The sequence below is a fragment of the Hypanus sabinus genome, unplaced genomic scaffold (genome assembly GCF_030144855.1).
Source record: "Hypanus sabinus isolate sHypSab1 unplaced genomic scaffold, sHypSab1.hap1 scaffold_553, whole genome shotgun sequence".
Taxonomy (NCBI): domain Eukaryota; kingdom Metazoa; phylum Chordata; class Chondrichthyes; order Myliobatiformes; family Dasyatidae; genus Hypanus; species Hypanus sabinus.
Genome location: NW_026781414.1, coordinates 240,340 through 312,428, shown reverse-complemented (window position 1 = coordinate 312,428; position 72,089 = coordinate 240,340). Strand labels below are relative to the sequence as shown.

Here is a 72,089-nt window from a genome sequence, read left to right as displayed (position 1 = left end):
CTCACAGGGGGTAGCGGGACGGGGAGGGGAGATCCCACAGGGGGAAGGGGGACGGGGAGCTGAGATCCCACAGGAGGTAGGGGGACGGGGCCGAGAGACCGCACAGGAGGAAGGGGGACGTGGAGGAGAGACCCCACAGGAGGAAGGGGGACGGGTAGGAGAGATCCCACAGGAGGAAGGAGGAAGGGTACGAGATCCCACAGGAGGGAGGGGGACGGGGCCGAGAGACCGCACAGGAGGAAGGGGGACGTGGAGGAGAGACCCCACAGGAGGAAGGGGGACGGGTAGGAGAGATCCCACAGGAGGAAGGAGGAAGGGTACGAGATCCCACAGGAGGAAGGGGGACGGGGGGGAGGGATCCCACAGGGGGAAGCGAGACGGGGGGAGAAACCCCACAGGGGGAAGGGGGACGGGGAGGAGATACCACACAGCGGAAAGGGGACGGGGAGGAGAGACCCCAAAGGGGGAAGGGGGACGGGGAGGAGAGACCCCACAGGGGGTAGGGGGACGGGGAGGGGAGATCCCACAGGGGGAAGGGGGACAGGGAGGGGAGATCCCACAGGGGGAAGGGGGACAGAGAGGGGAGATCCCACAGGGGGTAGGGGCACGGGGAGCCCACAGGGGGAAGGGGGACGTGGAGGAGAGAGCCCACAGGAGGAAGGGGGACAGGGAGGAGAGACCCCACAGGAGGAAGTGGGACGGGGAGGAGAGACCCCACAGGAGGAAGGGGGACGGGGCCGAGAGACCCCACAGGAGGAAGAGGGACGGGGAGGAGATATCCCACAGGAGGAAGGGGGACGGGGAGGTGATATCCCACTGGAGGAAGGGGGAAGGGGACGAGATCCCACAGGAGGAAGGGGGAAGGGGACGAGATCCCACAGGAGGAAGGGGGACGGGGCCGAGAGACCCCTCAGACGGAAGGGGGTCGGGGAGGAGAGACCCCACAGGAGGAATGGGGATGGGGAGGAGAGACCACACAGGAGGAAGGGGGACGGGGAGGAGAGACCCCTCAGGAGGAAGGGTGACGGGGAGGAGAGACCCCACAGGAGGAAGGGGGACGGGGAGGAGAGTCCCCACAGGTGGAAGGGGGACGGGGAGGAGAGACCCCACAGGAGGAAGGGGGACGGGGAGGAGAGATCCCACAGGAGGAAGGAGGAAGGGGACGAGATCCCACAGGAGGAAGGGGGAAAGGGCCGAGAGACCCCACAGGAGGAAGGGGGATGGTGAGGAGAGATCCCACAGGAGTAAGGGGGACGGGGAGGGGAGATCCCACAGGAGGAAGGGGACGGGGAGGAGATATCCCACAGGAGGAAGGGTGACGGGAAGGAGGGACCCCACAGGAGGAAGGGGAACGGGCAGGAGAGACCCCACAGGAGGAATGGTGACGGGGAGGAGAGACCCCACAGGAGGAAGGGGGACGGGGAGGAGAGACCCCACAGGCGGAAGGGGGACTGGGACGAGATTCCACAGGCGGAAGGGGGACGGGGTGGATAGATCCCACAGGAGGAAGGGGACGGGGAGCTGATATCCCACAGGAGGAAGGGGGACGTGGAGGGGAGATCCCAGAGGAGGAAGGGGGACGGGGCCGAGAGACCCCACTGGAGGAAGGGGGACGGGGAGGAGAGACCCCACAGGAGGAAGGGGGATGGGGAGGAGAGACCCCACAGGAGGAAGGGGGACGGGGAAGGGAGATCCCAGAGGAGGAAGGGGGACGGGGAGGAGAGACCCCACAGGAGGAAGGGGGACGGGGAGGAGAGACCCCACAGGAGGAAAGGGGACGGGTAGGAGAGATCCCACAGGAGGAAGGGGCCGAGACCCCACAGGAGGAAGGGGGAAGGGGCCGAGAGACCCCACAGGCGGAAGGGGGTCGGGGAGGAGAGACCCCACAGGAGGAAGGGGGACGGGGAGGAGAGACCCCAAAGGAGGAAGGGGGACATGGAGGAGAGACCCCCCCAGGAGGAAGGGGTATTGGCAAGAGAGACCCCACAGGAAGAAGGGGGACGGGCAGGAGGGACCCCACAGGAGGAAGGGGGAGGGGGAGGAGATCGCACAGGAGGAAGGGGGACGGGGAGGGGAGATCCCACAGGTGGATGGTGGATGGGGAGGAGAGATCCCACAGGAGGAAGGGGGACGGGCAAGAGAGACCCCACAGGAAGAAGGGGGACGGGCAGGAGGGACCGCACAGGAGGAAGGGGGACTGGGAGGAGAGACCCCACAGGAGGAGGGGGGACGGGGAAGAAAGATCCCACAGGAGGAAGGGGGATGTGGATGAAAGATCCCACAGGTAGAAGAGGAATGGGTAGCAATCTCCGAGGAGGAGGATGTGAAATGTGGAAACCATAGACAGGGTGCAGAGGAGATTTACAAGGATGTTGCCTGGATTGGGGAGCATGCCTTATGAGAACAGGTTGAGTGAACTCAGCCTTTTCTCTTGGAGTGACGGGTTATGAGAGGTGATTTGATAGAGGTGTACAAGATAATGAGAGGCATTGATCATGTAGATAGTCAGAGTCTTCTCCCCAGGGTTGAAATGGCTAGCACGAGAGGGCATAGTTTTAACAATGGGCTGCTGGAGGCGAAAACTTTAAACTCCAGGATGGCTACATGGAGCTTAGAAATATAGAGCACTATGGGTAAAACCGAGATAATTCTAAGGTAGAAAAATGTTCAGCACGGCTTTGTGGGCCGAAGGGCCTGCATTGTCCTGTATGTTTTCTGTGTGTCTACTGATCACATTCATTCTCAGTGTCAGACACCCAGTGACTGTAAACACAATCTCCCACAGTCTGGTACTTACCACAGTGTCTGTATTTTACACTCCGGGTTCCTCAGAGCCGCAGACACCAGTTTCACTCCTGAATCTCCCAGGTCATTATGCCCAAGTCTAAACACAAACAGACAGATTGATAAACAAACTGATTCAAACCGTGGGTCTGGGAGAATTTGTCACTCGGATATTTCAGGAAACATTAAACTGTCCAGTGAATCACTGATCGGAGTTCCCATCACTGTCAATGTCCCTCACTGCCCAGCTCCAGTGTATTTACCGAATGTCGGTAATTTCGTCTGTCGGTGTGACCCTCTAAACCCCACATATACTGTCCCATTCCCCAATGGAGAGAAAAGTGTTTCTGACCGAAAAGCAGAAATGTCAAATGGGACACAGCGAAATAGACCCACCCAAGCTAAAGGAATGGGGAAGAGAGATCCCACAGGAGGAAGGGGGATTGGGAAGAGAGATCCCACAGGAGGTAGGGGGTTGGGGAAGAGATCCCAGAGGAGGAAGGGGGATGGGGAAGAGAGATCCCACAGGAGGAAGGGGGACGGGGGGGGAAGAGATCCCAAAGGAGGAAGGGGGATGGGGAAGCGAGATCCCACAGGAGGAAGGGGGTTGGGGAAGAGATCCCACAGGAGGAAGGGGGATGGGGAAGAGAGATCCCACAGGAGGAAGGGGGTTGGGGAAGACAGACCCCACAGGAGGAAGGGGGATGGGGAAGAGAGATCCCACAGGAGGAAGGGGGATTGGGAAGAGAGATCCTACAGGAGGAAGGGGGATAGGGAAGAGAGATCCCAAAGGAAGAAGCGGGATGGGAGAGAGAGATCCCACAGGAGGAAGGGTAATGGGGAAGAGATCCCACAGGAGGAAGGGGGATTGGGAAGAGAGATCCCACAGGAGGAAGTGGGATAGGGAAGAGAGATCCTACAGGGGGAAGTGAGATGGGGAAGAGAGATCCCACAGGAGGAAGGGAGATGGGGAAGAGAGATCCCACAGGAGGAAGGGGGATAGGGAAGAGAGATCCCAAAGGAAGAAGCGGGATGGGAGAGAGAGATCCCACAGGAGGAAGGGTAATGGGGAAGAGATCCCACAGGAGGAAGGGGGATTGGGAAGAGAGATCCCACAGGAGGAAGTGGGATAGGGAAGAGAGATCCTACAGGGGGAAGTGAGATGGGGAAGAGAGATCCCACAGGAGGAAGGGGGATAGGGAAGAGAGATCCCAAAGGAAGAAGCGGGATGGGAGAGAGAGATCCCACAGGAGGAAGGGTAATGGGGAAGAGATCCCACAGGAGGAAGGGGGATGGGGAAGAGAGATCCCACAGGAGGAAGGGGGATGGGAGAGAGAGATACCACCAGAGGAAGGGGGATGGGGATGAGAGATCCCACAGGGTGAAAGTGGATGGGGGAGAGAAATCCCACAGAAGGAAGGGGAATGGGGAAGAGAGATCACATAGGATGATGGGGCATGGGGAAGAGAGATGAGACAGGAGGAAGTGGGTGGGGAAGTGAGATCAAACAGGAGGTTGGGGGATGAGTAGGGGAGATCCCATAGGAGGAAAGGGGATGCTGAGGAGAGATCCAACAGTTGGAAGGATGGGGGAGTGGGAACAGAGAGCCCAGAGGATGAAAGGGGGATGGGAAAGCGAGATCTCACAGGAGGATTGCTACCTGTGCCACGTGCTAGTGAGGCTAGAAATAGGAAGATAATGCAGCTAAATACATGGCTGAGGGGATGATGCATGAGGGAGGGGTTCACGTTTCTGGACAATTGGGCTTTCTTCCAGGGGATGTGGGACCAGTTCGAATTGGACAGTTTGCACCTGAACTGGAGGGGACTAACATCCTTGTCGGTAGGTTAGCAAGTTCTGCTCCGGGGGTTTTAAACAAGGTTGCAGGGGGAGGGGAACCAGAGTGTTAGAGCAGATAGTGAGGTGGTGGAGGATAAGGGTCATGTGAGGACTGCTTCTATAGACAGATATCAATGGTTTGTATGTGATAGAAATGTTCTCAGGTGCATCTATTTCAATGCAAGGAGTATTGCAGGTAAGGCAGATGAGTTTAGATCGTGGATTGGCACGATGATATCGACATTATTGCTATTAGTAAGACTTGGTTTGCAGGAGGGTCAGGACTGGCAGCTTCATGTTCCGGGTTTCCATTGTTTCAGATGTGATAGAGGGGAGGGATGAAAGGGGGCGGAGTGGCATTACCAGTCAGGGGAATATCACAGCTGTGCGTAGACGGGACAGCCCGGAGGGTTCATCTACAGAGGCCATATGGGTGGAGCTGAGGAACGGGGAAGATGTGACCACACTAATAGGGTTGTATTATAGACCGCCCAGTAGTCAGAGAGAATTCGAGGAGCAAATCTGTAGAGAGGTAGCACACCAATGTAAGAAACAGAAAGTCATAATCGTAGGGGATTTTAACTTCCCACATATTGACGGGGACTCCCATTCTGAGAAAGGGTTAGATGGCGTGGAGTTTGTCAAATGTGTCAGGAAAGTTTTCTAAATCAATACATTGAGGTATCAACGAGAGAGGGTGCAGTACCTGATCTCCTATTAAGTAACCAGACAGGTCAGGTGACAGAAGTATGTGTCGGTGAACATTTTGGGTCCAGTGACCATAATGTCATTAGTTTCAAGATAATGATGGATGAGGATAGGACTGGTCCGCCAGTTAAGGTTCTGAATTGGAGAAGGGCCAATTTTGTGGAAATGAGAGAAGATCCGGGAAGAGTGGATTGGGATAAGTTGTTTTCTGGCAAGGATGTGTTCAGTAAGTGGAACGCCTTCAAGGGTGAAATTTTGAGAGTGCAGAGTTTGCATGTTCCTGCCAGGATTAAAGGCAAAGTTAACAGGCAGAGGGAACCTTGGTTTTCAAGGGATATTGGCGATCTGCTTAAGTAGGTGTTTAGCAGCTATAGGAAACAAGGAACAAATGAGGTACTTGAAGAGTATAGAAAATGTAAGCAAATACTAAAGAAGGAAATCAGGAAGGCAAAAAGAAGACATGAGGTTGCTTTGGCAGATAATGTGAAGGTAAACCCGAAGGGTTTCTACAAGTATATTAAGAGTAAAAGGATAGTAAAGGACAAAATTGGTCCCCTAGAAGATCAGAGTGGTCGTCTCTGTGTGGAGCCTCACGAGATGGGGGAGATCTTAAACAGTTTTTTTGCGTCAGTGTTTACTCAGGAAACTGGCATAGCGGATATGGAATTAAGGGAAACAACCAGTGGTGTCATGGAACATATAGAGATTAAAGAGGAGAAGCTGCTTGCTGCCTTACAGAGAATAAAGGTAGATTAATCCCCCGGAACTGCCATGATATTCCCTCGGACCTTGAGAGAGACTGGTGTAGAAATTGCAGGGGCCCTGGCAGAAATATTTAAAATGTCCTCAGACAGGGGTGTGGTGCCGGAGGACTGGAGGGTAGCTCATGTTGTTCCGTTGTTTGAAAAAGGCTCCAAAAGTACACCAGGTCATTACAGGCCAGTGAACCTGACATCCATAACAGGTAATTTATCAGAAGGTGTTCTGAGAGTTCAGATATGCAAGGATTTGGACAGCCAAGGGCTGATAAAAGATAGTCAACATGGCTTTCATGTTAGATCATGTTTAATGAATCTTGTAGTGTTTGTCGAGGTTGTTACCAAGAATACATATGAAGGAAAGGCTCTGGATGTTGTCTACATGGACTTTAGTAAGGCCTTTGACAAGGTCCCACATAAAAGGTTAGTTCAGAAGGTTCAGACACGAGGTATCCATGGAGAGATTGTAAACTGGATTCAAATTGGCTGTGTGGGGGAAGACAGAGAGTGGTATTGGATGATTGCTTCTCAGACTGGAGGCCTGTGACTAGTGGTGTGTCTCAGGGATCTGTGCTGGGACCATTGTTGTTTGTTGTCGAAATCAATGATCTGGATGATAATGTGATAAATTGGATCAGCAGGTTTGCTGATGACACTAAGATAGAGGTGTTGTGGACAGCGAGGAAGGCTTTCAAAGCTTGCAGAGGAATCTGGACCAACTGGAAAAATGGGCCAGAAAATGGCAGATGGAATTTATAACATATGACATATAACCAGATAACGATTACAGCAGGGAAGCAGGCCATCTCGGCCTTTCTGGTCTGTGCCGAATGCTTATTCTCACCTAGTCCCACCTACCTGCACTCAGCCCATAACCCCCCCATTTCATTCCTTTCCTGTCCATATACCTATCCAATTTTTTTTAAATGACAAAATCAAACCCGCCTTTACCACTTCTACTGGAAGCTCGTTCCACACAGCTACCACTCTCTGAGTAAAGAAGTTCTCCTTTGAGTTACCCCTAAACTTTTGCCCTTTCACTCTCAACTCATTCCCTCTTGTTCGAATCTCCCCTATTCTCAATGGAAAAAGACTATCCATGTCAACTCTATCTATCCCCCTCATAATTGTAAATACCTCTATCAAGTCCCCCCTCAACCTTCTATGCTCCAAAGAATAAAGACCTAACTTGTTCATTAGGTGCTGAAACCCAGGTAACATTCTAGTAAATTTACTCTGTACTCTCTCTATTTTGTTGACATCTTTCCTATAATTCAGTGACCAGAACAGTACACAATACTCCAAATTTGGGCTCACCAATGCCTTGTACAATTTTAACATTACATCCCAACTCCTATACTCAAAGCTCTGATTTATAAAGGCCAGTATACCAAAAGCTTTCTTCACCACCCTGTCCACATGAGATTCCACCTTCAGGGAACTATGCACCATTATCCCTTGATCACTCTGTTCTGCTGCATTCCTCAGTGCCCTACCATTTACCATATATGTCATTTTTGGATTACTCCTACCAAAATGTATCACCTCACACATATCAGCATTAAACTCCATCTGCCATCTTTCAGCCCACTCTTCTAACTGGCCTAAATCTCTGAACAACAAGCTTTGAAAACCTTCATTATCCACAATGTCACCTATCTTAGTATTATCTGCATACTTATTAATCCAATTTACCACCCCATCATCCAGATCATTAATGTATATTACAAACAAGATTGGACCCAGTACAGATCCCTGAGGCACACCACTATTCACCACTTTAATGCAGACAAGTGTGAGGTGTGGCATTTTGGAAGGACAAATCAAGGTATGACATACACAGTAAATGGTAGGGCACTGAGGAGTGCGGAGGAACAAAGGGACCTGGGAGCTCAGATACATAATTCCCAGAAAGTGGCATCACAGGTAGATAGGTTTGTGAAGAAGGCTTTTGGCATCCTGGCATTCATAAATTAAAGTTGAGTATAGGAGTTGGGATGTTATGGTGAGGTTGTACAGGACATTGGTAAGGCCAAATATGGAGTATTGTGTGCAGTTCTGGTCACTGAACTATAGGAAGCATATCAGTAAGGTTGAACAAGTGCAGAGAAGATTTACTAGGATGTTGCCAGGTCTTCAGGAGTTGAGTTACAGGGAATGATTGAACAGGTTAGGACTTTATTCCTTGGAGCATAGAAGAATGCGGGGAGATTTCAAAGAGGTTTACAAAACTCTGAGGGGTATAGTCAGGGTAAATGCAAATAGTCTCTTTCACATAGATTAGGAGAGATAAATTACAGGAGGACTTGGTTCAGAGTGAAAGGGGGAAGGTTTAGGGGGAAATTCTTCACTGAGAAAGTAGTGAGAGTGTGGAACAAGCTGCCATCTGATGTAGAAAATGCAGAATCACTCTTAAGTGTTAAAAATAAATTGGATAGATGTATGGATTGCAGAGGACTGGAAGGTTATGGACTGGGTACAGGTCAATGGGACAAGCGGAATAGAGATTTGGCACAAAGCAGAAGGGCCGAATAGCTTGTTTTCTGTGCGCTGGTGTTTTATGATTTTATGATTCTATGAAGGGGTGTGGGGAGGAGAGTTCACTCAGGCAGAAGGACGAATGGGAAGAGAGCTCCCACAGGAGGAAGGGAGATGGGGAAGGGATATCCCACAGGAGGAAAGGGGATGGAGAAGAGAGATCCCACAGGAGGAAAGGGGATGGGGAAGGGAGATCCCACAGGAGGGAGATGGGGAAGTGATATCCCACAGGGGGAAAGGGGATGGGGAAGAGCGACCTCACAGGAGGAAGGGGGATGGGGAGCAGAGATCACACAGGAGGGAGATGGGGTAGTGATATCCCACAGGGGGATGTGGGAAGGGGTAGAGAGAACTCGCAGGGGGAAGGGGGATGGGGAAGAGACATCCCATAGGAGGAAAGGGGAAGGGGAAAAGTGATCCCACCGGAGGAAGGGGGATGGGGAAGAGAGAACACACAGGGGGAAGAGGGATGGGGTAGAAAGATCCCACAGGAGGAAGGGGGATGGGAAGGGATACAACTGGAGGAGAGGGGATGGAGAGGGGATCCCACAGGAAGAAGGGGATGGGGAAGGGAGATCCCAAGGGACGAAGGGGAGCGGAGAGAGAGGCATTAAACAGGATGAAGGGGGAAGGGCTTGAGAGATCGGCCAGGAGGAAGGAGGACGTGGAAGAGAGATCCCGCAGGAGGAAGGGGGATGGGAAAGAGAGATCCCACAATAGGAAATGGGATGGGGATGAGAGATCACATAGGAATAAAAGGGTGGAGAGTATAAATCCCACAGGAGGAATGGGGATTTGGAAGAGATATCCTACAGCAGGATGAGGGATGTGGAAGAGAGATCCCACAGGAGGAAGGGGGATGGGGATGAGGGATCCACAGGAGGAAGGTGGATTCTGAGGGGAGATCCAACAGTTGGAAGGATGGGGGAGTGGGAACAGAAATCCCAGAGGATGAAAGGGGGGTGGGAAAGTGAGATCTCACAGGAGGATTGCTACCCATGCCACGTGCTAGTGAGGCTAGAAATAGGAAGGTAATGCAGCTAAATACGTGGCTGAGGGGATGGTGCATGAGGGAGGGGTTCATGTTTCTGGACAATTGGGATTTCTTCCAGGGGAGGTGGGACCAGTTCGAGTTGGACAGTTTGTACCTGAACAGGAGGGGATTAACATCCTTGCCAGTAGGTTAGCAAGTTCTGCTCCGGGGGTTTTAAACTAGATTGCAGGGGGAGGGGAACCAGAGTGTTAGAGCAGATAGTGAGGTGGAGGAGGATAAGGGTTATGCGAGGACTGCTTGTATAGACAGATATCAATGGTTTGTACGTGATAGAAATGTTCTCAGTTGCATCTATTTCAATGCAAGGAGTATTGTGTGGAAGGCAGATGAGTTTAGGTTATGGATTGGCACATGATGATTTCGACATTATTGCTATTAGTAAGACTTGGTTTGCAGGAGGGGCAGGACTGGCAGCTTCATGTTCTGGGTTTCCATTGTTTCAGATGTGATAGGGGGGAGGGATGAAAGGATGAGAAGTGACATTACCTGTCAGGGGAATATCACAGCTGTGCGTAGACGGGACAGCCCAGTGAGCCTGACATCAGTAATAGGTATATTATCAGAAGTTGTTCTGAGAGATCAAGGATATACAAGGATTCGGACAGCCAAGGGCTGATTAAAGATAGTCAGCATGGATTTGTGTGTGGTAGATCATTTTTAATGAATCCTGTAGTGTTTTTCGAGGAGGTTACCAAGAATACATATGAAGGAAAGGCTGTGGATGTTGTCTACATTGACTTTTGTAAGGCCTTTGACAAGGTCCCACATAAGAGGTTAGTTCTAAAGGTCCAGACACCAGGTATCCATGGAGAGGTTGTAAACTGGATTCAAATTGTCTGTGTGGGGGAAGACAGAGAGTGGTAGTGGATGATTGTTTCTCAGACTGGAGGCCTGTGAGTAGTGGTGTGCCTCAGGGATCTGTGCTGGGACCATTGTTGTTTGTTGTCTGTATCAATGATCTAGATGATAATGTGATAAATTGGATGAGCAGGTTTGTGGATGACACTAAGATAGAGGCGTTGTGGACAGCGAGGAAGGCTTTCAAAGCTTCCAGAGGGATTTGGACCAACTGGAAGAATTGGCCAGAAAATGGCAGATGGAATTTAATGCAGACAAGTGTGAGGTGTTCCATTTTGGAAGGACAAATCAAGGTACGACATACACGATAAACAGTAGGGCACTGAAGAGTGCGGAGGAACAGAGGGATCTGGGGGTTCAGATACACAACTCCCTGAAAGTGGCTTCACAGGTGGACAGTGTTGTAAAAAAGGCTTTTGCCACCCTGGCATTCATAAATAAAAGTAATGAGTATAGGAGTTGGAATATTATGGTGAGGTTGTCTAAGACATTGGTGAGGCCAAATTTGGAGTATTGTGTGCAGTTCTGATCACCTAACTATAGGAAGGATATCAGTAAGTTTGAAAAAGTGCAGAGAAGATTTACTAGGATGTTGCTGGGTCTTCAGGAGTTGAGTTACAAGGAAGGATTCAGCAGGTTAGGACTTTATTCCTTGGATCATAGAAGAATGAGGGGAGATTTGATAGAGGTTTACAAAATTATGAGGGTATAGACGGGGTAAATGCGAATAGGCTCTTTCCACATAGATTAGGAGAGATAAATATGAGAAGACATGGCTTCAGCGTGAAAGGGGAAAGGTTTAGGGGGAGCATTAGGAGGAACTTCTTCACTCAGAGGGTGGTGAGAGTGTGGAACGAGCTGCCGTCTGATGTGCAAAATGTGGACTCACTCTTCAGTTTTAAGAACAAATTGGATAGATACATGGATGGGAGAGGACTGGAGGGTTATGGACTGGGAGCAGGTCAATGGAACTAGCGGAATAAGGTTTTGGTACAGACTCGAAGGACCGAATGGCTTGTTTTTTGTGCTGTAGTGTTCTATGATTTTATGATTCTATGGACAGGAGAGTTCCCACAGGCGAAAGGGGAATGGGGATGGGGAAGCGAGATCCCACAGGAGGAAGGGGGATGGGGAAGTGCGATCCCAAAGGAGGAAGAGGATGGGGAAGCGAGATCCCACAGGAGGAAGGGGGATGGGGAAGAGTGATCTCACAGGAAGGGGGTGAGTGTGTGGAAAAGACATCTCACAGGAGGAATGGGGATGGGTGTGAGATTGGGATGAGGGGTCCCGCAGGAGGATTCCAAGGGTAAACGATAATCCTACAAGACGAGAGGAAGCAGAAATTTTTTGTATGTGTGTGTTGGGTCTGAACATAGTCCCAGAGGAAATGCTGCCTCGCTCTTTGCATATCTGGAGGTGAGCAAAGTCACACACGGGGAAGGGCAGGTGAGGACAATCTCACAATGGTATTTCTCTCCCTCTCACTGGGACAGTCTGCTGACGGTCTCTTGTCCCTCACCCGGAAGGGGGTGTGAATCTCTGACCCAACTTCTGCAGTCAGTGTCGGTCTGGGTGTCAGTCACAGTGAGAAGGAACATTGTCAATGGACGTGTCACAGGCAGCGAGAAACACGGCCATTCCTGTGATTTACTACCATTAAACCAATGGCCGTTGTTCACTGATCTGATGAAGTCTCCAACATCCCTTCACAAGGAACCACAGAACCCTCCCGTCCTTGGGGAATTACTGACCGATCCCCTGGGCATTTGTCACAACTCTTCACTATCTGGTTTACTACAGATTTACCAGAATTCCTTTACATTGAAACAACACAATGGAACAGTTTCACAGTTCAGAGTGAGAGATAAATCAAGTTACCTCAACTCCTGGCACTTGTGCAGCCCGGGTCCCAGCCGCTGGATTCCTTCACACTGAATGTGGCAGTTCTCCAGGTCGAGGTTTTTTACTGTGTCGCAGAGTCCGATGACATGAGACAGGACAGCGCAGTCAATCGGGGTCAGAGTCATTCCACTGAATGAAAGTGTTTCCACAGATCCCAGAGCGGCCTGAGCCAGTCCACGATTCTGAGACTCAAACAGGTAGTGCAATGTGTTCAGGAGGCTCCTTTGACCAGCTTTACTCCATGTGTTTCCACTCTGACGTTTAACCTCCTCCTTCACCCAGTCAATCACCCGGCAGGTTGTTTCATTGGGAAATGGACCCAGAAACTCCTCCAGGCCCCGAGCTGTCATTGGGTTGGAGAGACCAGCAACAAAACGGAGAAATACATCAAATCGCCCATCTGTCGTGCTGTGGACTTCTGTAAGGAATTTCAGGATATTCCCGGGATGTGGATTCAGGAATTGTGCGACTGCAGCTACAAACTCTTGGATGGTGAGGTGTGGGAATGTGTACACCACGCTCCGGGCAGAATCCTCTCTCTCCAAAAGCTCCATCAGGAACCCGGACAGGAACTGGGAAGGCTGCAGATTGTACTTGATCAAATCTCCATCTGTAAACACAATCTTCCTCTCGGACACTCCTCTAAAGGCCATCTGACCAACATTGAGTATCACATCACGGGGGTTCTCAATCTCACGGCCGTGGTTTTTCAGGACTTTGTAAATATAGTAGGAGTACAGTTGGGTGATGGTCTTGGGAACTCGCTGCGGGTCCCTGACTCTTTGTGTGAAGAAGGGGCCCAGTGCAAGAGCGAGGATCCAGCAGTAGGAGGGGTTGTAGCTCATGGTGTACAGGATCTCGTTCTCCTTCACGTGTTTGAAAACAGCTTCCGCCACCGTCTGATCTTCAAAATACCTGATGAAATATTCCTTCCGTTCCTCACCAACAAATCCCAGGATTTCAGCCCAGACACAGATATCCGCCTTTTCCAATAAATGTAACGCAGTGGGGCGGGTGGTCACCAGCACTGAACACCCTGGGAGCAGCTTGCCCTGGATTAAACTGTACACAATATCAGACACATTGCACTTGAATTCAGGATCTGTGTCCTGTGATTCTGTGTCTCTCCGACCATCAACAAAGTTGATTTTGTCCTTGAATTCATCCAATCCGTCGAATATGAACAGCAGTCCCTCTGTGTGTTTCCAGACCTCTCCCAGGATATTCCCAAAGTAGGGATAATGATGCAGAATCAGTTCCTTCAGGTTTATTCTGCAGTTAATGGTGTTTAAATCCCGGAATTTGAAATTGAAGACAAACTGGAATTGTTGGTATATCTTCCCCGTGGCCCAGTCATAAACAATCTTTTGTACCATTGTTGTTTTCCCGATCCCTGGGACTCCGGCCACTGCAGCGGACATCCCTGTTTTGTTTCCAAAGAAATATCTTTGCAATTTTTGAACAAAGCTCTTCTTGAATAACTGATCAGTACGGATTTTTTCCAGCTTACCACGGAGATCTTTTTCTCTCCACTCCTCGTGGTCTCTGCCTCTTGCCAGCAGCTCATGTTCCACCATTAGCCGGTCTCGAACAGTAGAAATGACCGTGAGCTCAGCGTATCGATCAACCAGCTGGAAAACCTTCACCTTCTCCCTCATCAGGATCGTGTTCACTCTCAGTGTTTCAGTTTGTGCCCGCAGAGTCTCCATGTGTTTCCTTCGAACATCTTAGGACGGACAGAAATAGGTTGTCAACGCCTGATCTGATGAACATGGAGCTCACAACATATACTGGTTAAACACACTGTTTGGGTGAAATCGGGTGATCAGAGATTAGAATGTTTGAAAGTGAACGACGGCCCAGAAACAGTTCTGATCTGACTCAGATCCGCTGTTAAAGTCTCCACTCTCCCCTCTGTTGGTAGTTTGCAGATTCCCCGGTGTTCCAGCGAGCACCAAGTGCACACGTGATTCTGGAGAGGAGAGTGTTGTGTGGAGCGGGTGGTTTCACTGCTTTCACTGCTCAGCTTCTGCTGAACTGTGCAACACCGCAGAGGGTAACAGTGGGGAGGGGGGCATTTACTTGTTCTACTGACTTTTACTTCTCTCACAATGGACCCCATGTTCTTGACACTCCTTTAGGATTAAGCTGTCAGTACTGAGCCACAGAAAAGGAACATAATTTCTGTTTCCTTTTCCAGGCTGAGCCAGTCACGGTGTAACACACCCCGCACTGGTCTACAGTCTCTTATTCTCCGAGGAGCTGGTACATGAACCCAGGCAATTCCCCGATGATGTGTGGAAGAGCAGGAAGCTGAAGAGGATGGCAGTGGTAATGGGGAACTCTGAAGTCAGGAGGACAGGCAGGCGATTCTGTGGACACCGAAGGCACTTTGCCTCTCAGGTGCCATTGTCCGAAATGTTTCTGGACGCGTTCACAATATACTGAGAAGGGAGGCTGAGCAGTCAGAAGTCATAACAAACATTGGTAGCAACGACATAGGAAGAGAAAAGGGAGGAGGTCTGGAAAACAGAACACAGGGGGTTAGGAAAAAAGCTGAGGAGCAGGAACTCAAAAGTAGTGATCTCAGGATTGCTGCCTGTGCCACCCGACAGTGGCAATAGGAATAGAATGAGGTGGCAGAGAAATGTGTGGCAGAGCATTTGGAGCAGGGGGCAGGAATTCAGATTTCTGGATAATTGGGACCACTTCCAGGGTAGGTAGGACCTGTACAAAAGGCACGGGTTGCACGTGAATCCGATGAGGACCAATATTCTTACGGGCAGATTTACTGGAGTTGTTGGGAGTGTTTTAACCTAAAATGGCAGGGGGACTGGAACTAGGACAATAAAGCTCTGGATGAACCAGCAGTTTTACAAGTAGTTGATGGGTTTAACATGAATGTAAGGAAGGACAAGCCAATGACTGGGTTCAAATACAGACGGAGCAAACTGTTAAATTGTACCACATCGACAAAGGGTGGAGATGCTGGACTAAACGCATTATATTTAAATGCACGCAACATTCAGAATAAGGTGGACGAACGTTTGGTGCAATTAGAGATTGGTCGGTATGATGTTGTGGGCATCACTGAGTCGTGGCTGAAAGAAGACCATAGCTGGGAGCTTAACGTTAGAAGATTTACATCTTATCGAAAGGACAGGCAGGAAGGCATAGGCGTTGGTGATGTGGCTGTGCTGGTTCGAGGTGGAATCACATCTGCAGAAAGAAGTCACATAGGCTTAGAGAATGATGAAGCTTTGTGGGTGGAGGTAGGAAACTGTAAGAGTTAAAAAAAAAAGCTTTATGGGGATCCTATATTGGCCTGAAAATAGCGAATGTGTGGGGTTGAGATTGCAAAGGGAGTTGGAAAAGGCATGTGTTAAAGCCAATGACGCAGTTGTAATGAAGGACTTCAATGTGCACGGGGAATAAGAAAATCAAACAAACGTCAGGAATCAGATTGCAAGAGAGGGAATTTATTGAATTCCCACGAGATAGGGTTGCAGAGCAGCTTGTGCTTGAGACGACATCTTTGATTGGGTGTTGTGTAATAGCCCTGATCTGATGAGGGAGCGTAATGTAAAAGAACCATTAAGAGATAGTGATCATAATATGAGTGACTTCATAATACAGATTGAGAGGGAGAAGCATAACTTACAGTATCAGTATCGCAATGGAATAAAGCGAATTACAGAGGCACGAGAGAGAAGCTTTCCCAGGTAGATTGGAGAAGGATACTAGCGGAGATGGCTGAAGCTTCTGGGAATAGGTCTCAAGTTGCAGGATGGATACGGCCCATGGAGGAAGAAGTTCTCAAGTGACACGTGTAGGCAACCATGGGTGACAATGGAAGTTAAGGATTGCATAAAAGCCGAGGAAAGGGCGTACAAGATAACAATAGTCAACTAAAGAAGCTATAAGTAAGGAAAAGATGAAATATGAGAGCAGAAAAGCCAATAATATAAAGCAGGATAATAAACACTTTTTTTTCAGTTATATAAAGATTAAAAGAGAGGTGAGAATCCATGCTGGAACACTGGAGAATGTGCACTCTACATATATCTTCACTGTGAAAGACGCTAGCAACATGCAGTGGTCTGCGAGTGACAGGCAGTAGGAGTGACTGCCATTGCTATTACAAAGGAAAAACATCTCGGCATACTGAAAACTCTTAAGGTGCAAAGTCACCTGGGCCAGATGGACTGCATCCCAGAGATCTGAGAGAGGTTGCTGAAGGGATGACAACTGGATTGGTCATGATCTTTGAAGAATCACTTTATTATGGCATGGTCCGGAGGACTGGAAGATTGCTATTGTCACTCTACTCTTTAAGAAGGGAGGAAGGCAAAAGAAGGGAAATTATAGGCCAGTTAGCCAATCCTCAGCGACTGGGAAAGAGTTGGAATCTCTTATTAAGTTTGGGGTTTCGATGGACTTGGAGACTAATGACAATATAAGTTAGCATGGTTTCTGTTGGAATTCATCCTGGAAGTAAGAAGCAGGGTGGACAAAGGAGTCAGTGGATGCCATTTACTTGGATTTTCAGAAGGCATTTGATAAGCTGCCGCACAGGAGTCTGCTTAACCAGATAAAAATCTATGGCGTCACAGGAAAGATACTGGCATGTGGAGCGGAATTGCTGACAGGCAGCAGACAGCGAGTGGGAATAAAAGGGGCCTTTTCTGGTTGGCTGCCGGTAACCGGTGGTGTTCCACAGGGATTAGTATTGGGACCGCTGACTTTCAGATTTCTTGTCAGTGATTTAGATGATGGAATGAATGGATTTGTGGCAAAGTTTGCGGATGATACAGAGATAGGTGGAGGGGTCGGTAGTGCGATTGCAACAGGACTGAGACATATTGGAAAAATGGGCTAAAAGGTGGCAGATGGAATTCATTGTTGGAAATGTATGATAATGCATTTTGGTGAAAGGAGCGGACTATTATCTAAATAGGAAGAAGTTCCAAGAATCAGAGGTGCAGAGCGACTTCAGAGGGACATCGGAGCCTCGAGCAAAACTCACAGAAGATTAGTTTAAAGGTCGAGTCTGTGGTAAAGGTGGCAAAAAAGAGAATCGAATATAAATGCTGAGCCTTTACAGGACTGTATAGTCAGGCTGCACTGCAGGTGTGTTGTCAACAGCTTTTCAGTACCTCTGAAAAGATGTGTGGTCATTAGAGAGAGTCCCGAGGAGATTCAGGAGGATGATTCCGGGAATGAAGGAGTTAACATATGGGGTGTGTTTTGGCAACTTTGGGCCTGTACTCACTGGAATTTTAAGGAATGCAAGGGAATCTCTTTTAAACCTGCAGAATGTTGAAAGGACCAGATAGGGTGGATGTGGAAAGGATGTTTCCTGTGGTACGTGCATCCAGAACTAGGGGCCAGGGCCTCAAAATTGAGGGGCGATCCTTTACAACAGGTAAGGAGGACTCTTTGAGCCAGAGAATAATGTCTGTCTGTAAGGCTCTGCCTCAGACTGCAGTGGAGGCCGAGTCCATGGGTGTAATGAAGGCAGAAGTTCCTGATCGGTCAGGGCATCAAAGGATATGGCGAGAAGGCAGGTGTATGGTGTTGCGTGGAATCGGGGATCAGCCATGATGGAATGGCGGAGCAGACTGAATGGCTGAATGGCCGAATTCTGCTCCCATGTCATGTTCGTATGGAGGAATAACAACAAATCTCGGCTCCACTTTGGATCAGATGTGTGAGATTTCCCTTGCTGGAGTTGGATGTTCTAATTGGAATGGTTTGGCTTCAGTTTTGTCAAATCTCCAGATACTCGGCCCCACAGAAAAGGTGTTGTGACAAATGCAAATTGCTTCGTGTCCTCCAGCCACAGCAACAAAACCTGTCTCCCAGACTCTGACAGTCTCTAAACAGGCCTCTAAAGACACGTATTCAGACTCTCAGTGAAATAACAACAAAAACCTGTCTCCCAGACTCTGACAGTCTCTAAACAGGCCTCTAAAGAGATGTATTCAGACTCTCAGTGTGAAATAACAACAAAACCTGTCTCCCAGACTCTGACAGTCTCTAAACAGGCCTCTACAGACACGTATTCAGACTCTCAGTGTGAAATAACAAGAAAAACCTGTCTCCCAGACTCTGACAGTCTCTAAACAGGCCTCTAAAGAGATGTATTCAGACTCTCAGTGTGAAATAATAACAAAAACTGTCTCCCAGACTCTGACAGTCTCTAAACAGGCCTCTAAAGATACGTATTCAGACTCTCAGAGTGAAATAACAACAAAAACCTGTCTCCCAGACTCTGACAGTCTCTAAACAGGCCTCTAAAGAGACGTATTCAGACTCTCAGTGTGAAATAACAACAAAAACCTGTCTCCCAGACTGACAGTCTCTAAACAGGCCTCCAAAGAGACGTATTCAGGCTCTCAGTGTGAAATAACAACAAAAACCTGTCTCCCAGACTCTGACAGTCTCTAAACAGGCCTCTAAAGAGACGTATTCAGACTCTCAGTGTGAAATAACAACAAAAACCTGTCTCCCAGACTGACAGTCTCTAAACAGGCCTCTACAGAGACGTATTCAGACTCTCAGTGTGAAATACAGACTTTCAGATTTCCGTTCCATCACTTACCTTTCAGATGTTTGGGCACTTCAGAGAAATCCCGCTCAGTGTCCATGTAGGCGAACTGGCCGTCACCTGTTCAAACAGATTTACCTGCATGAAGTCTGTTCTGTGTAATACTGTAAACTCATCAGCATTTACATCTGTAACACACAGTGTATTGTACACCGTACCTCGCTCCCGTATTTCATTCAATATTCTGCTCAGCTTCGGTAAATAGTGGTGCAGTTTCACAAAGGATTCCCACATCACCTTCCGGGCCCCGGAGCCCTTCTCCATCACCAGATCCAGGAGGAGTTTGGAAGCGCCCGGTCGGTTTCCCTTCTCCGCGAGCTCAGTCACGCTCTGTAATGAACAATGGGGAATATATTGAGGAACGGAGGGATGGGTTCAAATCTACCCTGAACATGGACAGACCCAGCACATTCTGCTCATCGCAAATCACTGACAGCAATTGTTTGTAGCAGGAAAAAGAAATTAAAAGAAGTTAGCATGGCCAATGATGACTTTCTGAACGCCACAGATTGCGGGGTACTTATCCAGTTGGCAATGTTTAAGCAAAGCAGTCATAGTGTGAGTGAGCCAGAGATAGAGTAGGTTATTGATGCTTTGTGTCAGAGAGGGTTCATTGAGGAGAGGCGGAGGCTTGGGTTGATCTTGGGTAATATTTCCCTTCTCTTTTTCATGGTTAGAACAGTGGGAAAGCCAGGCAGGATAGTGGGATGCTCTTCCTACAGGATGCGGCAAGACAGGGAGACGTTCAGCGTCCCCGATAACTACACCTTCAGGAATTTCATCCAGCTGCAGCTTAATACAGACTGTGCTGAGGAATTGGAGCTGGAGCTGGGTGAACTCAGGATCATTCCGGAGGCTGAGAGATTGACTCAGGCTATACAGGGAGGGAGCTGTACACAAGGCCCGGAACACAGGGAACTGGGTGACTGTCAGGAGGGGGAAGGGAACAGGCAGCCACTACAGGAAACTCTTTGTAACAGGGATACGGCTTTCTGTTTCGGGGTATGGCCTCGCAGAGGAAAGCCACGGTGATTATGCCTCTGGCTCTGAGTTTGGCTTTGTGACTCGGAAGGGATGAGAAGTGCTGAGATTCACTGACGGGGAATAAAATGATCAGGAGAATAGACTGGAGATTCTATTTACGAGAACAGGATTTTTGGATGGTGTGTTACCAAGGTCAGTGATATCTCGTATCGACTCTGAAACTTCCTTAAGGGCAGGATGAGCAGGTCTTGGTCCACGTTGGTACCAATGACAAGAGTAGGAAGTGTGATGAGATACTGCAAAGTGATACAGATCCAAAATTTCTTGAAAGTATTATCGAAGGTAGATGGCGTTGTAAAGCTTTTTGGACATGGGGCTTTGTAAATCAAAATATTGAATACAGACGTTGGGATATTATGTCGAAGTTGATGTTTCAGAGGCTAAATTGAAGCAATGTGTACATCTACCTCCTGAAAGGATATCAATAAGATTGAACGAATGCTGAATTAAATACAGATTGTTACCAGGAGTTGAGGATCTAAGATATAGAGGAAGTGTGAATAGGCTAGGACATTATTCCATAGAGTGTCGGAGGACCATGAGAGATGTGAAAGAGATATACAAGTTTATAAAAGGTATACAGAGAGTTATTGCGAAAATGCATTTATTACTGAGGTTGAGTGAGACTGGAATTAGAGATCATAGGGTAATGATGACAGGTGAAAGGCAAAGTGAAGGGGAACCTGTTCACTCAGAGGTTGCTGAAGAGCGCGGAGCGTGCTGCCATCTTAATTAGTCGATGTACATTCAAGTTGATTATTTAAGATCAGTTTGGATAAGTTCATTCAATGGGGGAGTTTTGGACGTCTCCAGTCCGAGTTCAGATCAATGGGACTAAGCAGATAATACGTCGGTGTGGACTAGGTGGGCAGAAGAGCCTGTTGCTGTACTGTAGTGTTTGATGACTATGACAAGGTGAAACTATGGCCGGGCCACTGTTGAGTTTTGCCAGGGTAATCCCTGGTGAACCGCAGCAGCTTCACCCTTCACTGCCAGGCTCCACGAGGGGTCCAGTGCCAGCCAACAGTTGGGAACTGGCAGTGAGGAGCAGCCAGCAAACTCAGGACTATTGTGTATGTGTGACAGACCAAAGCCGACCGGTGGTAATGTTGAGTAAGAAGTTTGGACTGAAATTCTCAGCTGCCTCATGTGGAATGCAATGCTCAGTATGGTGTCTGGCTCTTCACTAATATTCATTCTAGGTGGTAATAGGTGAACGCACTCCAGTAGCACGTGGACCATTGGAAAGCTGTTTCCTTGTAATTCTATGTTAGCTGTAGATGTTTGGAATATTTTCAGTGGCACTAATGTTGCACTTCCCATGTTAACAGTATATGCTATGGTAATTACAAACTCAAATTGGAAGTCACAAGGAACAGAAGTAACAGAACCATGAGGCATGTTGGGATATTGATCAAAAAAAGGGTCAGCAGTTCAAATCAGAGACGACGGTCAGTGTTGAACTGACGATGGGGTTGAAGGTAAACCAAGAATGAGCTGAGAAATAAGTCACTATATATTTGATTTGTGGGAAACCCGTAGATCATCAGGAAACCACAGATTGGTGAGTGGCCATTAAGGTCGAACATTGGGAACATGATGTGATGTCAGACTGAGTGGTGTAAAGTGGTTATCTGTCCACTTGCAATGTCCGTCAAGTGTCACATCACTAAATTCACCAGTCAATCATTGCCTGTATCCTAATCTGTCTATAAATGAATGTGATCAGAAAACTGGAGAGAGGATTGTGTTGGTTAATAAAAGTTCAGGGTTTTTCGCAAATGAAAACTCTTTTCTTGATGTTGACCACAAGCATTACAGGATTTTTGCAGCCCAGATGTGTCGTTACACCGGTTCTGTCGGTTTGTGATAGATTCAGTAGAATCTACACTCAGTGCATGTCCCTTCCACTTACGTGATACTCCTGCCCGGTGAAGTGATCCTCGCCCATTAACATGAAGCTGACTCCCTCCACGCCCTCCTCAATCGCCTGCTCCAGTCGCTCCTTGTAGAATCTCGTCAACTGGAACAGTTGGTGATCGTCACAATTTGACAGGAAGGCGGAGATGGCGGAGTTCAGATCTGTAGTCGGTCATAGAACATAAAATAGTAGATATACCATGCGTATGCAGACATGATGCCAATTTAAACTAATCCCATCTTCAGGAACACAGTCAATGTCCCCCGTTCCTGGCCGACTCATGAGTTCAAACGCCTCTCAGAAGCTGCTGAGTATCTGTTTCCAGTCCCTCCCTCGGCAGCTCATTCCAGACACCGATCACTCTCTGTGGAAAACCTGCATCGTAAATCCCCTTTAAACTTTACCATCTAAACAGACCTGTTACCTCAGGTTTTTGTGGTGAAACTCGTCTACACCCTCTACAGACCTCCACATCATTCTCGATTTGTGCACAATACTGAAATAGTCTCTTAACCAACGCGTATCCAGTTACAGTCTAACTTTAACAAATACCTCAACTCATCGTTAGCACACTACTAATTGTGTTGCCACCTTCAGGGAGCTGGGCACATCCATCACAAGACCCGACAGTGCATCCATCTTATTATCCCAACATTGCTCGCGAATTTGACCTCTCAAAATGCAACTTCTCACATTTGCCTGAATTATCTGTACTTGGTGACTCTCTGTTCCTATTTCTAATTGGATTCTGAACACATTGACAATAGTCCCAAATTTATTCATCTCCTCCAACTCTGTAAATCAACGAATAAGTCCACCCAGTATATCATATGATTAACCTATTTGATTCACACACACGACACATGGCGAAACAGTGATCCTTGCGAACACTACTGGTCACAGACCTTCAGCCAGAACAACGCTCCTCTCGTGCTGACTCCATTTTATGTACCTAAGACGACTTTGAAATCAATTTACAGATTCTCAGCCCGAAACGCTGAAGGTTATTTTTTTCTCTGTAGGTGCTTCCTGACCTGCTGAGTTCCTCCAGCATTTTGTACGATGCCCTCTCCACTTCTTATTTTGTTTTACTTTAATCCTATTCGCCAAAGACATTTCATTGCTTCAGTAGCCACCCCCCCCCCCCCCCGCCCCAGATTCCCTGTGTACAATTTCTCTTGTTCACTGTCTCCTGCACCCAGCCCGTCCTCCCTCAATATAACGTCCTTCAACTCGGCCACAGAAAACAAACACCGGGAACTCACCTCACCTCCATTGTGCAACAACCCGTTAATCTGGGGAGAATTCTACATTGCCCTTCCAAACAGAAAACAACTTCTGTTTCTCTCACTGGCTGTCGGAGGCATTTCCCACATCAGGCCTTACCAAATGCTGACGGAAATTCTATCTGTTCCCTCGACTGTTACATTGCCCGCTGTTGTATTCCTGTCTGAGTGTTAGCCACAGCCACCCTATTTAGGGTCTCCTTCTCCTTTCACTCAGGTGAAGATCTGTGTGGTGAGCGGAGCGATTCGATCATTCCCCTCGTTAGGTCCCTGCGCTGGACCTGGTGAATTGTTCCAATGCTCATGGACTCCTTACCAGTTGGAACAATGACTCCGTTTGATGGTACTTTCTCTCTGCCCCTTTGTCGGCCAAGTTTATCCCTCTGAATTATTGATGATTTGACTACACGTGTACCATGATGACAGATTTAATGAGAAAGAGCCCAGTGAACATACCTGTGTCCATTCTAACTCTGACTGACTTTGGTTGATTGTCGTTTGCTTGTCTGACGTCCGGGTGGAAGAAAGCCTCACCTGCTGGCAATGACCTGAATTACACAAATAAAAACGTAAGATTCAGTTCCTCTGTCCTTCAAATTTAAAACATTTTTGTAAGGTCACTGCTCACTCTCCTACATTCCAGACAGTAAAAGGAGATTGGTACAAAGACCTTCAACTGAACACAAATTTCAAGAAGATAGCAAGGAAATATAAGGAAACTTACTTAAAGGAGCGATGCATTGAAGATGAAGAAGCCAACAGAATTGGAAAAAAGAAGAGATCTGTTGCAGAAGAATTGAGATATCATAGGAACATTTCATGTAAAATGAGCATAGGAAAAGACAAAGAAGGGAAGGACCTTACAGAAGCAAAGGGCATCAAAGGGAGTTGGCAGGAACACACAGAAGAATTGCAAAAAGATCCAACAGCGAAGACATTAGCAATGACTCCCTCATCGATCTAGAGCCAGACATTCTGGAAAGCGAAGTCGAATGGGTGATAGAAAACATTGCCAATAATAAGGCTGCAGGATGTGACAGGATTTCAGTAAAATTGTTGAAATTTCTAAAAGGTGATGCTGTAAAAGTGTTGCATGCAATTTTCCAGCAGATCTGGGAAAATATAAACAACAATGACTTTTAGGTTGGATTAAGATCCGTTTTTATCCCAAAACCCAAGAATGGAAATGTCAAGTATTCACGTGCTAGAAAAGTAATGCTAAAGATTATGCAAGCAAGACCCTAGCAATATATGGAACATGAACTGCCAGATAGAAGCTGCTTTTAGAAGAGGCAGAGGTACCAGAGACCAAATTGCTAACCTATGCTGGATAATGGAGAAATCGCGAGAATTTCAGAAAAGTATTTATCTATGTTTTATTGACTACTCTAAATCCTTCAGCAGTGCGGTCCATAATATACTATGGCAAATACTTAAAGAAATGGGAATACCTGGACATCTGTTCTGCCTTATGAGAAATTTGTACAAAGATCAAGAAGCAACAGTTGCCAGACACAGAACAACAAACTGGTTCAAGATTTGGAAAGGAGTATGACCAGTCTGCATACTGCCACCCAGCTTATTTAATCTATATGCTGAACATATGAGGAATGCTGGTCCAGGCGACTCAAAATGTTGCAGTGAAAATTTCCAGACAGAATATTAACAACCTCAGATATGCAGGTGATACGATTCTAATGGCTGAAAGTGAGGAGGATCTGAAGAAGCTTCTAATGAAAGTGAAAGAAGAAAGTTGAAAGCTGGCTTCTTGCTCAATATTAAGAAGACCAGCCAGTCCTAATAACTTTGTGGTAATAAATGGAAAGGAAGTGGAAGCAGAGACGGATTTTTTCGTCCCTGGTTCAAAGATTTCTATAGATGGTAACGGTGATAGCTATTTTGTTGCATTGGAAGGATCCTAATCCACCTACTGCTTTTTTCTGGCTCTCCTCCATTATGTTTTGTTTAAACCTGGAGAAAATTAGAAGTCGGACGTTCGATACATCTTTCAAATTTGAACAAACCTGGCCACCTTTCATTCAATATTTTCAGAAGATCTAATTTCTTATCTTTTTTAATTTTTTTTTAGTTTTTTTCTTTCTTTTCTTTCTCCCTCCGTGAAGTTTCAGATTTGACTAGAAGGACGCTTTCTTCTTTTTTTGTAATCTTGTCCTCAAGTGGACTGCCCAGTTCCCCCCTTTTTTTTGTTTTAGTTTTTAGTTTGTTTAGTGTTTTATTTCTCTCCTATAAATAGAACATTTCCAGTCTTTTTTTGTATGAATTGTCAAGAGGAGTTGTGGTTCTCTGTTTATATATAATAGCCTAATATTATATTACACATGATTTTGACAGTGTATATCATTTTCTTTGTTTGTACGTTTATTCTATTATGTATTTGATATAACTTCACCTCTGATTCGTATCTATTCATATAAATTATTTAATCAATAAAGAAAGATTGAAAATGATGGTAAATGCAGCGTATTAAACGGCGCTTACTTCTGGGGAGGGTAGCAATGGCAAATTTAGATAAAATACTGAAGTGCAGAGACATAACATTGTCTGCGAAGGACCGTAGAGTCAAGTATATAGTATTTCCAGTTGTGATGTAAGGCTGTAACAGCTGGAGTATTAATAAGGCTGAATACAAAATAATCAACGCCTCTGAACTTGGATGTTGGGGGAAAGAGTTCGTTGGACAGCAAGAAGATCCAACAAGTCAATACTTGGAGAAATACGCCAGACTGCTCACTGGGAAGCTTGAAAAGCTCAATTATTTTGACCACATCATGAGGGGACAGGATTCCTTGGAGAAGACTCTCATGTTCGGTAAAACAGAAGGCAAAAGGAGAGGATGGCAGAGGCTACGATGGATAGATAATATTAATCAGGAAATGCCTATACCCTTGGGGTATCTTAGAGAGGCAGTCTCCAGTAAAGAGGCTTTGTGTGCAGTAATGCTGTTGTATTTGGCTGTGTTCATGTGTTTTCATGTATGTTTTGAATGTCTACTAAACTTGAACATAAATTGGACAATGATTGTATCATAAACAAAAAAAAAAGAATGAATATAGATGTTTTCAGTCAATAACAGACTTGTAAGTGTTGCATTTTGTCCCTAATGCAGACAGGGAGCAGCCATACTCCAAGCATCTGACCACACAACACCCACTGGGGCAGCCTGCTGGCCCGAGGTGTGTCTGTTTACTCCGCCGTTTAAACCCAGACACCTCAAACAAAAAGCAGCCACCGGGTCCCTCCAGCCCAACGTGTCAGATAGTAAGATCGTGACTTGCTGTTAAAATCACTCGACTCCGCACTTGCAGGCAACACTTTATTGGTGTCCACTAAAAATATGCTGAAGCCTTCTCCATCCGAGCTCATTCTGAGGAGATAAATCCCCTGAACTCCCACTTCAGTCCATCGCCCTGACAGCTCCGCCAACTCCTTGCGAAGGAAATTCCTAAATGACGAAGCCCATATCCCTATTGGTTGGTATGCTAAATTGGTATTTGGTTTCACCAATGAGAGACAAGTAAATGTCACGTCACTTCACGAGAGATACCGGTCACGCGCAGCATGCTTAAATCTTCTCATCGTCAGCCCGAGGGTGACGAATTTCCGCGAGAGGGCGCGCGTGGGCAGTGGGCGGGGCGGTGAGCTGGTGTGCGGTAGATGGGGAGACTGTAGAGTCAGTAACAGGGAACGGGGAGCGCGTCCCTCGGTCCCGTACAATGCGGACCAGCTCACCAATTGTGTCATGGTCGATCTGCAACCTGCTGGGATACAACATTAACACACAAATCTCGATGTATATACTTAATCAATGTATGGTTTCTTTTCACTTGAACTTATATTGGCTTACACTAATTAAACTGTCAGAACTTTTCTAATCAACACACCAAGTACATAAGTGGACCACTCGGCCTACCGAACCTGCTGCTGATCTGATTTAAACTTTCGTTACGCATTCTCCCATGTTCATTTCGTTAACACTTCAAACCCACTCTTCATAAACAAACAGAGCTTTGAATGGAATAAAAGGCTTTAATTTCTCTGGGCAGTGAGCAGAAAGAGTTCCTAACTCCCGCGATCAATATTGGCAAAAGAATAGGAGGGTAAGAGGGTGAGTGGGGAGGGGGAGGGGAAACTGTTGCTGCGATGCCCTCTCCACAGCCAATCTTTCCACAGTCTCTCTGAACATTGCATCTACCTTTATATCAACTCCTCCATCATCTGACCCAACACGCTGCTTCCCTTACTGAGTTTAAACCGACTCCGGCAGCTCCAGTAGTCTTGGCTGCAAGGACATTCGTTCATCTCAAGTACAGGTATAACCCATGGCTTTGGTACAGGATCAAATGGGAACATTGCAAAACCTATTTCTGCTTAATCACAGATTCATAGGTTCTGACAATTTATTGGTAGAAAAACACGATGACGACAGGGTATGTAAATTTAAATTATTCGTTGGCATTTGCTAGTTCAGACTGAATGAAATGTGGTGCTGGGACATTTGGCTTCAAGATGGTTTGCTCCTAGCAGAGGCTTGCACGACGATATACTCGAGGGCAAGTATATCATTGCAGCTTGCAATAGACAGAGGAGTCAATGACATGTTCCTGTAGTTCATGGTAATTCCACATTTCTGCATTCACTAGAGCCGGAAGCGCTGCGGTGTCTTCTAAAGGGAGAAAACTTTCAACGCATTTTGAGATGATTGGGACCTAACACAGACAAGCAAGGAAACATCAGACCAGATAAAGAGTTTGAAATGAGCAAATAATGTGAGGAATATGCATGGCTTCACAGAGCTGATGCTGACAGCGCATCAGTAGATCTGGAATGATTGCAACTGGCACTGCTACATTTATTCCGCATCACTCCAGCTATTTCCTCTTTTCCTTGGTACAGAAATGTAATTTCTAAAGGAGTAGTGTTTGAGTAAATGAGACACACCAAACTTTCTCCTGACTTTCAATGGAAACTCTGAGTCAGAAGGGTTCTGTCGAATTGATGATCTCCGTCCTCGGGCTGGTTCACTTGTTGCTGTTGCCTCGTTTTCAGTTCTGGTTCACTTCCAGTTGTGGGCATTTCTTCCAATAACCCTCTCACCGGAGATCTAACTTCAATAAAAGAAGTAATGAAGTATGTTACTAAAACAAACGAGAACAAAGCGTTAACCTGACATTTAAATTTTGAGCGCATATGTCATGATCCGAGTGAAGAAATCTGTAACTGTTCCTCAAATTTTACAAAGCCTGATATGGGATACAAAGGAACACAGACAAAATGCTGGAGGAACTCATCAGGCCAGGCAACATCTGGATGTCAATGCTCCTCTCTTCCAGCTGCTTAGTTCCTCCAGTATTTTGTGGGTGTTGCTTGGATTTCCAGCAGCTGAAGATTTTCTCTTGCTTGTGATGGAATACAAGGAAGTCATCATTCAGTCATAGTATAAGATACAAGTCATAATATATAACAGGAGAATTATGTGATAAAGTCATTCTAGTCTTCTCCATAATCAATCATGAAGGATTATTTTCCAACACCGTATTCCTGCTTCCTGCTATAATTCTCAACCAATTTAGAAATCCAGAACATGAATATACCCAACGATAGCCTCCACCACTGTTCGTGGTGACAAATTCCACAGATCAAACAACCTTTGGCTGAAGTAATGTCTCTCATCTCAGTTTTAAAGTGACGCTTCTTTATTCTGAGGCTGCACTCTCAGATCCCAGACTCTCCGTCTAATCCAGACACCCTCTCCATTCCCACTTCATGCAGGCTTGTTGTTATTCAGTTGGAAAATATTCATCCGCGCTGTAACTTCAACCCCCACCCCCCAACCAACCCTAGATATGGGGGGGGGGGGTGATTTACTTTTCAGCTGGTTTGGCACACCATTGTGGCCGAAGGGCCTGTTCCTGTCATGTTCTGTTCTATCTTCAGCATCCTGAGTTTCTGTTTGACTCCCACTGGCCGATAGACAGGTGAGAGTGAGGGGAAATTTCCGATTGTGAATTGATTTCCAAAACCCCGGTCTATTTCTACTGGTGCAAACACAAAACAGCCTATTTAATCACAGCCTCTTCCTGTGAGGGATGGAATGGGAACTCATTCTCTGCTTTGCTTCCAAAGAGACTTCAGAACTAAATATCTGGGCACAGAACAGAAATACTCACTCAACATCTCATAAACCCTGACAACTTGATTCCCTGATTCATTTTATCTGGTTCAAGACATGTGTGGTATTCCAGGATCCAACCTCAGAAGGTCACAGCCCGCACATCTTTTCCACATCTCACACTGGGTGTTCCCGCATCTCACTCTGAGAGATTCACGCTACTAATATCCAGCCACCTGAGACGTCTGCTTAATTACGGAAGGAGTAACATCCAGCCGCATCTGTAAAAGTACCAACGTGGACCGAAGCCCAAACACTGCCAGTCCCATATTCCTGGAAACCACATACCAAGATTGCATCGCAAGCACCAGCTCTCCCAGGGCTCTTTGCTGCCGGTAATATGCGGCAGTGTCTCAGCTAATCCCAATTCAAAAACTTACACTCCCACACCAACCCGTGACAGAACTGGAGCCTGATGATCCTCTTTCTCGACGGGGATTAGCTGTAAAACATGGGCCTTGGACCACAAAGAGGGTGCTGATACATTTTAGCTTGTTCCCACAGTTACATTGAACACAGTTGTTCATTATTTTATTGAGTGTGGTGTAGCACAGGTCAATTAGCAGCCACTTTCCCCGTCGTGTAACAGGAAGAAAATGTTTTAAATATAAAATTGAAAATATAGCATTGGTAACTCAGTACAGCAGATTTAATTTTGTTCTTTTGATGCAGAAATGATTGACTGACTGCAAGATGTTTGACACACTGAACAGAATTGCATAAATACAATCCCTACAATCTTCTTCATTCCATCCCGGACAGTAAATGCTTGAAGCATCCTTGTATCTGAAGCCACTCTCTCTCCACTGAGAGTCAGCAACCAGAGAGAGATAAACACGTTCAACACTCTCTGCAGCTCTGGTGAGCTGTTGCCCTGGTGACGGAGGAAGTGGCTCGCAAAGATAACCGAGTGGGGAAACAACAAACTCAGTGTGACACGTTCTCGGTTTCATTGTGACAAAGGTGAACTGAACATTCAGCCATTTTGTAATGGTGATACTAAAATTCCAGTGGTTGTATTCACCATTTCTGGGTGCATACAGTAAGTTTCATGGTAGTTTCAGCTCTACAGAGCTCTCAGAAGTGCAGATGCTGGTCCAAAATAAAATCACATTGTTGGATTCGACCTGTCGATTGTGTGTAGAAGTTTCAATTGAGATTCACAGAGCCCTTGGAGCACAGACACAGGACTGTTAGCCCATCCAGTCCGTGCCATGTTCGGTGTGGTTCCATCTCCCTGCACCCAGACCATAGCCCTCTATCCCTCCCTCATTGATATACCCACCCAAACATCTCTCAAATTCTACCATCGAGCCTCCATCTCTTACTTCTGCTGGGAGTTGGTTCCGCATTCGCACCACCCTCTGATTGAAGTAGTTCCCCTTCAGATTCCCCATAAATGTGACACTTTTTGCCCTAAATCCATGATCTTACCCAACCTGAGGGGAAAAGTCCTACCTTTATTCACCCTATTTATACCATCATAGATTTCTATATCTCAAGCGGGGGTTCCCAACCTGGGATCCATGGACCTCTGCTTTAATTGTAGGGGCAAATGACATAAAAAAAGTTGGAACCCTGCATATACCCCATCATTTCTCTGTATTCCAGGTAATCAAGTTCTAACCTGTTCAACCTATGACTATAATTATTTTCTGAAACACCAGCAATGTCCGTGTAATTTTCCATGCTCTTTTTCACGCCTATCGATATCTTTCTTCCCAGCAGCTGAACGGAACTGCACACAATTCCGCAAATTTGGAAATCACGGTGTCTGTTACAACTTTAGCATTAATATCCCAACCACTCTTCTTAATAACCTGCGTTATAAAGGTCAAGATGCCCAAAACTCTCTTTACGACTCTGGTGCTACCTTAAAGGAATTGTGGATCTGTAACATCCACGCCAGGACAATTAGGCTCCAAACAGTCATTTCCCCCAAGTAGTGAGCCTGATCAACACCTATACCCATAATCCACCCTCCACACCCTACCCACTACTAGTTTCCTGACAGTTCTAGGCACTTCTCTGCCTAAAGTAACTTTATGGACAGACAATCAATATCAGTCTCTATATCTTCAGATTCTCCTGTGCCTATCGTCACTTTAGGGACATACAATCAATGTTTTAAGCATTCATACTTTATTTGTATTATTGTGGTCTCTGTCATTTTGTTGTTGTTTTTTTTTTCTCTGTGTCCTGCTTCGAACACAGAGTAACAATTATTTTGTTCTGCTGTACTGGAGTGACATTATGCAAGCTTGAATCCTGAACCCTTGGAAAAATAATATGACCAACCACATTATCTATACTCCCTCTTGATTTCCTAAACTCCTACAATGTCACCTCCATTCTCCTCTGGAATGAAGATCCAGCTCGGCCAACCACTTCCTATGACTCGACCCTATAGTCCAGGCAGCATCTTCAGCAATCTCGTCTGCAACCTCTCCAGACTGATAATATCTGTACTACAGTAGGGTAAACACAACTGTACGTAATACTTTGTGTATCCGCACCAAAAAATTATATAAACACAATATAATGCCCATAATCCAGAACTCAATACCCTAACTAATGGCCAGCATTATTAAAACCCTCTTGTTCACCCTCTATACTTGCACGTCCACTTTCAGTGAACTGTACTCTTTTCACCCCAGGTCGCTCTGTTCCACAACACCCGAAGTCCTCCTGTTCACTGTACCAATCCTACCTAGTTGACTGTCCAAAATGCATCATCTCTCACTTGACCAAGTTCAAAACCATTTGCCATTCCTCAGCCCATCTCAAAAGCTGACCAAGATGTCTTTGAAATTCAGTGTCAGCTGTTGCCATAACAACCAGTCTCCCGAATTTAGTCTCCCTGTATACCCATGGCTGTGTCGCCACCCACAGCTCTAATCTGCTAATGAAATTTATCGACGACACCGCATAGATTGGCCTCCTCTCAAGCAATAACGAGGTGGCCTACAGGGAAGAGGTCATCTCTCTGACACAGTGGTGGCAAAGTAACAACTTTCCTCTCAATGTCGCAAAAACAAAGGAGCTGGTTGTGGATTACAGAAGGAATGGAGGCGGGTAAACCCCTGTTGACATTAGTCGATCTGGGGCTGAGTTAGTGAACAGCTTTAAGTTCCTCGGCTTCCCCATCACCAAGAATCTCACACTGTCTGTTCACATCAGCTGTGTGGTGAAAAAGGCACAAAAGCGCCTCAGACGGTTGAGGAAGTTCGATATCATAGAACATAGAATAATACAGCACATTACAGGCCCTTCGGCCCACAATAATGTGACGACCATCAAACCCTGCCTCACATATACCCCCCTCCAGCTTAAATTCCTCCGTTTACCATAGTTGTCTCTTAAACTCCACTAGTATATTTGCCTCCACCACTGACTCAGGCAGTGCATTCCACGCACCAACCACTCTCTGGGTAAAATACATTCCTCTAATATCCTCCTTGAACTTTCCTCCCCTTACCTTAAAGCCATGTCCTCTTGTATTGAGCAATTGGTGCCCTGGGGAAGAGGCGCCGGCAGTCCACTGTGTCTATTCCTCTTAATATCTTGTACACCTCTATCATGTCTCCACTCATCCTCCTACTCTCCAAAGAGTAAAGCCCTAGCTTCCTTAATCTCTGATCATAATCCATACTCTCTAAACCAGGCAGCATTCTGGTAAATCTCTTCTGTACCCTTTCCAATGCTTCCACATCCTTCCTATAGTGAGGCGACAAGAAATGGACACAGTACTCCAAGTGCGGCCAAACCAGAGTTTTATAGAGCTGCATCATTACATTACGACTCTTAAACTCTATCCCTCGACTTATGAAAGCTAACACCCCATAAGCTTTCTTAACTACCCTATCTGCCTGTGAGGCAACTTTCAGGGATCTCTGGCATGTACCCCCAGATCCCTTTGCTCCTCCACACTACCAAGTATCCTGCCATTTACTTTGTACTATGCCTTGGAGTTTTTCCTTCCAAAGTGTACCATCTCACACATTTCCGGGTTGAACTCTATCTGTCACTTCTCAGCCTACCTCTGCATCCTATCAATACCTCTCTGCAATCTTCGACAATCCTCTACACTATGTAGAATATCACCGACCTTTGTGTTGTCTGAAAACTTGCCAACCCACCCTTCTACCCCGACATAAAGGTCATTAATAAAAATCAAGAAACGTACAGGTCGCAGAACCGATCCTTGTGGGACACCACTAGTCACAACCCTCCAATCTGAATGTAATCGCTCCACCACGATCTCTGCCTTCTGCGGGCAAGCCAATTCTGAATCCACCTGGCCAAATTTCCCTGGATCCCATGCCTTCTGATTATCTGAATAAACCTACTGTGTGAACTTGTCAAACGCCTTACTAGAATCCATGTAGATCACGTCCACTGCACTACCCTCATCTATATGCCAACACCCCTAAATCAGAAGAAGATTTTTTTTGGGGGGCACAACTGAGAGCATCCTAACTCGCTGCATCACTGCTTGGTATTGGAACTGTACATCCCTCAATCGCAGGACTCTGTAGACAGTGGTACGGACAGTCCAGCACATCTGTAGTTGTGAATTTCCCATGATTCAGTATCTTTACAAGGACAGGTGTGTAAAGAGGGCCCGAGAGATCATTGGGGACCAGAGAAACACCAACCACAATCTATTCCAGCTGCTACCTTCCGAAAAAATGCACCGCAGAATAAAAAACCAGGACCAACGGGCTCCGGAACAACTCCTTCCACCCGGCCATCAGGCTAATTAACTCACGTTGATCTGTGGTAATCTATATTATATGGAATGTTCAAATGATTTTAAATTATAAATTACTTTGTTTGCACATCGCACATTTAGAGGGAGACGTAACGTAAATATTTTTACTCCTCATGTATGTGAAGGATGTAAGAAATAAAGTCAATTTAGTACAATTCAATTCAAATTTGCTAATCGTGCCTTGTACATTCATGTACAAATCAATGGCATGAATAATGAATTACAGAGGTGTCGACACTGACACACACATTCGACTCGCTACAGGCCTCCATTTGCTAAAACCATCTTCAATCATCTCCCTCTGTTTCTTGTTCTGGAGCCCGGTGTGAATCCACCTCGCCAGCTCCCCGTGAATCCCACGTGACTGAACCTTCCCGATCAGCTGCCATGCGGGATCTTGTTACAGACTTTACCAAAGTTCAGATGAACAACATCACTGCCCAACTTCACCCAACTACCTAGTTAACTTTTAAATAATCTCCAAAATACTTCACAGATATGATGTCCTATTGGGCAGTGTTGATGGTGATTTCCCCATAACCAATGCCCAACATCCCGGGATTTCAGCTTCACTGCAGACTGAGAAAATTCCGATCCCAGCTGTCGAATTACCAACCTGGACTGAAGCCCGTATACTGCCAGTTCCATATTCTCAGAGTCACCGGCCCAATATCATCACCCATGCAAAGACGCTTTGGTGCCGGCAATTTGCCGTGGTGTTTCTGCCATTTCCGATTCACAAACTGAGGTGGAATTGGAACCTAATGACCGTCTGCCGGGGCCGGTGGTCAGGCTGGTTCCCCGATCTGTATAGAGAATGCGGGTACACTTCAGCCTGACACCAGAGGCTAAACCGAACACATTTGATCACAATCTTCCTGCTGTGTGGGATCTTGCCCAGCACAGCTGGCTGCCATGTTTCCTGCAGTGTAGCAGGAACAAAATGTAAAATTATAAAGTAGGAAATGCTGGGAACTCGGTACATCAGACTACATCTCTGAAAGGACAAATGGTGGAAGACCCAGTTCCAGAACTGAGACTGTCCAAAATGCGGCCGATCTGCTGAGCGTTTCCAGTATTATCTCCTTAAATTTCCTGCAACTGTAGTATTTTCTCCATCTTCATTTTAATGCACAGATAGTAACTGATTGCCACCCTAGACTGTAAATACCACCCCACCCCAACTAATTTGTTAGTTCTGAGTTCATTCTGACCCTGGTGTAACACATCCCATACAGTCAATAGTCACAGCATCCTTTCCTCCCACTATCATTCTGTTACATTTGCTCCCGAGGCCACTGTCTCTGCGCTGAGAGGCGGTGACCACAGAGCGATAAAAAGTGCAACACTTGCTTCAGCTCTGACGGGCCGTTACCCTGGAAACAGAGGAAGTGGCTCCCTGAAAATAACCGAGAAAGGAAATAACAAACTTAACATCAGATGCTATGAGTTCAATTATGACAAAGATTAACTCTGCAGCCATTTTGTAATGGAGAAACTAAAATTGAAATGGCTGCAATTACCCTGCCACGTGCTGTGTTCAATTAAACTTCTGGTAGTCCTGTCTATATAAAAATATCCTGGAAAAGATGCAAAACAAAATTTCACAATGAAGACAAAGTTTGAAAGAGAGATTGCTGAAATCTATCATTGCGGCATTGGGATACAGACTGGACAGAGGTTGAACAAGATGGTTGATATATATCATTGAGGTGATGGGATACAGGCAGGGCCGATGTTGAACAAGTTGGTTGATATATCTCACTGAGGAGGTGGGATATAGGCTGGACAGAGGTTGAACAAGATGGTTGATATATATCATTGAGGTGTTGGGATACAGGCAGGGCAGATGTTGAGCAAAATAGGCAGGGGATGAGCAGATTGAGCCTGATGGGAGAAGAGGATCAAGGGCAATCTCTGATGGTCCTCCAGCAGTACACAGATCCTGAGATAATAGTACATGCTAGGAGATAACAGATTCCAATATAACAAAGCCAGAACAAACAATAAGTATTTTGGTGTGTGTTATTTTCTATACTGTACACTTTATCAATGCACCGCAGAAAGTATCCCATCCCGATACTTCACATCTTCATATGGCTACTGCTCTTCCTTTAACTGAATGAAATAGCGGAGAACTGTGGACACAGCTGTGTACAACATAGAAACCAACCTCCCCTCCATGGAGTCAGCCTATACTTCCCACTGACTGTGTCAAGGGCGGTGTCCATTCTGCTGTTATAAGCAAACTGAATGTTCCCCAGTGTGATGAGATGGACTCCTGACCTCACAGTCTAACAAGATGTGACCTTGCATCACATATCTACCTGCAGTGCAGTTTCTCTGTAACCAGAATGAGTTGTTACATTCTGTTTTTGTTTCACCTTATATCACCTCAATGTGTTGTTGTAATGTATTGCTCTGTGGGGATGACACCAAAGACAATGTTTCACTGTACATTGGTAACATGTAAAAAGAAGATTCCCCATTTTAATCGTGGGGAAATATTAGACAGCCTGGGTTGCTCCTTTAGAAATTCCGGAAGGAGTGTACAGATTTCCGGGAAACTCAGATACATGAAAAAAACTTAATTCTCCCATTAATAGGGCCACACATCGGGAAACATTGGCTGCATGCTGTCAAGTCGCAGAAATAGAAGAAGATGATGTAAACTTCCCAGTTCTCCCCAGAGGACGTGAGAGATCTGGATCTCACTGTCCTGTCTGAACGGGGAAGATGAAACTACCCATACACGAGGAGCAGTGTCCCGAGGGTGCGATTACTCTGTTTAACCCTCCGTCTGCAAGGACACAATGTACCGAACGTCCGCTTCCAGTGTGCTGGAAATATGTAAAACAATTATCGACCCCAGGCATCGATCCAGGTGAAGACTAGATCCACTACCGGGCTGGGTGATGGAGGTAAAGTTCCCCAGGTACAACTTAACGGATGGGCTTAGTCCTGACATCGCTCCTGGGACCAGAACACCAGGGGCTGAGCGGCAGTTCATGTCAGACGGTTTTGTGTGAAGGTCCCATAACCAGAACGACCACAACAGGTTGTATCCAGGAAGTGGGACGAGGCCGCCAGTTCGAGGAAATTTATGGGACTCACTTCCTAACATCAGGTTCCCCCCTCCCCCAGTAGTCACCGATGGGAAATTGTCAGTCGCGTTCACCCCGAGTGACCAGCCTCAATACTGACCGATGAGAACTTGATCAATTTGTCCCGCAGACAGTGATCGGTTCACTGGCTCCCAGTCGACGATCCCCTTCAACAGAGAATGGAAAGAAAACCCCAGCCCATCCGGAGACTGTGAGAGTGGGGGCGGGGCCTCGGAAGCGAAAACCTCAGATGCTGTAGATCTGCATTTGAAATGGGAGCGAGAACCTGGATTATGTGACGGGTGGAGGGTCTCCCGTCTGAACTGGCGACTACGTTCCTAGCCCCTCACACACTGCCCGACCGACCTGCCGCATTTTACACGTTATTTCATATTTACACCAGTTACATTTTTAATTTTTCCCTCTGTATCTTCCCGTCCCCATTGCTCCACCTCCCGGTTCTCAGAGTTACGGGCTCGATTCCCATCCCGGTCCGACGTAAAATTCCCACCCGAACAGGAATTGTGCAGGTTTCATTGGAATCACACTATTTTCTATCCACATCCATCCGGAGCTTCACTAGACAAGAACACTGAAACATCAAGTGAGAATCCGCTGGAGGTGGTCATTCAGCCCCTCAAACCATCAACAAGATGATGGCTGCTCTCCCATCTCAGGCAAATGTTTCTGCCCGATCCTCATTTCCTTGATCCCTTCAGTCTCCACACATTTGCCAGTCTCTGTTTTACGTGAGGATGATCGTTGAGTCTTCACCGCCCTCTGTGGTGGGGTTTTTCAGACATTCACCACCCTCAGAGTGGAGGCATTTCCTCTCATCTCAGTCCATCCCCTTTTTCAGAGACTGGGCCAGATGGACTGCATCCCAGCTCACTAGGTTTTTTAATCCTCCATGGAATTAATTTCCATCTTCTGCAGCCCCGTGTTGTCCCAACCACTCACCTTCCACTCATGTCATTATTTCCACCTTCCCACCTCCCCCTCACCTGGATCCACCTCTCACTCCCCAGCTCTTGCCCCATCCCCACCCCTCACCTCTTTTCTCTGACTATTTCCCGTCCACTCTCAGTCCAGAGGGAGGGTCTCGGCCCGAAATGTTGACGGTCCATTTCCCTCCACAGATGCTGCCCGACCCACTGAGTTCCTCCGGCAGTTTGTTCTTTGGTCTGTATAACCCGTGTTAGTATGGGGAGCGGGATTTTACACCATATTCCAGGTACAATCTCAACAAAGTCCAAATAATCGTTAAAGTCATTTTCACTCTTATACCTAATAACTCTTACAATAAATACAATGTCAAGACAAGTCACTTTTATTGTCATTGCGACCATAACTGCTGGTACAGTACATAGTAAAAATGAGACAACGTTTTTCAGGACCATGGTGTTAATTACAAAAACTAGACTGAACTACGTAAAAAAACAACACAGAGCAGAAAAAAAAACAAACACAACAACGACACCAGACTACAGACCTACACAGGACTGCATAAAGTGCACAAAAACAGTGCAGGCATTACAATAAATAATAAACAAGGCAATAGGGCAGTAAGGTGTCAGTCCAGGTGCTGGCTATTGAGGAGTCTGATAGCTTGCGGGAAGAAACTGTTACATAGTCTGGTCGTGAGAGCCTGAATGCTTCGGAGCCTTTTCCCACACTTTCTACCCAATGTACCTTCTACCTCCCTCCCTACCCACTGCACCTCAGTCCCTCACCATTAAACACACAGTTTTTGTTTCTCCTACAGAACTGGGTGATCTCACACTGGGCTCCAGCTGACCTGTTGCTCCCACTCACTCCTTTTGCCTCCGTCTGCCTGAAACCTCTCGACAAAAGATACAGAACATTGAACAGTACAGTACCTGAACATGCCCTTCGGCCCAAAATGTTTTGCTCAGCTAATTAAATTAGGAATCAAATGGCCAAATAATCCCTTCTGCTGACATAATGTCCACAGCTTCCTCACATCCAGGTGCTGATTTAAATATCTCTTAATATTGTGTCTGCCAGAACCATCACCGCGGGCAGCACATCATAGCAACCCTCCACTCTGTCTGGTAAAAACACTTGTACCTCACATCTCCTTTCAAACTAGCCGCTCTCACATCAAATACATGGCCTTTTGTATTAGACATTTACAACCAGGATAAAAAAATATTGTCTGTCTTCTCTATCTATGCCTCTCATAATTTTATACACCTCCATCATCTCACCCTAGCCTATATCACTCCAGAGAAAACAACCCAAGTTGTTATAGCTCATGCCCTCGAATCCAGGCAATATCCTGGTAAGCCTTTTCTGCACGCTCTCCAGGGACATTGACATCCTCCCTGGAATGAGGCAGCCAGAAATGTATGAAATACTCCAGATGTGGCCAAACTCACGTTTCATGAAGCTGCAACATAACTTCCTGAATTTTGAATGCTATATCATGACTAATAAAGGCAAGCATGTCATTTGCCTTCTTAACCAGCCTGTCAATCTGTGTAGCCACTTTCAGGGGGTGATGAACTTGGGACTCCAAGATCCCTCTGTTCATCGACACTGTTAAGGTCTTGTACTTGACACTGTAGTATCTCTATCATTGGCCTAGCGAGCTGCCAAGATGATCATCACTAATCAAATCTCACTGAGATTTCTCAGGTCCTGTTGAATTTATTGCCAAGTGCACAAGTACGGGAAGGTACAGGGACAGAGAAACACTGACTTGTGGCAGCATCACAGGCAAGTACATTCAGATAACACACAGAACATAAATTATACGATTCTCTTTCAGTAACAATCTGTAAATATAAGTTTTATATCATTAACAATATGGAAACATAAATGTATCAATAATCATAAATATACATTCTCTGTCATTAACATTATACAAATATACATTTTTTCCAAGAGCTGACTTGGAAATGTTTAATTTGGTCCCTCAGCCAAATTGTTGACACAGTTTGGGAACAACTGAGCTCCAAGCACTGGTTGCTAAAACACCAACTGGGACATCCTGTAGGGCCAAGAAGGGTCTGGTTATTCTTTCTCTTTAAACACAGGACCAGGAACAGGCCACTTGGCCCATCATGTCCATCCTGTAATTTAATAATACCCAACACCAGTCCATCCTTGCTCCCATCACCACTCCAATCTACTTTGCCCAGACCATTAGCCCCACTTGCAGGTCAACAGTCTGCCAGCAATTGTCCCCCAAAGTGGTGAATATCTCTGCTCGCCACCACCATGGCCTCAGACATTTCCACAGACGAGCCCCCTTGTCCCTTGTGTCATTGCTTCACACCAATGGGAAGAGAGTAATTCCTCTGTTGACTGTGGGGTGGGGTGGGTGGGTCAGACCATTGTTACCTCAGCCAGTAAAGTTCAACTGTTTCTGCGCCAGTGTGATGTAAGGAATTGCACACGCGATGTCAGATCCCAATGTGGGGAACCCACACGTGACATCAGGTATGTGGGGGCGCAGAGTGACAGCACATGTGGGTGAGAACTTGTTTTCAAAAGCTGTTTACTGGACATTTTTAATGATTTCATGGGGATAATGAAGAAAGCATAACAGATGTCATCACTGAACCCAGTGTTGTGTGAGGAAAAGTCCCCTGCCACATGCCCGGATTTGCCATGTTGTTGACGGAGTGGGCAGCGTAGCCATTTTCTTGAATTGGGTCACAAAACCCCAAATGTTTCTGGGGAGGACTTTCCAGGGTGATCTGGTTTAGGTGGTTCAGCCAGTGCAGTAATCTACTGTTTACTATTTTCATAAACAATGGCTTGACTGATGTAAACCGGATTCGGCTGCAGTGTAAACACAAGAGTCTTTGTCTCCTGGTAAACCAAACACCCTGACAATGAGAACCACAGATACCCCTTCCTGTAAGTCAGTGTATCATTCAAACAGCTGTTTGCTGAGAGGAATGGTCATTGAAGTTCTCCCAGATATAGTTGAATAGAGTTGAAGTGGAGTTCAGGGGTGTCACATTAAAAGGACAGGTCAGCCAGACCCTCTGTTTGGTCCATCTGACTAACCTTCCTGAACATTGTGTTTGTGACAGAGCCCCAGAGTCTGGGAACAGCTGAATGGCTGGAAGCAGGGGGTGATGCTAAGGGCAAACACGGGGAAATCTACAGATGCTGGAAATTCAAACACACACAAAAGGCTGGTAGAACACAGCAGGCCAGGCAACATCTATAAGGAGAAGCACTGTCGACGTTTCAGCCCGAGACCCTTCATCTCCTGACCTGACGAATGGTCTCGGCCTGAAACGTTGACAGTGCTTCTCCTTATAGGTGCTGACTGGCCTGCTGTCTTCCACCAGCATTTTGTGTGTGTTGTTGAGAAAAGCTCAAGCAAGTTTGCAGCAAGTAATTTCAAAGTATTTTTTATTTGGAAAGATATTAAGTATAAACTCTCCCCTTCGTTTCCATCTCCCCACTCAGAAGTGACCAAAAGCAGCTTCACAGGATGGAAGACCTTGAAATGAACAAACACTGAGGGAATGTGAGTGAATTTAAAGAGCTGGGATACTGACAGCACATCACCAGAGCTGGAGTGATTGCAACTGTTCTGACAGAGGCATAACTGGTACTTTTGGGCACATTCGGTCTCACTCCAACTATATCCTACCTTCCTTTGTACAGGTATGTGATGTCTAAAGGACCAGTGTTTGAGTAAAGGAGACTCACCAAACTTTCTCCTGACTGAATCACTGGTATCTCCGAGTCAGATGGGTTCTCTCCAGTTGGTGCTCTCAGTCCTCGGGTTGGTTCACTTGTTGCTGTTCCCTCGACTTCAGTCGTGGTTTGCTTCCAGTTGTGGGCTTTTCTTCCAATAAATCTCTCACCACAGGTCTAACTTTAACATGAAAGATAATGAAGTATGTTAACAATACAAAGGAGGTCAAAACATTTCTGCTCACTGAATTCTAAAGATTGAAGACAAATATAATGATCTGAATGTTCCTAAATAAAAACTCACTGAAAGACATAAGTCACAGGAACCGAATGAGGTGATTTTATCCATCGAGTCTGCTCCACCATTCAACCATGGCTGATTTTATTCCAAAACAATATTCCTGCCTTCCTCCTGTAACCCTGAAGCTCAACTCAAGTCAAGTCATTTTTATTGTCATTTCGACCACAACTGCTGGCACTGTACATAGCAAAAATGAGACAACGTTTTTCCAGAACATGGTGTTACAGGACACAGTACAAAATCTAGATGGAACTACGTAAAAAAACAACACAAAGAGAAAAAAAAACACACACAAACAACAACTACACTAGACTACAGACCTACACTGGACTGCGTAAAGTGCAGGCATTATAATAAATAATAAACAGGGCAATAGGGCAGTAAGGTGTCAGTCCAGGCTCTGGGTATTGAGGAGTCTGATAGCTTGGGGGAAGAAACTGTTACATAGTCTGGTCATGAGAGCCCAAATGCTTCGGTGCCCTTTCCCAGATGGCAGGAGGGAGAAGAGTTTGTATGAGGGGTGTGTCGGGTCCGTCATAATGCTGCTTGCTTTGTGGATGCAGCGTGTAGTGTAAATGTCCGTTACGGTGGGAAGAGAGACCCCAATGATCTTCTCAGCTGACCTCATTATCCGCTGGAGTGTCTTGCGATCCAAGATGGTGCAATTTCAAACCAGGCAATGATGCAGCTGCTCCAATACTCTCAATACAACCCCTGTAGAATGTGATGAGGATGGGGGTGGGAGATGGACATTCCTCAGTCTTCACAGAAAGTAGAGACGCTGATGTGTTTTCTTTGCTATGGAGCTGGTGTTGAGGGACCAGGTGAGATTCTCCGCCAGGTGAACAGCAAGAAATTTGGTGCTCTTTATGATCTCTACTGAGGAGCTGTTGATGTTCAGTGGAGAGTGGTTGCTCCATGTCCTCCTGAAGTCAACAACCATCTTTTTTGTTTTGTTCGTATTCAGAGACAGGTTGCTGGCTCTGCACCAGTCCGTTAACCGCTGCACCTCCTCTCTGTAAGCTGACTCATCGTTCTTGCTATTGAGACCCACCATGGTCCTGTCATTGGCGAACTTGGTGATGTGGTTCGAGCTGTGTGTTGCAGCACAGTCGTGGGTCAGCAGAGTGAACAGCAGTGGACTGAGAAGGCAACCCTGGGGAGCCCCTGTGCTCAGTGTGCTGGTGTTGTAGATGCTGCTCCCGATCCGGACTGACTGAGGTCTCCCAGTCAGGAAGTCTAGGATCCAGTTGCAGAGGGAGGTGTTCAGACCCAGTAGTCACAGCTTTCCAATCAGTTTCTGGGGGATGATTGTGTTGAATGTTGAACTGAAGTCTATGAACAGCGTCCGTACGCATGTGTCTTTTTTGTCCAGATGGGTTAGGGCCAGGTGGAGGCTGGTTGCAATGGCGTCATCTGTTCAGCAGTTGGTACGGTATGCAAGCTGCAGGGGGTCCAGTGAGGGGGGCAGCAGGGTCTTGATATGCCTCATGACGAGCCTCTCAAAACACTTCATGATGATGGATGTAAGTGCAACAGGGCGGTAGTAATTTAGTCAGGACGCTGAAGACATCTTCGGCATGGGGACGATGGTGGCGGCCTTGAAGCAAGTTGGAACGGTGGCGCCGCTCAGGGAGATGTTGAAGATGTCAGTGAGAACATCTGCTAGCTGGTCTGCACATCCTCTGAGCATTCTCATTCTCTCCTCAGATTATCACTCATTGCCTCCAAAGGAACCCCAAAAACAAACAACTGAGACCAGACCAGAAACACTCTGTCAACACCTGATGAGCCCGAGCAGCCCGATCTCCAGATCCATTTCACCAAGGCCACAATCTGTGATCGGGTCACACAGCTGAACGTGACACTTACCGACCCCAGAATCCTCACACATCCTCCCCACATCAGGGATTCCCCCACAACCAATGTCCAGCAACCCGAGACTTCTGATTCATTATGGAAGGAGGAACATTCAGCCCCAGCTACAGAAGTACTGACCTGGTCAAATCCCAAATACTGACTATTCCATCTTCCCGGAGTCTACACCCCAGGTATACAGTCCAAACACCAATTTTCAGAGGACTCCCTTACTGCCGGTAACATGTGTCCGCCATTCAGAGTTCAAAGGCTGACACTCCTGCATCAACCGATGGCAGAATGGGAACCTGATAAACCTCTGACTGGGCCAGATATCGGGCTGGAAAACCTGGGCGTGGGTCACCAGCGGGCGCGGGTCACCAGCAGGCAGGGATACGTTTCACATTGTCTCCACCAGCTAAACTGAAAGCATTTTATCATTATCCGATTGTTAAATGAGAATTTGCCCAGTACAATTTGCCGTCGCATTTCCTGTAGGCTAACAGGAACAACAGGCTTTTCATTTCAAATTGAAATTAAATGCTGGAAACTCGGTACATCAGATTGGATCTATGGAAAGAGAAACTGTGGAAGACTCACTATCAGAATTGACGCTGCCCGATCTGCTGAACGGTTTCAGCATTTTCTCTTTTGACTTTAAATGATGCACAACTATTGACTGATTACAAGATGTTTGTGACGGCCTGAACGAAGTTGCACAAATTTAAGTCCCACATTCATTAGTTTTCTCTGCATTCCAACACAGGGTTAATGCATTCGACACAGTGAATGCTCACAACATCCTCCCCACCCACTATCAGTCTGTTACATCTGCTCCCGAGGCCACTAACTCTCAATGAGAGGAAGTGACCAGAGAGCGATAAAACTGTGCTCCACTCCCTGCAGATCCTGTGGCTGATCCTGGCAACAGGGAATTTGCCTCTCCAAACATGACCAAAACAGGAAATATCGGACTCAACTTTAAATACTGGGAGTTTCCGTCTGGCAAAGATTAACACAGCGGCCGTTTGGTAACTTTGAAACTAAAATTGTAGTGACTGCCTTTATCCTCCCTCATTCTGCATTAAATAAATCCTCTGGCAGTTCCAGGTAACAAACACTGATTTCAGAAATAACTCCGTGAGGCAAAAGACTTCACAATGAAGGCAACGGTAGAAGAGAGATTGTCGACTTTTATCATCGAGGTGGTGGGATACAGGCTGGACAGAGGTTGAACAAGATGGGCAGGGATTAAGCAGATGGAACGGGGGGGGGGGGGGAGCAGGGATCAAGGACGATCACTGATGGCCCTCCGGCAATACACAGATACAGCATTAACAGTACACACTACTATGTGCTAAAATGACAAAGATAGAGCAACAGGAACTTTGGCATTTACCCTTCTCCCTGAACCAACTTTTATCAACACATCGTAGAAAATATCCCCAGGTTCGAGGTGAAGGTCTCACAACCCGGACAGACCCCGGTAGGTTTTGTTCAGGAAGCGGGGTGAGACCGCGAGTTCGGGGAAGTTACTGGGACTCACTGCCCAGCATCGGTCGGGACCGAACTCAATACTCACCGCATGGATCTTGTCGGTCCCGCTCCGCAGAGAATGATCCGACCGGCCCCCGCGGCTCGCCGCCCGAGGGGGCGAGGACCCTCTCCCGATCCGGATCCCGTGGACAATCCACCGCTCCAGACCCGCTTCAACACAAAGAAAAAAAATCACTGCCCAGCCCGGGAATGTGAGCATGCGCAGTGTGCTTATTGCGTCATCAGAGCGTGGGCGGGGCCTCGGAGACAAATCCGCAGATGCTGCCGATTCAAGTCAAGTCACTCTTATTGTCATTTCGACCATAACTGCTGGTACAGTACACAGTAAAAATGAGACAACGTGTTTTTTTTTCCAAGACCATGGTGTTACATGACAGAGTACAAAAACTGGACTGAACCACATAAAAAATAACACAGAAAAGAAAAAAAAACTACACCAGACCACAGACCTACCCAGGACTGCATAAAGTGCACAAAACAGTGCAGGCATTTCAATAAATAATAAACAAGACAATAGGGCAGTAAGGTGACTGTCCAGGCTCTGTGTATTGAGGAGTCCGATAGCTTGCGGGAAGAAACAGTTACATAGTCTGGTTGTGAGAGCCCGAATGCTTCAGTGCCTTTTCCCAGAGGGAAGGAGGGAGAAGTGATTGTATGCGGGGTGCGTGGGGTCCTTCATGATGCTGTTTGCTTTGCGGATGCCGCGTGTTGGGTAAATGTCCGTGATGGCGGGAAGAGAGGCCCCGATGATCATCTCAGCTGACCTCACTATCTGTTGCAGGGTCTTGCTATCCGAGATGTTGCAATTTCCGAACCAGGCAGTGATGCAGCTGCTCAGGATGCTCTCAATACAACCCCTGTAGAATGTGATGAGGATGGGGGGGGGGGAGATGGACTTTCCACGGCCTTTGCAGAAAGTAAAGTCGCTGCTGGGCTTTCTTTGCTATGGAGCTGCTGTTGAGGGACCAGGTGAGATTCTCCGCCAGGTGAACACCAAGAAATCTGGTGCTCTTAAAGATCTCCAGCGAGGAGCCGTCGATGTTCAGCGGGGAGTGGTCGCTCCGTGTCTTCCTGAAGTCAACAACCATCTCTTTTGTTTTGTTCAAATTCAGAGACGGGTTGTTGGCTCTGCACCAGACCGTTAGCCACTGCACCTCCTCTCTGTAAGCTGACTCGTCGTTCTTGCTGATGAGACACACCACGGTTGTGTCATTGGCGAACTTGATGATGTGGTTCGAGCTGTGAGTTGCAGCACAGTCGTGGGTCAGCAGAGTGAGCAGCAGTGGACTGAGCACGCAACCCTGGGGAGCCCCCGTGCTCAGTGTGATGGTGTTGGAGATGCTGATCCCGATCCGGATTGACTTAGGTCTCCCAGTCAGGAAGTCTAGTGGACTGAACCATAAAGAGAAAGAGAGAGACTGGAAAAGCTGATCGCTTCAGTTAGTCGCAGCTGAGGCTTGGAACTCTCCTATGCCCACAAGAGTGGGTTGATCATCGGTACACGGAACCACAACGAATGTGTGTGGCTGTCACTTCGCATAATCCATAGGAGTGGCGTTTGGAATACATTGTGTTAACCCTTGCCTGGGTATGTTGTGTGGTAACCCCTGGAAGACGGTATTCCGTGACAGGTCACTTTCGCTGTAAACTGGTATGTGGACGGATTCAACGAATAAGAACATCGTCGACGGTTATTTTGATGTAACGGTCTTTTCTATACGTTTCATTCTGGATTACAAATATCTCTCTATTTGTTGTGTGCTAATCCGTCCACATACAAGTTTTTATATATTTTTCAAAATATACCTATCTTTTTAACTAAAAAAATTTCGATCAAATTGACTCACTTATTTCTTCCTTTATTTGGAACAATAAGAGACCAAGAATTAATAAGTATCATTTACACAAATCTGAAGAAGATGGTGGACTTGCACTTCCTAATTTAAGAGTATTATTGGGCTGTGAACATTAGACAATTCTGTTTTTGGTTATATTGTCTTGATAAGAACCAAAATCCATTATGGGTTGATTTGGAATTAAAAGCAGTTAAATAATTTCATTTAACTTCAATATTAGGAGCTCCATTACTTTTACATCTCTCTAAAATTCCAAATTTAAATCTTTACCCGGTTATTAAACAATCCCTACGGATTTGGGTTCAGTTTCGTTTCTTTAAAAAATTTAAACAATTTAAGATGACTAGTTTTTTACATCGAAACTTCTTATTTATACCTTCAACAACTGACCCCATTTTTCTCCTGTGGAAAAATAAAGGGATCCATTCTTTTACAGATTTATTTTGTGATGGTCCATTATGATCTTTGAAGAGTTCATTAACAAATTTTCTCTCGCTCATACACATTTTTTTGCAATATGTTCAGTTTAGACTTTTTTACAACAATATTTACCTAAGATTCCATGTTTACAAGAATCTGATTTGTTGGATACAATTTTGAAAGTGAATCCCTTCGTGAAAGGTTCCATTGGCAGAATTTATAATTTATTTTTGTTACAAAACGAGAACCTATCACTAAAGATTAAACAAGATTGGGAGAGAGAACTTATTATGACCTTTGTTAATGAAGATTGGCTTCGAGTTTTGAAAAACATAAATTCTTCTTCTATATGTGCCAACCATTGTTTAAGTCAATGTAAAACTAGTCATCGTTATTATTTAACAAAGGAGAGACTATCTAAAATATTTCCTAGTATAGACAATTGCTGAGATAGATGTAGAACTGAAGTAGCTACTTTGTCACATATGTGCTGGTCATGTTCTTCATTAAAATAGTTCTGGAAATCTTTATTTTCTACAAGTTCTACAGCTCAGAAAATAAATTTACAACCTAATAGATTGACTGTTCTATTTGGAATAGCTCCACATCATATTCAGGGTATTTCATCTTCAGATCAACATGTAATTGTATTTGTTACACTACTGACAAGAAGGGCTACTTTATTAAAATGGAAAGATATTTCTTCCCCTACATTAATTGAATCGTTTTCTCAAGGAATGTTATGTCTTAGTTTGGAAAAAATAGAAGTAGAACCTTTGATCCTCGATTCGAATTTGAGAGTTCTTTTGCCAAATATCATAATTTGAATTATGCTATATGGTTTCCTTCCATTATTTTATAAATATGAAATGACGGTTGATAGACAATAGACAATAGATGCAGAAGTAGACCATTCGGCCCCTCGAGTCTGCACCGCCATTCTGAGATCATGGCTGATCATTCACTATCAATACCCAGTCCCTGCCTTGTCCCCACATCCCTTGATTCCCCTATCCATCAGATATCTATCCAGCTCCTTCTTGAAAGCATCCAAAGAATTGGCCTCCACCGTCTTCCGAGGCAGTGCATTCCACACCTCCACAACTCTCTGGGAGAAGAAGCTCTTCCTCAACTCTGTTTTAAATAACTGACCTCTTAGTCTCAATCCATGCCCTCTGGTACTGGACTCTCCCAACATCTGGAACATATTTCCTGCCTCAATCCTATCAAATCCTTTAATTATCTTAAACGTTTCAATCAGATCCCCTCTCAATCTCCTCAATTCCAGCGTGTACAAGCCCAATTTCTCTGCGTAAGACAGCCCTGCCATCCCAGGAATCAACCTAGTGAATCTACGCTGCACTTCCTCAATTGCCAGAATGTCCTTCCTTAAACCTGGAGACCAAAACTGTACACAATATTCCAGGTGTGGTCTCACCAGGGCCCTGTACAAATGCAAAAGAACATCCTTGCTCTTGTATTCAATTCCCCTTGTAACAAAGGCCAACATTCCATTTGCCCTCTTCACTGCCTGTTGCACTTGCTCATTCACCTTCATTGACTGGTGAACTAGGACTCCTAGGTCTCTTTGCATTTCTCCCTTACCTAACTCGACACCGTTCAGACAATACTCTGCCCTCTTGTTCCAGCTTCCAAAGTGGATAACTTCACATTTATTCACATTGAATGACATCTGCCAAGTATCTGCCCACTCACTCAGCCTATCCAAGTCCCCCTGTATTCTCCTAACGTCCTCTTCGCATGTCACACTGCCACCCAGTTTAGTATCGTCAGCAAACTTGCTGATATGGTTTTCAATTTGATCGAAATTTTTTTAGCTAAAAAGATAGGTATATTTTGAAAAATATATAAAAATCTAGGTAAAATCATTTTCACAGCATGAATACGACCTATTAAAGAAAAAGTAAGTGGATTCCATCTAGAAAATTGTTTCATTAAGTCCATTAAAGGAACTATATTCGCTTTATAGAGATCTTTATATTTTTTAGTAACTATAATACCTAAATATCTAAATGTATTAACAGTTCTAAAAGGAATATCATTATATACACTAACAGGGACATTTAATGGAAAAATACTCTTTTATTCAAGTTAAGTTTAAATCCAGAAAATTTAGCGAAATCTTTAAGTGTTTCCAAAAGATTAGGAATTGATTCCTCAAAATTTGAAATAAAAACCAAAAGATCATCTACATAAAGAGAAATCTTATGTATGGTTCCATTCATAGAGATACCAAGAATACTTTTAGCTTCACGTAGTGTTATAGCTAGAGGCTCCAATACAAGATTAAATAATAAAGGGGTTAATGGACATCCCTGTCTAGTGCCACGAGAAAGTGAGAAAAAAAGAAGACCTGCAGTTATTAGGAATGACAAGCTCGATGGCGGCTTCCTGTCTGTGTTTAAAAGCCAAATGAATGATAAAATGGACTCGGCCTCACAATGTAACTCGACGTGACCCGGCACCATATGTCTGTCTGCACTGCACTTTCTCTGCAGCCATAATGCTTTGTTACAGTTATTGTTCTGTCGTATATCAACTCAGTGAACTGTTGTAATGTATCGATCTGTGTGGATGGTCCGTCAGGCAAGATTTTCACTGTAGCTCAGTACGTGATGATAACAAACGAATTCCCCATTTTAATTGTGTGGAAATATTAGACAGACTGAGCTTCTGCTCTGGAACCACAGAAGGAAACTGAACTGTTGTCATTTCTGTGGAAAGGAAATAAATGGAAAAGGATTCAATCTCTCATTACGATCTGCGGTAACTGGGATCAGGTGACCGGTGGTGGGTATCCCAGATCAATATCAGAATCAGGTTTAATAGCACCGGCATTTGTCATGAAATTCGTTGTCTCTGCGGCAGCAATAGAACCTAATTCATAACTATAGATTTTAACAATTATGATTTAATATAAGAATATAAATATTACATACTTAAATTATATAAATAGTACAAAATTAAAAAAAAACGATGTAATAAAATATTTTAATTGTGTGGAACTTTTTGACTGACCGGGTTGTTGCTTTGGAAGTAGTGGAGTGAAGCTTAACTGAACTGTAGACATTTATGAGAAGCTCAGAGAAATAGAAAAGGCTAAATTCTCACATAAGTGGGTCCGACACCCAGAAACATCGGCTGTACTTCAGCAGATAAAAACAGTGAAATGAAACATGCTGAAAATATTGCAGAAAAAAGCATACTGTCCACCACAACGAGAGGACGTGACAGATCCGGATCTCACTGCCGTGACTGAACGGGGAAACATGAAGCTGCACGTCACGTAGAGCAGTGACCCGCAGATGCAGCAGATCTGCGGTAAGACGTGAACAGGAAACGGGATCACGTGACCGCTTTGGTCTCCCACCGCAAGCAGACACTCCGGCTGCCCAATACTCTGTGGAAAGAGGCAAACTTGCCGCTCAGATCTCCTCTCACCTTAAATGTATTAGACATTTCAACTCCCAGGAAAAATATATCGTCTGTCCCGTCTATCTATTCCTCTCGTAATCTTATAAACGTCCATCCAGTCTCACCCCAGCCTGCGCCGCTCTGGAGAAAACAACCCAAGTTTGTCCAGCCTCTCGTTCTCGCTCATGCCCTCTAATCCAGGCAGTGTCCTGGTAAACCTCTTCTGCGCCCTCTCCAAAGCCCCGACATCCTTCCGAGAATGGGGGCGACCAGAACTGTATGAAACACTCCAGATGTGGTCTAATCGAGTTTTATAAAACTGTGTTACGAACTGTAACGTTTTAGAAACGAACCAGCAGCAATAGAGTTCACACTGGAGTCTGGTTTTGATGTTAAAACCACTCTCTTTATTAATATCTATTTATAATATAGTAACTTAACGAAATAAAGGAAAGTTAGCAGTGTTATGTGAATATATGTGTAAATATAATTCCCAGACTATCGAGCCTGAGGGAACAAAGCTTAGAGTCTTACAGGGTGAAAAGGCCGTTACTTCAAAATACCGTTGACGAAGATCTTATCCGCTGAATCCGTCCACATACGATTAACGAAAGTGACCTGTCACAGGAACACCGTCTTCCCGGGGTTACCACACAACATACCCAGTCAAGGGTTAACACAAGACATTCCAAAACCCACTCCTATGGATTATACGAAGTGGCAGCCACAGACATTCGTTGTGGTTCCGTGTACCGATGATCAACCCACTCTTGTGGGCATAGGAGAGTTCCAAGCCTCAGCTGCGACTAACTGAAGCGATCAGCTTTTCCAGTCTCTCTCTCTCTCTCTCTCCCTCTCCCCCTCTCCCCCTCTGCCCCTCTCTCCCTCTCTCCCCCTCTCCCCCTCTCCCCCTCTCTCCCTCTCTCTCCTGGCCGACTGCCTGTCTGCAGATCGCTTTCTCTCTCTGATGGTTCAGTCCACAGTCAGCGCTGTCAGCCTGTGACTGACGTCTTAGCCCCGCCTCCGCAGGCCGGACTCTTAAAGAAACAGTCACAGAACGACCGCAGGCTCGGATCAGCCGCAACCCAACTTCCCGACTTTTGAACTCAATGCTTCACCTAATAAAGACAACCATGCCATTTGCCTTCTTAACCACCCGATCAATCTGTGCAGTCTCTCTCAGGGAGCGATGAACTTGGAGTCTAAGATCCCACTGATCTTCAACACTGTTCAGGGATTTGCATTTAACAGTGTACTGTCTCATACATTCGACCTACCGAGCTGCCAAGATGATCATCACTAATCAAATCTCACTGACATTTCTCAGGTCCTGTTGAATGTATTGCCAAGTGCACAAGTACGGGAAGGTACAGGTACAGAGAAACACTGACTTGTGGCAGCATCACAGGCAAGTACATTCAGTTAACACACGGAACACAAGTTATACGATTCTCTGTCGGTAACAATCTATAAATATGTTTTATGTCATTAACAATGTATAAAATGCATTGTGTAGTGATCAATATTAAAATGTGCATTTTGTGTCAATAACAGACTTGGAAATGTTGAATGTGCTCCCTATCTCCATTCCTCCTGTAATCCACAATCAGCTCCTGTGTTTTTGTCACAATGAGGGAGAGGTTGTTTTCTTGACACCACTGTGTCGGAGTGATGACTTCTTCTTCGTAAGTTGTCTCGTTGTTATTTGGGATTCGGCCAATCAATGTAGTGCCTTCAGCAAATCTAATTAGCAGATTGGATCCCGCCACTGCAGCCCCACAGTGCACTATGTACTGATTGCAAAGCTACGAGATTGCATGTGAATAGCCTCCCCACCCCCTACTCCACACTTTCTGCCTCACCAGCAGACTGGGACATCTCACATCTCGTTGCCTCTCCAGGACATTAAACTGTGAACAACTGTGGTCAGGGACTGATCTCTGGGGTACTCCAAACGCTACCTCCTTCCAGTCTGAAAACGACCCACTCATCCAGACACACACTACCGGCAGTTTATCGATCTCCAACGAAAAAGCCTAATCACCTACTCCTGAGGGTCAATACCATTACTGACTGAGTTTACCACCGTCAAATGCCGGGAGGGACATAATAATCAGAAAGTCTCTAGTCACAGCCGTGTAAATAAAATGTGATCTCAGTGGGTGTGTGGCGCATGCTCAGAACGCGAAGGAGACAGACAAACTGAGCCAAGTGACAGACTGATGAAGGGGAGGAATGATCCATTTTGACACAGAGAGGGAAGCAGAGAGTTTGATGTTGACCCTGATGCCGGAACTGTGGCCAGTTAGAAGATGAAATCTTGTTCCTCTAAATTGTTTTGAGATGTGACAGTGTTTTAATCAGAAGGCACTGTAACGTTCTCCTTCGCGTGTAAGTGATAACGTCGAATTTAACGTCCGGATAAACCACAGCCAATGCAAACCAGATCGCAGTAAGACTAACCATTTACTGTTCACTCTTCACATTAACATATGGTGAAAACTGTTGATAAAACAATACAAGATTGATACAGTATTTGTTCCTTCCTTAATATCACATTTCAAGTGTAAATACTTGCAAAGGTGACTATAACTACATTACACTAAGGTGCAGTATACAGGGAGAGTTTACCTGCTCCATTGACTACTTTAAATACACTTCCATGCAAACTATCCGCGACTCTTTAACTAACAAAAGCATAAACATTATCTACCGTCGTTACTTCTAACAGGATCGGCATTAACATCTTAGTTCAATATATCGATTATCTATTAACTTACAGCGTTGCTCTCACTGTGATTTCTCATGCCTGCAAAACTGCTTCTGCTCAGGTGAGCCTCGTGGAAAGCCCCCACCCTCGCGCTAATTTCAAACCGGTGTTTTCCCACAAGACGCGGCGAAACCGGATGTGACGTCATCGCATGCCGATATATTTTACATGCAATGAATATACTTTAAACACTCCTAATTCTAACTAGAAAATACTATTGAATGAATTACTAAGCGAAAATATTATAAACTAAATAACTGTCGTAAAGACAGCACAGGCACCATGGAGACTAAAATTACCTGAGTTGAAATGTTGTCCTTCACCCACTGACGTGCTTTGTAAACTTTTAACAGTGTAGAAAATTAAAAGGATTTGTGTATGGGAATCTCGAACAGAACAGCACGTTAGTTCCGCTCTATCTGTCAGTTCACCAGCGCTTGAACACAAAGTACACTGCAGATGCTGTGGTCAAAGCAACACGTACAAGACGCTGGAGGAACTCAGCAGGTCGGGCAGCATCAGTGTAAATGAGCAGTCAACGTTTCGGGCCAAGACCGAAGCCCGAGATCTACAGCTTCTCACTGGGAAGCGGCCGTTCACCTGCTCCGTGTGTGCGAAGAGACTCATTCAGTTCATCCACCTTGTGATGCTCCAGTGAGTTCACAATAAATAGAGGCCACATTTCTGTCTGGAGTGAGCAAAGAGTTTTACTCAATCATCCCAGCTGCTGCAACACCAGCAACTTCACATCAGGGAGGAAGTTCAAATCAGCTCCGTGTTAAATGTTTAACCATCACGGTGACTGAAGGCAGCTGCGGGTTCATGAGGGACTGTTACTGTCAGATTCTGCAGTTCTTGCGGCTGCTCATCGCTCCCAGGACTGAACCCTGGTCACTGAGCATTGGAGGAGTCTGTTCTGCTGATGTTAGCCTTAAACTAGACTGATGTTTAATATTGTGGATCTGTGAAAGATAAATCAGTTTGTATCAAATCCCGTGTCTCACTGGAGAGGCCACTCGGCCCATCTTATCCCTGCCCATGTTTCTGTTCCATATCAGTATATGAAAATATATCCCTGCCGTTCCCCTCTTGCTCTCCCTGACATGACAGGTTGCAACTGGTCACCACTCTATGAGATAGGAGATTTGTTACGTACCCCGTAACTGGGTATTTAAACAGCAGAGAAAGAAGAATCTGTTGGAGTCTGGTGGTACCAAACTAAAGGTGTTTATTAATAAAAATAAGCAAAACCATATCAATAATGCGAATATACATATAAAACAAGTTAGCAGTAATAAACCTAAAAGTGTAGGAATAATAACAAGCAATAATAAAGAAGCTCTATCGATGTCTAGGGGTAAATGAATTGTCATAGAAAAGTATATAGTTCAGTTCAGTTCAGTTCATGAGTGCTGATGTAGTTATGGTTGTTGTATTGTAATCATTGGAGAGAGAGAGAGAGAGAGAGAGAGAGAGAGAGAGAGAGAGAGAGAGAGAGAGAGATGGTGTTATGGTTTCTCTGCAAGCTTGTTTACACTTTTACAAGGACACTGTCAGCTTCTGTGTTCTTACAGAGAGAGAAGGGAGGAACTGTTTGATAGACTGCTGGGGCTCAGCACGATGAGATAAGTAGGAGGTCCGCTGATAGACCTCCAGACACATGGTTTTGGACACTGAATGAGCTTTGTTGTGTCCACAGAAAAAGTTGGGCTTTGGAAGATCGATCCGGAGCATCGATCAGTGGCTCTCGCAGTGTGAAAAGACTGTGACCGGTGGGGAATTATTCGTGTGTCCATCCCTCGCCTGGGTTAATAACTCCACCACAGAAGAACGGTCCCGTTTGTAGTGTCACAGTCGGTGACATCCAAAGGATTTCGGAGGACGACGGGACTATCGACGGCGTCAGCTTACCTGAAGACACAAACCTCTCCTTCTCTCTCTCTCCATCACTACTCGACTCAATCCCACGAACTGAACCGAACTTCACTTATCACCGTCAGACGGTCTCCATTCACCCCGAGGCGTGAAGAAGCTTGGCTTTCCTATTCACACACACACACACACACACACACACACACACACACACACACACATATAATCATTGCTAACCTGATTGATATATCTGCATTTATATTGCTGTATTGCGTAGTTACTAATAAACAGCATTAGTTTACAGCAATACCAGGCTCCACGGTGTTCACGGTGTTTTCTATTTCTGCTGGTTCTTTGACCCGTCACGGGGTGCGTAACAGTATCTACTCCAAATATAAAAGATTTTATAAAGAAATAAACAGAAGTTAACAGTGTTATGCGTATATATATATATATATATAGCTCCCAAACTATCAAGCTTGAGAAACAATGCTTAAAGTCTTCAGATGGTAAAGTGGAAAAGTTCAGTAATCCACGGAATAAGTGAGTGAGAGGAGAGATTTATAAATCCACACGAAAATGTAGAGAGAAGGCCATTACGAAGAATTCCACACACATTCCACGCTGGGTAAACGAAATAACAGTCGCCGAAGATTAGAAATATCACCAGGTGACAGTGACAGGAATATCGTCTTCAAGTGATTACCACAGAACACCCCGATTCCACGTATGGGACAACAAAAGTGATACCACCGGATACTCCAGCAAATCCACACATATGGATGATACGAAGTGACAGTCACACATCCGTTGTGCACTGCGTGCCGATGATGAGATCAACCGTACCTTTTGGGCATGGAAGAGTTGCAGCCTATAGCAGGCACACGCTGAAGTTCCAACAGCTTGTCTCCCTCTCCCGCTCCTGCTCCTGCAGCTTGTGTCTGACGTCACAGCCCCGCCTCACTCAGCCACTTAAAGCGACACTCACAGTAAACGGTCTCGTAACACAATGCACCTCTGAAGTTTGACAGCAGACTAGCGAGTGAATCTTCGATGGTGCAGAGTCAGAAACAAAAGAGTTGCCAGCTTGATTCAGGGGCTCCAGAGAGAAATGGGGTCCAGAGGAGGAGGACGAATAAGACCAGCAGGATGTGGTTAAAAGTGAAAGATTAGAAGCATTTGGAAACTGGTTGGTCGAAAAAAATAAGGTGGTTAATTTCTGCAAAACACAGGTGGAAATCAACAGATCAGGCAGAAATTTTGGAGAGGAATAAATAAAAAACTTTTAGGCAGAGCCCCTTCCGCATCCCTGGCCTGTGTACTCCGCTGCTTAGTTGCTCTCTGAATTGTTTTGTGTGTGTGCGTCTCTGTATTTCCAGCAACTGCAGAATCTCCTGTGTTTTATATCTGCATTTTACTTTGGCATTAGATACACGTTGATATTGAGTATATTGCTTATGGGAGCCGCTTTCTGCGTTAAAACAGCTGCAGATTTTTTCTATACCCATAAAAAAAATGAGATATGGACATTGAACCGGTGCTTGCAGAAATGTTTAATGGCACCGTGATTACCCATAGGGCCATGCGTTAAGAATTTCGGCGACGCTGAAGCGCAGGCGTCAGGCTGAGGCCGTCCCTGAGTTTCACGCATGCGCGCAGTACACAGAAGCCTTTGAAAATGCCGGGCGCGGGTAAGAGCGATTCTCCGTGTTTTTATCTTAAACACCGATTTCGAGATAATTCCTCTGAATTTCGGACACCGTGACCAGCAAACCCGGGACAGTCCTGCCCTCTTCCCTCTCTCTCTGCCCCACGATCCGTACACGGGCCCCGGGGAGCTTCCGGTTGATGAGGGAATGGGAACCGATGGATCTCTCAGACAGAGCTGAGCTCCAGCTATCTAAATGCAAGGATTAGGAACTCGGAGAAAGGGAACAAAATCTTTTACGTCACCAGTTGAGAAAATCGGCATTAGGACACTTTTCCGTAGATGCTACTTGGCCTGCTGAACTCCTCCAGTATTTTGTGTGTGTTGCTTCCTCTACCTCCTCTTGCTCTGGACTTTTCTACCGGTGAGAACATGTTTTGTCCCATTCTCGCTGGGTACGTAATGACATCAAACACCTTTGCCCTGGGCAACAAGTAGCTTTCACATCACAAATGTGCCAGACTCCAGTGAGACAGACGACTGCCCTTCCCTTCATATTCATTAGGATTTCATTCACTGAGTTCACCACCGTCAGTCATTGGGGGAGGGTTCAGGGGGAATATTTATGTAGAATACAGAAACTAGTGATGCCTGTTTGCATTTTGGTGATTGAAAAGTTACTGGAGTATTTGCAAATGGGAAGAAGTGGAGTGATATTTGGAAATCTGACTTTTTAAAGCGTAATTTAGCAAGGAAATCGCATATGGACAATGTGCAAAAGCTTTGGTGAGAAAATCCTCCATTTCCTGTTACAGGCCTGCTATATCGGTCGTGTGAGAGTGCAGATGATCTCGATCAAACCCAGAGGAGATCAAAGTTCCTATTGACAGTGATTCGCCAGCTGTGAAAATGAATACCTCTCTATATAAAATTCACTGTGCACATCTTGTCACTGGGTAAAAAATGCACAGTGCAAGATATATCTGCACACTGGTTATTACAAATTAGAGGGGAGATTACTACAAATTAGAGGGGTAGTGGAGGGAAGGAGGGGAGACCTCCAGTGTCCCTGATGGCCTCACATACAAGATGTGCAGCTTGTAACCCTGCACGTCAATGAGCTGCAACTTGAAATGGGTGAATTCCAGGTCATCCAGCAGTTGGAGGAGGTGATAGATATGACACGAAGAGAGGTGAGTTACACCCAAGGTGCAGGACACAGGAAACTGGGTGAGAGTCAGGAAGGGGAATGAGGTTAAATAGGCATCGCAGAGTACTCTAGTGGCCATCCCCCACAACAACAGGTGGAGCACTTTAGAAGCTGTTGGGGGGAATTACCTGGCAGAGGAAAGTCAAAAGGCTGATAGGGGATTCGTTAGTTATAGGAACAGAACAAGAGGGGACGAATATCCTAGTGGTAAGGCTTGCTAGTGGTAGTGAGCAGGGGAGGGGGTGATGTGGTTAAAATAAGTTGTAGGGGGAATGGGAGCCAGAATGACAGAACAGATAGTGGAGAGGGTGAATTGAATTGACTTTATTAGATACATACTTCATAAACATGAGGAGTAGAAATATTTACCTTACATCTCCATCTAAATGTGCAATGTGTAATTTATAGTAATTTATAATAGCTAGATTGTGCATTGGACAGTCAATATAACATTAAAATTCAAATGTATCAGTGTGAATTAATCAGTCTGATGGCCTGGTGGAAGATGATGTCCCGGGGACTGTTGCTCCTTTGGCTGTGGTACCGTTTCTTGGATGGTAGCAGCAGGAGCAGTTTGTGGTTGTGGTGAATTGGGCCTGTTGCTCCCTGATATTCGTTGGGCCCTTTTTACACACCTGGCCATGTAAATGTACTGAATCGTGGAAAGTAGATTGTGCAATGTAGAATTTCCTTGTTTATATTTAGAGACATTTTTTGGTGTATAAAATGATGAGGGGTATTGAGCGTGTGAGTGGCCAGAGGAGTGTTTTTTTACCCAGGGTTGAAATGGTTAATGTCATGTTTCCACAATCCCATAAACCCTTTGTCCATCTCCTGAGTAAATTGAGTTTGAAAAATATTTAATGTCTCCCCCATCTGCTTTGTTTCCACACATGGATTGCCATTCCGGTCTTCCAGAGGACCAACTTTGTGCCTTGCAATCCTTTTGCTCTTAATCTATCACTAGAATCCCTGAGGATTATCCTTCACCTTTTCTGTGACAGCAACCTCATGCCATCTTTTAGCCATCCTGATTGATTTCTTATGTGTTCTCTTGCATTTCTTATACTCCATAAGAAACTGACTGCCTATCCCTGTTATGCAATTCCATTTTGCGCTTTACCAGGGTCTGAATATCTCTTGCAATCCAAGTTTCCCTACAGTTTCTATCTTTACCTTTTATTCTGACATACCTGCTTTGTACTTTCAAATTTTCGCTTTGAAGGCCTCCCATTTAGCAAGCACACCTTTGCCATAAAGCAGCCTGTCCCAGTCCACAGTTGCCAGGTCCTAGTGTTGATTCCAGGTGTTGATCATGCCCTGAACACATCCACCTTTCCTACGCTGCTCCTTCTATTGAAATATACAGGGCCCAGCATATTCACTGCACCATGCTCAACTTTTTCATTCCTGACTTTGCCTGAGGCCTGAACAACATCTGTCTCCACAACCTCTCCACAATCTGTTCTGTTATTCAGGCTCCCATTCCCCCTGCAACTTTAGTTTAACCCTCCTTACCCCCACCTCCCACCATGCAGATCTATCACCCCTTTGGCTTTCCTCTCCCAGATCAATAAAAACGAGGTGCATACCAGGTACAGGCAGATAGGAACAAATGGGGTAGTTATGAAATACAGGAAATTCAAGTGAACACTCATGAAAGAAATAAAAGAAGGCATGAGGTTGCCCCAGCAGACAAGGTGAAGGAGAATCCTCAGGGATTCTGCAGATGTTGAGAGCAAAAAGATTGCAAGGGAAAAAAATTATTTCTCTGGAAGATCAGAATGCTAATCCATATGAAGGATAGCATAGACTTGGGGAGATTTTTTTTTGCATCCATATTTACCCAAGAGATGAACACCGAGTCTATAGAACTGAGGCAAAGCCGCATCAACTTCATGGACCCTGTACAGATTACAGAGGTGGAGGGGTTTGAGGCAAATTAGTGTGGATCAATCCCCAGGGCCTGACAAGTTGTTCACTAGGACCCTGCGGAAGACAAGTGCAGAAGTTATCGGGGCCTTAGCACAGATATTTAAATCTTCCTTAGTGACAGGTGAGGTACTGGAGGATTGGAGGACAGACAATGTTGTTCTGTTGTTCAAGAAAGGCTGTAAAAATGAACTAGGAAATTATACGTTGGTGGGCTTGACATCAGATCTGGGAAAGTTATTGGAATGTGTGTGTAGGAACCAAGTATATACTGTAAGTATTTGGATAGGTGTGGACTGGTAAAGGATAGACAGCATGGCTCTATCCAATCTTATAGAGTCTCTCGAGGAAGTTATCAGGGAAGTGGATGAAGGCAAGGCAGTGGATGTTGTCTACATGGACTTTAGCAAGGCACTTTGACAAAGTCTCATATGGGAGGTTGGTCAAGAAGGTTCAGTCACTCAGCATTCAAGACGAGACAGTAAATTGGATGAGACACTGTCCTTGGGAGAAGCCAGAGTGTGGTAGCAGATGGTTGCCTCTCTGACTGGAGGCCTGTGACTAGTGGTTGCCACAGGGATCAGTGCTGGATCTGTTGTTGTTTGTCATCTATATCAGTAATCTGGGTGATAGTGTGGTTAACTGGATCAGCAAATTTGTGTATGACAACAAAACTGGGGGTTTAGCGGACTGCGAGAAGACTATCATGGCTTGCAGTGTGATCTGGGCCAGGTGGGAAAATGGTTTGAGAAATGGAAAATGGAATTTAATGCAGACCAGTGTGAGTTTTTGCACTTTGGTATGACCTACCAAGGGAGGTCTTTCACATTGACTGGTCGGGCACGGAGGAGTGTTGTGGAAGAAAGGGACCTGGGAATACAAGTCCTTAATTCACTGAAAGTGGTATCACAGGTAGATAGGGATGGAAAGAATGATTTCAGCCCATTGCCCTTCATGAACCAAAGTACTGATAACAATAGATGGATGTTATGTTGACTTCTAGAAGACATTTGTGAGGCCTAATTTGGAGTATTGTGTGCAGTTTTGGTCACCTACCTACAGGAAAGATGTAAACGAAGTTAAGATATTTCAGAGAAAATTCACAAGGATGTTGCCATGTCTGGAGGACTTGGGTTATAAGGAAAGATTGAACAAATCAGGACTTTATTCCTTGGAATGCAGATGATTGAGGGGAGATTTGATTGTGATATGGAGGCACAGATACTGTTAATGCAAGCTGGCTTTTTCCACAAAGATTGGGTGGGACGACAACCAGAGGCCATGGGTTAAGGGTGAAAGGTGAAATGTTAAGGGGAACATGAGGGGAAACTTCTTCACACAGATGGTCATCCGGCTGTGGAATGAGCAGCCAGCACAAGTGGTGCATGCGAGCTCGATTTCAACATTTAAGAGGTTTGTTTGGTACCTGGATGGCAGAAGTGTGGGAGTGGGCTGTTTAAATAGTTCAGCACAAACTAGATGGCCCAAAGGGCCTGTTTCTGTGTTGAAATTTTCTATGATTGTGACAACAATCTGAAATTATACAAAAATTCACTCTTAAGTACTTTTAACAGCTGTGTGGACTAACCAGTCACTTCAGCAGGAATTTTTTATATGGCGTTAAAACTGTGGCACTTTAAGTTAATAATACATAAAAGAAGATCCCAACTGCACGTCAAGAAATACTATTTGTGTGAGAGTGTTTCAGTTACTGTGGGGCCAGGCACCCATGCAGCTCAGCAGGAACAGGGAATAATACCAATGGAGAGAGTCAGACTGAGCCAGGTCACAGATTGGAGACGGCAGGAATGCCCCATTCTTATAGAGACAGGAAGAGCATCAGAGAATTGATGGTCATTCCAGATACCAGCACTCTGCCCAGTTAGAAGTTGATATCTCTGTCCAACTTGGGTAGAACCTCACTGTAACAGTGTGATACCAGATCAAACCTTGGCAACTCATGTAATCTCATCAGAAATGTTGTCCTACACCCATTGATGGATTTTGTAAATCTTTTTACAGGTTAAAAATGAGAAGGAATTTGTCTCCAGGAAGCTCAAACACAGCACAACAGTTTTGCTGTCTCTGTCTAGATATTTAAGAAGTGGAGCGAGGGATTCAATCGATCATCCTTCCTGCTCAGACTGTGGGGAGAGATTCACTCGGTCATTTGACCAACTGGCAACCCGTCATTTTACACAGGAGAAAGGCCTTTCACCTGCTCAGTCAGTGGGAATGGATTCACTCGGTTATCACAATTGAAGGTACATCAGCAAGTTCACACTGGGCAAGGCCATTCAACTGTTCTCTGTGTGAGAAGGGGTTCAGTCGGTCATCCCACCTGTGGACACACCAGTCAGTTCACACCACACTGGGCAGAGGCTGGTCATCTGCTGAATTTCTGGGAAAGGATTCACTCAGTCATCTGACCTAATGGCTCACCAGCGAGTTCACACTGGGGAGAAACCGTTCACCTGCTCAGTCTGTGGGAAAGGATTTACACAGTCATCTACCCTACTGGTACATCAGCGAGTTCACACTGGGGAGAAGCCGTTCACCTGCTCGGAATGTGGGAAGGGATTTAATCAGTCATCCCAACTACAGAGACATCAGCGAGTTCACACTGGGGAGAAGCCGTTCACCTGCACAGTCTGTGGGAAGGGATACGCTGACTCTTCCACCCTGCAGAGTCATCAGCGAGTTCACTCTGGAGAGAGACCGTTCACCTGCTCAGAATGTGGGAAGGGATTCACTGATCCATCCACCCTACAGAGTCATCAGCGAATTCACACTGGAGAGAAGCCGTTCACCTGCTCAGTCTGTGGGAAGGGATTCACTCAGTCATCCCACCTACGGAGTCACCAACGAGTTCATACTGGGGAGAGGCCGTTCACCTGCTCAGTCTGTGGGAAGGGATTCACTCGGCCATTCCACCTACAGAGTCATCAGCGAGTTCACACTGGGGAGAGGCCATTCACCTGCTCAGTCTGTGGGAAGGGATTCACTCAGTCATCCGACCTACTGGTACATCAGCGAGTTCACACTGGGGAGAAGCCGTTCACCTGCTCAGTCTGTGGGAAGGGATTCACTCTGTCATCTACCCTACTGGTACATCAGCGAGTTCACACTGGGGAGAAGCCGTTCAACTGCTCAGTCTGTGGGAAGGGATTCACTCTGTCATCTACCCTACTGGTACATCAGCGAGTTCACACTGGGGAGAAGCCGTTCACCTGCTCAGTCTGTGGGAAGGGATTCACTCGTTCATCCCAGCTACGGAGTCACCAGCGAGTTCACAGTGGGGAGAAGCCGTTCGCCTGCTCAGTCTGTGGGAAGGGATTCACTCGGTCATTCACCCTACAGAGACATCAGCGAGTTCACACTGGGGAGAAGCCATTCACCTGCTCAGTCTGTGGGAAGGGATTCACTCGGTCATTCACACTACAGAGTCATCAGCGAGTTCACACTGGGGAGAGGCCGTTCACCCACTGAGAATGTGGGAAAGGATTCACTCAGTCATTCCACCTACTGGCACACCTGTCAGCTCACAATGGGGAGTGGCCATTGTTATGAATCCCTAGGTTTTGTTTGCTGTGGACTGTCATTTTAAGAGAGAGAGAGAGAGAGAGAGAGATTAAGAAGGCAAATCAGTCTGACTTGCAGCTTGTTTACATCGTGTGCAGCTTGTTTAGTTTTAACCGAGGACACAGACACTCAGAGTCAGACGGAGACGAAGGAGGAAAAATGGAAGGATTGAAACCAGGGAACTAGTGGCCAAGGGTCACTGTTTGGAACTTTCCTTTGCCCACAAGGGTGGATTCACCTTACATCGAATGTGTGGCTGTCACCTCATTTGATCCATAGGAGTGGATCTGATTTGGGGTATCCTGTGGAGACTACTTATGTGTTAACCATTGCCTGGCTGTGGTGTGGTAATTCATTAAGACGATACCCCTTATGACAAGTCACTTCGGGTGATAATTAGTATGTGGATTTGGAAGGATGACAGATAAAATCTACAGTGACTGTTGGTCTCATTTTACCACCATGAAAACTGTGGAATATGACATAATTGCCTTCTCTCAACATTTACCCTGGATTACAAATATCTCTCTCTCATCACCTATTATGTAGTTGAACTGAACTTTCATACTTTACCATCTCAAGACTCCAAGCCTTGTTTCCCCCGAGCTCAATAGTTTGGGAGTTTTAGTTATACACATTTATACACACAACACTCTCGAGGAAATCTGCAGATGCTGGAAATTCAAACAACACACACAAAATGCTGGTGGAACACAGCAGGCCAGGCAGTATCTATAAGAAGAACTGTTGATGTTTCAGGCTGAGACCCTTCGTCAGGACTAACTGAAAGGAAAGATACTAAGTGATATGAAGGTAGTGGGGGGAGGGTGAAATACGAAATGATAGGAGAAGACCAGAGGTGGTGGGATGAAGCTAAGAGCTGGAAAGGTGATGGGCGAACATGATACAGAGCTGGAGATGGGAGAGGACCATTGGACAGGAGGCCTCGGGAGAAAGAAAGGTGGGGGGAAGCACCAGAGAGACATGGAAAACAGGCAAACAATTAAATATGTCAGTGATGGGGCAAGAAGTGGAAGAGGGGCATTAACGGAAGTTAGAAAAGTCAATGTTCATTCCATCAGGCTACCCAGCCAGTCTATAAGGTGTCGTTCCTCCAACCTGAGTTTGGATTAATTTTGACAGTAGAGGAGGCCATGGATAGACATATCAGAATGGGAATGGGACGTGGAAATGAAATGTGTGGCCACTGGGAGTAGTCTGTTGCTGCTGGTTCGTTTCTAAAGCGTTACGGTTTGTAACAAAATGGGGCCTGTGTCTGGGATAGGAACAAATTTAAGGATTGATTTAATATCGATTTCATTGGGGAAAGCCCTTTTGATTTATTTGTGTGTGGAAAATCAGCAGCAATGGATGTTGATAGATATCTGGAACCTCTCCGGCATTAGAGGACACCAGAAGGATTGAGTTGTTGAGTATTGCTAAAATGTTAATAATCGCTCAGGTGAAATTGACAATGAGGAGGGCACAGCTGCAGACGATAATAGCTGAACATTATGTATCTGAGGGTGTGTTTAAAGTGGAGGAGTTGGAGTTTCCTGAAAGTAAACCTCGTGAGCTTGAGCTCCCGTAGAAGTTAGAACAATTAAAGATGGAGGCTCCGGAAAGGCAGAGGCAGTTTCAGGCTGGAGAGGCAGAAAAGCAGAAAGAAAAGTTCTCTTACAAAGTGTAATTAAGGGGAAGGCTTAGCAAGCCTATTCTGCTTTGACAGTTGCTGAAGCAGCTGATTATTTACTTATTTATGCTGCCCCAGTCATCGCCACTGGGCTATAAATGTGCAGGAGCAGTATGTGGTTCAGTGCTTTGCTCAAGGACACACACGCTGCCTCGGCTGAGGCTCGAACTCATGACCTTCAGATCGCGAGTTCAACACCTTAACCACATGGCCACGTATTATGACCACATATTATGACATAGTGAAACAGGCTGTGCTCAAAGCTTACGGGTTGGTCCCAGAAGCAGACAGGCAAAAGTTTAGAAATTTAAAGAAATCTGTGAACCAGATATACGGAATTTGCTTATGAGAAATTTGTGTCTATTGACCACTGGTGCACATCTGAACATGTAAATGATGATTTTAACAGCTTGAGAGAGTTGGTTTTAATTGAAGAATTCTGAAGGTGCGTCCCTGATGACATAAAGATGTATTTAGATGGAAATGATGCTGCCACTCCGCAGGAATCTGCTGGATTAGCAGATCAGTTTGCTTTAACTCATGAAGTTATGTTTACCCTGAATAAGAGTTTCCAAAAGGCACTTGTCAAGTTGTGGGTAAACCTAATGAGCTCACCCCAGTGGCCTGTACCTGCATTCGGTGAACCCTTTTCCAAAGTTATAGTGGATTGTGTTGGCCCATTGCCAAAGACTAAAGCTGGCCATCAGTATCTGCTAACTATTATGTGTACTGCATCCAGATTCCCAGAGGCAATGCCTCTCAGAAATATTAAAGCTAAAACTGTGGTGAAGGCTCTTACCAAGATTTTCACTTTATTCGATTTGTCTAAAGAAATACAGTCTGATCAAGGATGTAATTGTATATCTGCATTATTCAAGCAGGTAGTTTATGAATTGGAAGCAAAACAGATTGCATCATTTGCATACCATCCGGAACCAGAAGGGGCTTTAGAAAGATTTCATTCTACCCTCAAAACAATGATTAAGACATATTGTGTTGAAAATGGAAAAGACTGGGATGAAGGAATATATTTGCTTTCGTCCACAGAAAGAGAGTCAGTACAGGAATCACTGGGCTTTACTCCATTTGAGCCCTTTGATCTTGTTAAAGGTACAGTAGATTGATGGGGATGTACATGTTAACTTGTTAGACTGTGTTTTGAAGTCCAAAAATAAACTATACCAAGCCTGTAGTCCAGCGAGACAAAACTTAAAGATTTCTCAAAACAAAATGTTGGTTTGATAACAGCGCTCGAGAAAGAAAATACCAGGTGGGGGATAAGGTGCTTGCCTTATGTTGACGAATCCACTTCAGGTGAAATTCAATAGACTGTATGAAATAGTCTCCCAAATTAATGATGTGAATTATGTTAATAAAACACCGGGCTGATGTTAACTAACACAGGTGGTTAGAAGGTTTCTGGGAATGGATGGATATTACCGTAAGAACTTTGCTGCTATCGCTCTTCCTCTGACCAATCTCCTGAAGAAGGGTGAAAAGTTTGTTTGGACCGAGCCTTGTCAGAAGGCATTTGATTGATTGTTATCAGTATTTCAGATTAGGCCAATCAATGTACTGCTGTCAGCAAAATTTAATTAGCAGATTGGAGCTGTGGGTGGCAACACAAGTCATGGGTGCACAGAGAGTAAAGGAGAAGGCCAAAGAGACAACCCTGTGGGGTATGTGTGCTGAGGGTCAGAGAGACAGAGGAGAGGGAGCCCACTCTTACCACCTGCTGGCGATCTGACAGGAAGTCCAGGATCCAGCGACACAAGGCAGGGTGAAGGCCGAGGTCTCTGAGCTTCTTGTGGATACTTCACGCATTCATATGGCTACTGCTCTGCCCATGACTGCAAGGGACTGCAAGGAACTGCAGAGAACATCAGAGAAACAAGCCTCCCCTGCATGGACTCTTCCTACACTTCCCCTGCCTCGGAAAAGCAGGCCATGTACTCAAAGATCCTCACAACCACAGACATTCTTGCTGCAAACCTGCTCTCCCATTGGGAAGAGATACAAAAGCCTTAAAGTGCGTAACACCAGGCTGAAGGACGGCTTCCTGTCTGCAGTTATAAGCCAAATGAATGATAAAATGGACTCAACCTCACAATGTAACTGGACGTGACCCTGCACCATATGTCCATCTGCACCGCACTTTCTCTGCAGCCATAATGCTTTGTTACAGTGATTATTTTGATGTATATCAGCTCAGTGTACAGTTGAAATGTATCCATCTGTCTGGATGGTATGTCAGGCAAGATTTTCACTGTAGCTCAGTACATGATGATAATAAACCAATTTCCCAGTTTAATTGTGTGGAAATATTAGACAGACTGAGCTTCTGCTCTGGAACCACAGAAGGAAACTGAACTGTTGTAATTTCTGTGGAAAGCAAATATATGGAAAATGCTTCAATCTCACATTACGATCTGCAGTAACTGGGATCAGGTGACCGGTGGTGGGTCTCCCAGATCAATATCAGAATCAAGTTTAATAGCACCGGCATGTGTCATGAAATTTGTTGTCCCTGCGGTAGCAGCAGAACCTAATTCATAACAATAGTTTTGAAAAATTGTGATTTAAAATAAGAATATACATATATATAGTACAAAAATAGAGAAAAAAAGTGATAAGCTATTTTAATTGTGTGGAGCAATTTGACTGACTGGGTGTTGCTTTGGAAATTCTGAAGTGAAGCTGAACTAAACTTTACACATTTTTAAGAAACTCAGATAAATACAAAAGGCTAAATTCTCACATAAACGGGTCAGACACCCAGAAACATTGGCAGCACTTCAGCACCTCAAAACAGTGGAATGAAACATGCAGAAACTATTACAGAGATAAAAGCACTGTCCACCCACAACGAGAGGACGTGACAGATCCGGATCTCACTGACTTGTCTGAACGGGTGAAAGGTGAAGCTACACGGACACATAGAACAGTGACCCGCAGATGCTGCAGATCTGCAGAAAAACGTGAACAGGAACCGGGATCAGGTGACGGGTGGAGGGACTCCCTCCTGAACTGGTGACTCTGCTCCTCGCCCCTCACATGCTGCCCGACCCATCCACCGCATTCCCCAGATTATTCCATATTTACCACAGATACATGATTATTTTTCCACACCATATCTTCCCCGATCCTTTTCCCTCCACGTCCAGGTCACAGAGTCACCGGCTCAATTCCCATCCAGGTCCAAAACATAATTCAGACGCAAAAAGGAAATGTTCACGTTTCATTTAAATCAGTTTTGTGTTTCTAAACACTAACTTCTATTCACATTCCTCCAGAGCCTTGCTGGACAGGAACATTGAAACATCAAGTGAGAAACAGCAGGAGGCAATTCAGCCCCTCTAACCATCAGCAAGATGGCGGCTGCTCACCCATCTCAGCCACGTGTTTCTGCCCGATCCTCATTTCCTCGATCCCTTCGGTCTCCACACATCTGTTTTACGTGCGGACAATCACTGAGTCTTCACCGCCCTCTGTGGTGGGGATTTATAAACATTCACCACCCTCGGAATGGAGACATTTCCCCTCATTTCAGTCCCGCACAGTCTATCCCTGTTTCAGAGACTGAGATCCCTGGTTCAACCGGTAATGATGTTGTGCATTTCAGTGTGTTCACCTCTCAGTCCTCGATTCTCTAAATGAAAGGGTTATCACATTTGATCTTTCTTCATATGATGACCCCACCACCCCAGGGATCAGTCTGGTGTATCTTCATTGCACTCTCTATAATAAATACTCTCTAACCACTTTGTTAATCCTCTATAGAATTAATTTCCATCTTCTGCAGCCCCGTGTTGCCCCGATCACTCACCTCCCACCCCTGTCACTATTTCCACCTTCCCACCTCCCCCCTCACCTGGATCCACCTCTCACTCCCCAGCTCTTACCCCATCCCCACCCCTCACCTATTCTCTCTGACTATTTCCCGTCCACTCTCAGTCCAGAGGGAGGGTCTCGGCCCGAAATGTTGACGGTCCATTTCCCTCCACAGATGCTGCCCGACCCACTGAGTTCCTCCGGCAGTTTGTTCTTCGGTCTGTATAACCCATGTTAGTATGGGGAGCGGGATTTTACACCAAATTCCAGGTACAATCTCAACAAAGCACAAATAATTGTCACCCTGCCCGGACCATTGGTCCCGCTTGCAGGGCAACAGTCTGCCGGTGTTTGCCCCCAATGTGGTGAATCCCTCTGCTCGACACCACCATGGGCTCAGACATTTCCACAGATGAGCCCCTCCTGTCCCCACCGGGACAAACATCCTGTCCGCCCCCTCTCTCACCATCTTCATCCTTTCAATAAAATCCCTCCCTCCCCGGGGAACCGGCATCGAACCGACGGGCCGAGCGGTCTCCTCCTGCCTCTCAGCGATACATCAGACTCCGGCCGCAGGAGACGCTTCACAAACGCCCCAACTTCCCTCGGAGGGAAATGGAAATAAATCAGAAAGCGGACATTTACTTTGAGGTTTTCTCCGCTCTGAGGAGGCGGTCGGCGCTCGAGCGGGAGACGAACTCGGCGGGGTAACGCCCACTCGGCTTGTCCGCCTTCGCGACTGGTTGTAAACAGTGATTGACATCGCTTAGCACCAATAGAAATAGCGTAGCTCCTGAATCCTCTGTTGACAGCTGTGGGGGGAGGGGCTGGTCACGTGATTATTAGCCCAGCCGTTAAACCGATAAAGCTCGAGCACAGCAGCGCGTGGGTGACGTAAGACACCGCGCACGTGAGGGCAGATCCCGGTATGGGGAGTCCATGTGTGACGTCAGGCGAGTGGGGGTGTCTGACGTCACCGTATTTAAACGAACCAAAATGGGCGTTTCTTATTATTTCGGTGGGACAACAACATTAATCACGGGTTTCATCACTGACTCCAGTGTTGTGGGATGTAAAGTCCCCTGTTATGTGTCCGGCTGTGCCGTGTTGTTGGAGGAGTGGGCAGCGTGGTGTTTGTCTCGATTCGGGTCACAACACCAGAATTGCCAGCGGGGTCCACACACAGTGTATTAGTCAACAGAATACACTGTGTGTATTCTCAAGTGAGGAGTCTGTGTGGTGATGCAGCTTCCCTGGAGGTGGACGAAAGAGGATACACCAACAGGCGGAACCAGCTGTGGGAAGACATGATTTTTCAGGTCTGATGACGAGCTGAATGTACCATAACCTTCAGACTGAATCAGAAAACCATTCTGAGGGTATTTGAAATGTCAGAAGCAGAGGAGATGTGATCCCATGTCTCCATCAGACCCTCAGTGAGATGGTTCCAGTTATAACGTGCAGGGATGAAAGCACAGTGTTTGGGGTCTGATTTAATCACTGATTCTGACACAGTGAGAGGGTTAGTTTTGCTGCAAGGAAGCAACATTAATGCAAGAAGACACAGGAACTTCATCAGTTGCCAGTTGTTTAGCAGAAGTGAACAATCTCTATGCTACTTTGACAGAAACAGATATTCCCAGACGTAAGAAAGGGGTGCAGTCTGGTTTATTTCAGGTTGGAGAGGGGTGTTGAGTTTTGAAATCAATGCCTCGCGGTACCACCATCGTTAATTTAGCATGTGCGGAGTGGCGGATCACACAGCACGGAAACAGGCCTTTGGCCGGCCATACCTGTTCTGACCATCCACTCACTGTCTACACTGGTCCCATTTATCAGCACTTGGTTCACAGCCGACTGTATCTCGGCAGTTTCAATGCTCATCCTGTTCGTAAATGTTGTGAAGGGACCTGCCTCCACCGCCACCTCGGGCAGTGAGTTCCAGATTTCAGCTACCCTGGTGACACCGGCTCCTCCGCTGTTGTGCGGGGTAGGGTTGTTTCCTTTGGCGGGGGGGGGGGGGGGGTGCTCAAAGGCCTGTTTCCGTGCTGTGTGATCCACCAATC

General features: G+C 45.8%; 2 protein-coding genes across 2 annotated transcripts; one reads left to right on the top strand and one right to left on the bottom strand.

Annotated features, from left to right (window-relative positions):
• Nucleotides 1-12,679: 12,679 nt before the first annotated feature.
• Nucleotides 12,680-45,970, bottom strand: LOC132389388 (NACHT, LRR and PYD domains-containing protein 3-like; the record flags this gene model as incomplete). The annotated part of the gene is made up of 8 exons (XM_059961916.1): nucleotides 45,800-45,970; nucleotides 42,072-42,236; nucleotides 28,262-28,428; nucleotides 23,759-23,850; nucleotides 22,011-22,177; nucleotides 19,210-19,381; nucleotides 19,046-19,111; nucleotides 12,680-14,167 (listed from the first exon to the last, which is right to left on the bottom strand). Coding segments are annotated over exons 4-8 (1,903 nt in total), but the record flags the coding sequence as incomplete, so codon positions are not given.
• LOC132389387 (gastrula zinc finger protein XlCGF57.1-like) lies at nucleotides 45,803-65,847 on the top strand. Its single transcript, XM_059961915.1, has 2 exons — nucleotides 45,803-45,965; nucleotides 63,316-65,847. Exons 1-2 carry the CDS (start codon nucleotides 45,803-45,805, stop codon nucleotides 64,404-64,406), a joined length of 1,254 nt encoding a protein of 417 aa, XP_059817898.1. The 3' UTR covers nucleotides 64,407-65,847.
• The last annotated feature ends 6,242 nt before the right edge of the window (nucleotides 65,848-72,089 follow it).

Excerpts from the sequence above, each read along its gene's own strand:
- LOC132389387 (XM_059961915.1), top strand. The coding sequence starts at position 45,803 with ATGGATCTTGTCGGTCCCGCTCCGCAGAGAATGATCCGACCGGCCCCC. Across the intron at positions 45,966-63,315 it reads TCACTGCCCAGCCCGGGAAT|TTTCTGGGAAAGGATTCACT; the intron begins GTGAGCATGCGC and ends TCATCTGCTGAA.